The 72089-nt window shown below is 41.0% G+C and overlaps 1 protein-coding gene and 1 long non-coding RNA gene across 2 annotated transcripts; one reads left to right on the top strand and one right to left on the bottom strand.

Annotated features, from left to right (window-relative positions):
* Nucleotides 1-295: 295 nt before the first annotated feature.
* LOC123795533 (uncharacterized) lies at nucleotides 296-11846 on the bottom strand. The gene is made up of 3 exons (XR_015724885.1): nucleotides 11709-11846; nucleotides 5581-6685; nucleotides 296-5366 (listed from the first exon to the last, which is right to left on the bottom strand). It is a non-coding gene; the product is annotated as an uncharacterized LOC123795533 (long non-coding RNA).
* Nucleotides 11847-11958: 112 nt separating this feature from the next.
* Nucleotides 11959-53696, top strand: ZNF37A (zinc finger protein 37A). Its single transcript, XM_045802342.2, has 6 exons — nucleotides 11959-12025; nucleotides 13275-13335; nucleotides 13950-14008; nucleotides 28531-28657; nucleotides 28945-29040; nucleotides 45546-53696. The coding sequence occupies exons 2-6, from the start codon at nucleotides 13302-13304 to the stop codon at nucleotides 46991-46993; spliced, it is 1764 nt and encodes a 587-aa protein (XP_045658298.1). The 5' UTR covers nucleotides 11959-12025; nucleotides 13275-13301; the 3' UTR covers nucleotides 46994-53696.
* The last annotated feature ends 18393 nt before the right edge of the window (nucleotides 53697-72089 follow it).

A 72089-nucleotide genomic window follows, 5' to 3' on the forward strand; every position in this document is an offset into this window, starting at 1 on the left:
CAAAACATATCTTTTCTGTGTCAACTGACAGGATATAAGTGCACCAATGTCTTAGAAGCAATATGTACATGCAGTGCCCAGATCTTGCTTTTTTTTTATAAAAATTTTTTATTATGTTATGTTAGTCACCATACAGTACATCCCAAGTTTTTGATGTAAAGTTCCATGATTCGTTACATGCGTATAACAAGATCTTGGTTTCTAATACCACATTCCATGTTTAATTTCAAATAAAGACAATAACAAAGTCATACTTCCTCCACCTAACATTATACAACTATCCAGGGTACAACTGAAAAAAAAAATTATCCCTATCCCTGAAAGAGGATGCAAAGTCCTTGGGTGATGTTTGTTTACTCTTCTCTTTGATAGCCCATAACTTAAATAGTATGATGGAGTATGATTTAAGTTAACAATACTTAAATACTATGATATAAAGTCAGTACAACGTATATTATGGATATAGGGATAAGAGAAGGTAGTAAACAAAGATATCTACTTTATATACCAAGTATCAATTAAGTATATATATTATACTAAGTATAATATGTTAAGTAAACATTTAGTATATAAATATATATGTATTCAGTATATATATATTTAATTAAAGATATATGCATACACCTATTAACAAAGTAAGGAAAAAATACTCCTCTGACAATACATTCCTTATTCCTGTAACTAATCATACAGTCACAGTGGGTATTTATAATGATCTTCTTCCACTACCCTTTCTTATTCCCTTTACCTTCAGCAAACATCTCAGCTGGTCATGGTTCTTTCTCTGCATGCCACAGCAGATGCTGTGAAGTGAGTTCCTTGATCAGAAGCAACACAGTGTGGAATACCATGACAGTGAATAAGACATTCTGTAAGTTCACAAATGGATGTTTTGGCAGAAGCATGGCATGCAAAGAAGGCAAGACTGTATGCAGTTGTCTGTTCCAGTAAGGACAAAATGCTACCCCTTCCATGAATTTTTGCTGGATTTATTCCCCACTCTTGGACAGAAATGTATTTCTGCTTCTTTCTTTCTCTTGTCCTTCTGGGATTCCCATAATGTGTAGGTATGTTGTTTTCTTGATAGTATTCCATAGGTCCTATAGGTTTTCTTCATTTTTTCTTTTTTTTCTGTATGTTCCTCTGGATGATTTAAAATGAGCTTTGTGTTCACTGACCTCTTTCTTCTTGATCGAGTCTATTGTTGAAGCTTTCTATTGAAATTTTCAGTATGATATTTGTATTCTTCAGCTCCAAGAATTTCAGTTGGGTTCTTTTTTGTGGTTTCTATGACTTTGTGGAAGTTCTCATTTTGTTCATTTGTTGTTTCCCTGATCTCATTTGCCTGTCTGTGTTCTCTTGTATTTAACAGAGCTTTTTTATTTATTTTTTTATCTTTATTTTTTAAAAGATTTTATTTATTTATTCGACAGAGATAGAGACAGCCAGCGTGAGAGGGAACACAAGCAGGGGGAGTGGGAGAGGAAGAAGCAGGCTCATAGCGAAGGAGCCTGATGTGGGGCTCGATCCCATAACACCGGGATCACGCCCTGAGCCAAAGGCAGACGCTTAACCGCTGTGCCACCCAGGCGCCCCTAACTGAGCTTTTTTAAGATCATTATTTTGAATTCTTTGTCAGGTAGTATATAGATTTCCATTTCTTTAGTTGGTTACTGGAGCTTCATTTTGTTCCTATGGTGGTTGTATGTTTCCCGAATTTTTTGTGATCCTTATAGCCTTCTGTTGGTGTCTGTACGTTTAAAGAAGGTGTCACCTTTCCCAGTCCTTATAGACTTGCATTGTCAATGAAGCCCTATACAAGTCAGCCTGACCAGAAACTCTGGGTGGGCTGGTTGGCTAGATCTGGGGTTGAATGGGCCCAGTGCTGGGTCTGCACTGAAGCTGGATACTCGCTTTGCTCTCTTTTTTTCTACAGGAGAACTTATGGGCTAAGGGACTCTCTTTTGGTGCTATACTGTGTGGGTTTGGGGAAGGGGTGATGAGGGCATAGTGAGACTGTTATTCTCACCCTTTCCCATATGTTTTGTTTGTTTTTTTCTGTGCTCCACCAATGTACTTTAACCTCTCACCTAGATTCTGGAGCTTGTCTGAAGGTATTTTTAGCCATGGGTTATTGTTAAATTGGTGTTTCTGTGAAGGAACAAGAAGTAGAACTTCATTTTTGCCATCTTGCTGACATCACTCCTGATTTCCCATTTATTTAGATCTTTAAAATCTTTCACTGAAATTTTCATTATACACATCTTGTAGAAGTCTTGCAGTTTTCATTGTAGAAGTCTTACACTCCTGTGAAATTCATTTCTAAGAACTTTTTCGTTTGTTTTTGGATTGCTTAATGCTAATGTATGCAAATTTATTTGATATTAATATGTTGATCATGTATCCTGTAAACTTGTTGCCATCATTTATCAGTTCTGATATTTTTTGTCAGGTTCCTAAGAATTTTCTACATATAAGATCACATCGTCTGCGGATAGGGATCGTTTTACCACTTTATTTCCAATCTGGATGACTTTTATTCTATTTTATTGCCTAATTGCCCTGCCTAGGACCTTCAGGACAATATTAACTATAAGTGGTAAGAGTGGTATAAGGACAAATACAAATTAAAAATAAGAGGCTTAATATTCCTCTAAAAGGAAGAGATATCTATTTTCTTTTGTAAACTTGTAAAATCTTTTTCTGCCCCTTTGAGAATGAACATAAATCTTTTTAAATGTCTCTTGGCAGTTTTACAACCTAGGATGTCTTTCTCAAGGACCTCAGAACCATCTCTTTGAAATGTAAACGTCAGGGGAGCTAGCACTTATGTCTCCCAGTTTCTGTGAGAGGGTAGGAGAGTGTCTTTGGTGGTGGGTGCCTTGATCCAAGTTGCAAAATTACCTCCCGTCATAAAGATATGAGAAGTTTGGGGTTTTTTTTTACTTATTGAAAAACCAATAAACTAACACAGCCAGTCATTCCAATTACCAGGTAAATTTAGGGCAAACAATGTGTTATAAATAATGCTCTCAAATCCTTTTACTTGAGGACTAGTTATTGTTTATCTTGACATGTATGTAATGGGTTGTATCTGCTTGGCTATAAAAAAGAGTGAGGGGTGCCTGAGTGGCTCAGTTGGTTAAGCGTCTGACTCTTGATTTTGGCTCAGGTCAGATCTCAGGGTTGTGAGATCAAACCCTGTGTCGGGCTCTGTGCTGAGTGTGGCGCCTGCTTAAGATTCTCTCTCTCCTTCTCCCTCTGCCCTTCCCACCACTCTTTCTTTCTCTCAAAAAGGGGGGGTTACCAAAATAAAAGGCAGCTCTTTCTGCCCATGGGTCCTGTCCTCATGCTATAATAAAACCTATATTTTTGCACCAAAAAAAGGGGAGGTGAGATTTTTTTCTGTCTTTGGATTGTCTGTGATATGTATCACATCATTCAATAATAAAGTTTTCTTTATCTTCTGCCTGAGTGGATGTTTTCTAGGCTTGGAGAAGATTTTGTTTTTAATTATATTTCCTTAACAATTTTAGTTATAAAGATAGGATGAGTCTGGCAATTCCTGACGTGATCAGCTGAAGTTGTATGGTCATACACTAGTCAGATAAGAGACACCGAATTGTAAAATGTCCTCCTGCTAATGTTCTACTCTTTGGAATACTGGGCAAACAAACCACCCTGTCCAAATTCAAGATTTTACTTTCACTTAGGGGAAGGTATTCAATCCTCCACCATTAGGTATGATGTTAGCTTGGGTTTTTCATCAGTGGCCTTTATTAAGCTGTGGGGGTTGAGGTAGTTCCATCCTATTCCCAGTTTGTTGTGTGTTGTGTCATGAAAGGGTGCTGGATTTTGTTGAGTACTTTCCTGTGTCTGTTGAGTTTTATTTCAATATGTAATTACATGAGATAACAATATGACTTTATTCTATTTAGTTTGATGTTTTCCTGTAATAATCATTCTTGATTGTAACTGATGGTTTGGCATCTCAAAATCATCCATAGGCTAATGGCTAAAGTCTTTTATATTCATACCATCTCTGTGTTTCCACAGGTGCACAGAAATCATATTATCCTCCCACCACAAACCCTAAATCTGTTTTGTTTCCTGCCCAATGGGGCACATCCCCACCTAAGAACTTACTACTGCTATGGAAATAAAGGCTGTCATTCATGATTTTCTCTCACTTCTGTCTCCTCACTGACCTTGGTGCTTCCCTGGGTGGCCTTGCATGGTATGGTGTGTTCTTTCCTCTTGAAAATTGTACATAATAAAGTTTTCCTTCAAAGGCAGTTGTCCTCATGTCTGTCATCTTATCATACCTGATTAGAACAAATCCTGGGTTTATCTTAAGATAATTGGTGCAGTGAGCAGGGTGGTTCAGTGACAGACAGGGATGGCATGTCTCTGGAATGCTTTTGGCTTACTAACCGACCAATAGACAGCAGATCCTGCTGGGAGCACACCGCTGCATGTTGGCACACTTGTGCTTTGGTGGGCACCACATTGTGCTGTGTCTGTTGGGTGGCTCTGCTGATCCAGTTCAGTGGTGTCAGAGCTCAAGAAGAGAGATCAGCTGCCAAGCCTAGGGTGCTGTAGTCTGGGCAAAGCAGTCCGCAGTTCGTCCCTACATGTTTGTGACAGACACACCTGGTCTGGATGAGGTCTCCAGGGTGCTTAGGGTAACTGGCCACCATACTGAGCAAAGGTCCTCTAAAAGGAATGGAACAATTACCCTTCCACCCTAACCTGATGGGCACGCTTGATCTGTTGACCCTCCAGGCCAATGTGCCTAGGGACTGCTCCATTATTTGCCCTGATTTTCCTTGTACACAAAAGACGCACTAGCTTGCCTCATCAGGTAGCAGGAGACTGCCTGGCTAGGTATTCTTACACTGGAAGGACCTACCAACTATTGGTTTGCGGATGCCTGTCCCACAGAGAGCATAGCTCCCCACAAATGTTATGCTGCGGCAAACTCCAGCTGTTGTCTGCCTTGGTGCTGTCAGTTTGACTCCAGACCCAGCAGGATGTAAGAGGGCCCATCTGTGGAGACCAGCGGCTCAATGCTCAATGAAAAAGTTGAAAGGAAAGGAATATCTTGTTCTGACTTTGCCCCAAACCCCAAGGATGTGGTCTAATTAACAAATATTATAAAATACTTGATCAGTGTGTATGGGCTCTCTTAAGTGCTGCTGCTTATTAGCAAACAAACGGTCTTATATTCAAAACAAAACATCTGAAAGCTAAAGCTGATACCACTGTTGCTCTCTTGCATGTAATCCCCATACCCTTTGAGATCAAGTGGGACAGTCTTGAAAGGAAGGCCGCTAGTGACCACCAGGAGTTTATCAGGTAAGCATCTGAAAGGGGGAAAAACAAGAAAAAAAAAGGATCAGGAACAGATGACAAAAACAAATGAAAGGAAGGAAGGAAGGAAGGAAGGAAGGAAGGAAGGAAGGAAGGAAGGAAGAAAGAAGTGAAATTACCCACCTAGAGATGCAAATCATTCTAAAAGTTTGTATTTAAGAGTGAGAAGTGGGGAAACGCTCTCATTATACTGCAGACAGGGCTTACCACAGGTAGAAGGTGCTGCCTTTGGCACCAGGGTGCTCCCTCCACCTCTCCTTTGTCCTTCAGCAGACACGTAGTCTAAAAACCATGGTTTCAGGCAGCTAAAAGCAAAAACAGGAAAAAGGTGGAAAGAAACAAAATACCTAGATAGAGGGGAGAAAATAAAAGACAACTAAATAAGTGACATATATGATATTTTAATGTAAATATATAGTAAATAAATTACATATGTGTATATAAAATATATAACTATTAAAACAGAGGTCCATAATGTGACCCAATTGAAAGTCCAAAATTTCTACACTAAAATGATTTATAAAATAGAAAGATTAAAAAGGTGCTGATTTTCTTTTGAATGTAGGTTCTAAATTAACTTTAGTATTTGCTAAAATGCACCCATTGACAAAACTTTGTGGACTTCATCAACACTGGGTCTCAAATTATTTGTTATACCGGGGATGCTGCTAAATTTAAGCATCATGTCTACTATAATCTTAGATATTAACCAAACAATGGAGGGAAAATAGGTATGTTTTACTTTCACTGTAGCCTTGCCGAAATTTTCCATAGTTGTAACACCATTGCCCTAAAATATCCCATATTAGGCATAGATGCTCTAACTCAATAAATAATACATTAAAATTAAAGTAGATCTTTAGGACTTACAAAGTGGCTTGATAAAATGGTAACCCATGGACCCCAGTTAAAATCGTTAATATATGCTAATGTAAGCTAAAACAGGGCATTAGAGGATTAAAACTTATTATATAAAACCTAATTGATAAAGGACCGATTATCCCCACTACTTTTCTGTGTGACACCCCAGTTTTGCCTGTTCTTAAACATGGAAAATATAAGGGATGCCTCCTGGTGAATCACTACAACCTGAATCCTGTGGTCCCATCCATTAGGGCCCCTGTATCAGTCTACTCAATCTGCGATGACAAAGTAGCACAGGCTGGGTGGCTTAAACCACAGAAATTTATTATCTCCCAGTTCTGGAGGCTGGAAAGTCCAAGATCAAGGTCTGGTAGGGTGCAGTCTCCAGTAAGGGCTCTCTTCTTGGCTTGCACACCGTTGCCTTCTTGATGTGTCCTCTCGTGGCTTTCTTGGGTGTTGGCACGGAGAGAGAAAGAGAGAAAGCTCACTGTCTGGTCTCTCTTCTTATAAGGTCACTAATAATGGCTCAGGACCTCACCCTTATGACCTCATTTGACTTTAATTACTTCTTTCTTCAAATATAGCCACACTATGGATTAGGTCTTAAGTAAACATGTTTGTGGGACACAAATATTCAGTCCATAACAGCCCTCACACTTACTATCCAATATTGTTAAAATTACTGATTCTATCTAATCAGCAGCTAGTAAATAGTTTGCTCTTGCAGACTTGGCCAGCATGTTCTATTCAGTGCCTATTTTAATAACCTCTCAGCTGCAGTTTGCCTTTAGTTCCCAAAGGACACAACACACCTTTTTCGGACCACTCATAGCATACTTCAGTGGTTCTGCTATTGTGCTCGATCTTGTCAGACAAGATATTAACTGCGCCTTTGTCCAGGTGGCTGACGTTGCAGCACAGGTATGGCATGACATTGATGACATTCTTCTACGAGGATATTCTTTTGACACACAAATCCAATATCTTTCCGTTTTGGGGGGGGGCGGGTGGTTCTAGTGATAACATAGTCCTCATCTATAAATTTTGCTTACTCTCACTGCTGCTGCTTCTTACAAATAACTTCCGTCAAGCGGGGCTCTCTCCAGCCAAAAACCTCTAAAATCTGTCCATATTAACATCAGCAGGCACTCTTGTGAATGCTCTCAGAAACTCCTTCACTAAAGAGGCTTTGACAACCTCTTGTCATGCCTCCTAGAGTCTCTGGATCACTCATTATGGCCATAAGTTAAGTTGCCCAAGAGTTTCTGATGGAAGAGACTGCACCTTTTAGCTTCATGCTATACATCATTAGAACAACAAATTACTGGCTATTTCCTGGGGTATCTTGGAGATAAAGGCTCTCACAGACCCTAAGCCTATGGCTCTCCACACCCAGATGCCCATTATACTTGGGTCGTGGAAACAGCACCTCACAAACTTCACTAGCTACCAATGCCTCTTTAATACACGATGGAGCCGAACCTGGGATCTCTAGCATAATCCACCTGCAGTGGTGGGGTGGCCTCCCCTGTCCTCAGTCCATTGCCAGATCCTGTGGTACAAGAGGAGGCCACCTCTCCTCAAGACCCCTGAGCTGCCTGAAGAGTCCCTTGGGATTAGCCAAATGAACAGCAATAGGAGTTTGTTGGAACTACCATTCATCATAAATTATGATGTAACTCAGTGGGATGTTGCTATGTCCATCCCTTAGTCATAAAGTCTTTGATAAAGGATGAGACCCAAAGGTCAACAAAATTGGCCAAACTTCAGGTGGTAATTTTTTAGCACTGGGTGCTTTTGCCAAAAAAATGGTCCCATCTTCACATTTATTATGAACTACTGAGATATTGCTAAAGAGTTGACCCCGTCAAAGTAAAGAACTCTGGGAATCTCTTGCCTCATGGATACCCAAAATATAAATATGAATTAAAAATATAAATCAAAATCCTACATCTCGGGGTGGCTGAGTGGCACAGTCTTTGGGGTCAGGTCTTGATCTCAGGGACGTGAGATTGAGCCCCACATTGGGCTCCACACTCAGGGTAGAGTCTGCTTAAGACCCTCTCCCTCTGCCCCCCCAATAAATAAATAAATCTTTTTTAAAAATCATACGTCTCTATACATACTAACACTATGACACAAGGATTTGCCAGGACATTCCTCTTTCCCTTCAAAGTAAAAGACATTACTAGTAGTAACCAAAGCACACATTTCACTTCTCAAAATACACAATTCTGGGCTCTTGGGAAAGGCATTCAATAGAACTTCCACGTCCCTGACATGTTCTGGGTGGAGGGTATACTGAGAGACATAATTGTCTTCTCACACAATTCCTCTTCAAATTCTGGTCCAGGAAATGGACCCATAAATGGACTTCTAACTTACTCCTTGAAGAGCAATTAGAATGGAAAACTAGTGGGCATATAATTGAAGGCAAGCCTGGGGCAATGGTGGTGTTGTGAGTTGAAGTTGGCTGAAATTGAATATATCAGCGGAGTAAGCATGTAAGGTGGGGTACAGGCAATTGGAGACCAAATGACAAGTCTGGCAATTTCTGATTCCCACTGTGTGGGTAGCCTTCTTGGCTAAATCAGTTTAACCAGAACCCTTCGTCCTCCATAGCTGATCACTCCGGATATCTGATCGGTTTTTCATCCTCCACCATCCTCCAGGTGATGTCTGATCACCTTGGCCTGTCTTTAGCAAGATTCTTGTTAGGTTGATTTAGCCAAAGTCCTCCTTAACCCTGATGCTTCCTCTTAGTACTTTACCATCCACTGACCTCCTTGATTATAAATTCCTACTGCCTATCCTATATTTAAAATTGAGCCTGGTTGTATACTGAGATCCCTTTTTCCCTACTGCAAGCAATAGTCCTGAATAAAATCTGTTTCTTTGTTTTTGGCTTTAACTACTGTCCAGCTCTGTTTTTTTTTTCCTTGACAAAACAATGATTTAGCCATATTTCAGTGAGTCCGTGCTGTTCTGTTCTAGATAATCCCACTTCTGATGTCAATTGTGTTGGCGATCCCCAAGACCATCCTTGGGTTCAGTTATTTGCTAGGAAGTTTTATAGGACTCAGCATATAGTCATACTCATAGCTAAAATTTATTCCAGCAAAATCAGCAAGGGGAAATTCTCTTGGGCAATGTCCAGAGGAAACCAGGAATCAGCTTCCAAGGGTTCTCTCCCAGTGGAGTCACATAGGATGTGCTTAATAACTCAGCAATGAACTGTGATAGCACATGTGGAATGTTGTCTACCATAGAAACTTACTAGAATCTCTATGCTCACAGTTTTTATGGGACGCTGATTATGTATGTCCCTCTGCCTGGCACGTACTAAAATTCCAGATTCTCAGAAGGAAAGTACGTGTTCAGCATAAACCATATTGTTTGCACAAAGAAATTTAGGCACAGTAAGCCACTCTTATCAGGTAGACTGGTAGAAACACTTCAGAAGTCCAAGCTCCCAGGCCTTTTCAAAAGTCAAGTTCCCAGATACTAGTCACAGGGCCAGCCTTGAAAGCAGGCTTTCTAAGGACAGCTGTCTCTGTCCACTTAAATGGTAACGCTACTTCAATATATTTTTAGTTTGCGAGTTTGCAGTGCTTTCAATGATTCAACCCGTTTGTGGTTAGTTATGAGTTCCAACTTGTGACAGACACACTAATGCAGTCATGAGATTATCAATCATTTCAATTTTTGCAGTGGTTGCTATTATCTATTTTTATCTGCATATATTGAATCCTAAAGTGCCAAAATGCAAGTGTAAATTGTGCAATGAATTTTTGGAAAAGTAGACATTTATTAAGAAAGGAAAATTTCCCTTTGAAGCTTTTTGTCCCATATGCAAAAATGGCAGTCAGGTATAAACCAGCAAATACTAACAGCTAAACATAAGAGAGGTATTATTTCCTCAACTGGTGCTATAGAAAGTGACACAATAAATTTATGATTACGAGGAATTCAGATTGAGATGCAGTAATTTCAGGAGAGGTTGTGAGTACCCTGTATGTTGCATATCATCATCAGTCTCTTAGCTCAAATAGACTGTTCAAACGTACTGCAGACAGAAGTGTTTTCTGATTCTGAAGTTGCAATCAGAATTTCAAGTGCCAGGATGAAATCAACAACAACAAAAATAATAGCTCCACTTATGATTACAGAGATTATTGACGACCTAAATGCCCCACCTTTTTTCAGCATAGCTATGGATTTAAATAATTACAGTGCAGAAAATAAATATTTTCCCTTTGCTTCTGTGCTCCTTTTGGTGGAAGTTAATATTAATACAAATTTTGGTGGATGTTTGCATAAAGGTGCAGACATGTTTCTTCCAAGTTGAAACAAATCATGAATGATTTTATGGAAGATGTTGGCTGTCCTGCTTATAATACCTGCTGTTCAAATAGCTTTTGACATTCTTTCTGTACATGTTGAAGTAATTGTTCCCTTACTTCAAAATTATGCTGTTTGGGTTGAGTGACTAAAGGATTTATGTGATTTTTTTTGGTATTCAGTATTCTTCACTTCTCTTGCATTCAGGAATCCACTGGCTCTCTTTAACAAACACAGTTGAGAGAGTTCTATTTATTTAGAGCACTGAAATCGTACTTCAGTTCTCAAGAAAAGGTCCCACTATTCTTGTTGCCTGTTTATTTTTTCTTGTTGTCTTTTTAAATAATCCATTGAGTGAAGCTCATCTCCTTATTTCTTGTTCATAGTTTTCAGTATCTTTTTAGCAACAGAATTATGGAAATTGAAAGAAAAGTAAAAAGTATTATTAAATATTCCAGTGTTCAATGGAACTTGAAAGCATCCAAGGAAGAATTGATGAAATCTTCGTGTCAAACTTGTTCTTAAAAAGGAAAACATTACTTATAAATAGGAAAATAAATTGACTTGTGGATAATCATTATTGTACTTGCCATGACTGTCTTTTGAAATGAGTTTCACCTCTTGTAGAATTTTATTTTTTTTACATAAATGTCACTAAATGCTTTTCCAGCATGGGAACAAGTGAATTATCATGTGTAATGTCAAAGAGAAAGGGAAAAATTGGCAAAAAAAAAAAAATGTTTTCTTTTTGTCAGTGGACATTTTTAAAAGTCAATCAAGAGATCCAACGTAATTTTGAAGAATGGGAAAGGCAAGTTATGCCATGAAAGATGGTATCATGTATTTAAACAAATCGAAATTTGAAGAGCAATTCCCAGTGTTAACTTCATGCCAGGATAACCACTCATAATGTTAAATGGAATATGCTTTCTCACCAATGAATGTCCAGAAGGACGAAGAACGAAATGAGAGAGATAGGACTACTTTAAGATATGTTACAATGTAAAGGGAACACAGACTGTCTCTGGAAGGAATTCTGCAAGCGCATTCTGCAAAACAAGGAACTGCTAGGAGAGCCAATCCATCAGGGAAATATAATTAATGAAATAGGTATGTATTTAAATACTTACAATTTATTTCGGATAAACAACGAATAAAACTGTAGTTATCAGTATGTCTCCTGTTTGTACCTTATTGGCTAATTCGAGCAGCTTTACCCAACGTCCCCGTAAGTCTGAAGGCCGTTTTCCAGCGAGGTGGCGCCAGGGGTTTGGAAAACTTAGTGTGCGCTGTGGAGCTGGACGCGGGCGGGGGTCGCTCCCGGCCTTCTGCGCATGTGCGCCGCGCCCCTCCCGTCTAGTTCGCGTCGGTGGCCGCGGCCTCGCGAGAAGACGGTCCCGGATGCTCCCGCGGCTCAGGGCTAGGCGCAGGCGGGGGTGCGTGGCCGGTGAGCCCCTGGGGGTTGGGCGGGGGTGACCCGTGAAGCGGGAGGTTCCGCGCGGGAGGGGCGGGTGACGGAGGAAGAGGATTTGGTGCCTGAGCTCGGGGTGAGTCCTGCTCCGTCTTTATGCATCGAATGCGAACCAGCACGTCCCACCGCTGTTACCGAGCGAAGCTTGGTGTTTTCATCTCCGAGAGGTGGGCCGAGGCCGCGGTAAGACCGGCGGAAGCCGGCCTCGGGGCGCTCGTAGCCCGGCGCTTCCCTCTTGGGGGGGAACCGTGTTCTTCTGCACTCACGGTCCCTCTTCGTCCCCCCGGCCACCTGTGGTCAGTGACGCGTCCCCATGGTAACCGCGTACCGGGCTCAGGGAGGTGACAGGACCCCAGGTGGCTAACGAGCAGGGGGAGATGCCCTGCCTCATCCTCTGTCCCGCATCAAACCTGCGAGCTAGGCGGACCCAGCAGCTAGCAGCTGCAGGGGTCCAGACCTTGTTTCTGAAGAACCTGTGAGCCTGGCACCCAAGTGGAGCAGCCAGGTCCCGCTGACGCCGTACAGCCTTGTAGCAGCCGTTTGCGTTTACAGAAGGTCCAGCTTGTGATTTAGGGTGACAGGAAGGTCCAAGAGCTTTAGATCTTGGATGGGGAGCCAAGGTGTCCTGGAACAAGGGCAACTCTTGTGAGGGAGGAAGGGGGATCCTGGGAGCAGAGACCCCACCTAGGACGCCAGTCAGTTGGCCGCAGACCTCAGTAGAGATCCAGAGTGAAGGTGGAAGGGGCAAAGACTCTTCCTCAGCCAGAAGCAGTTTGGATCCTCCTGCCAGAACCACGGTCATAGCCAGATTCTCTCAGACTGGGTGGTGGTGGACGTTGTGGGTCAGCTTTCAGGAGGGGTGTCAGCTGTGGCTGGGAGAGGAGGGCATGCCAAAAGGAACAGAAGGTACTGCTTGTTAGGGAGCTGTGAGGCATCATGTGGAAGGAAGGGCTTCCTAGCTACAGAGAAGGAAACTACCTCCTTCGTCCCTCATCTTTCCTCCACTCCCAGATTCTGAGCCTCTTGCTCACTACAGCACAACTAGTCCAGTGCTGATGCCCCCTCTGTCCCGATGTGATAGACTCCGAGATGGTATTGCAGGAAAGGTCTTTGAGTCTCACCTATCTGTGCTCTGCTCAAAGATGGGGGTGGGATAGGGTGGGAAGGAAATGGGTCTTCTTTCACTTACCTTACCTGCTCATAGTCACACGTTTTGTTGTGGCAGGAACAAGAGCAGACATTGAATTGCTTGATGGCCAGGCAGGTGTTTTCTGCTTTGACAACAGGTAAGTCAGAACCAGTTTGTTGTTTTTAATCAAAAGATACATTTGAGAATCTGAAACTGAGTTAAAGTAAGCTCTTTTTTTCCTTTGGGAAAAGACCAGCCCTTAAAAACCCATCCCTTTTTCCAGAACCTAGTGGGATTCTCTGGTTTAGAATGAACATTAAGACTTGATATATTTTTGCTCAGCATCGGTTTTAATGAAAGCATTATGTTCCATTCCTTGGCTTTTCCTAATTTGTTTATTTAGTGTACTTTGTCGTTTTCATTTTTCTGTTTTAAAGCATACGTTGTTAGTACATCAGGAGAAAACAAAGTTTTTTAAAGATTTTATTTTTAAATAATTTCTACACCAACATGGGACTCAAACCTATAACCCCAAGGTCAAGAGTCGCTTGCCCCACCAACTGAGCCATCCAGATGCCCTGAAAACAAATGTTTTGACATTTAAAAACTGGTATGTCCAACCACTGCGAATTGTGCATGGGCTGCTCCCTCCTTTCCTGTCATCCTTTCTGCCCCTTCTCAAGGCATCTCTGCTTCGGAGGTGTTTTGCCAGCAGCTATGTAGGGTTTTTCAGGCTCGTGACATCTTTTATGATGGTTCTTTCCTTCTCAGCTGTCCCCCTACAGTTTTCCACAGTCTTCCAGGGCCAGCAGAAGATGATCACAACCCAGGTGAGTTGTTCATTTATTCCCAGTTTTGCCTAACAGTGATTATGTGAGGTTCATAAAATTTTTGTACTTTCATATGAAATAGTAGAAATGAATACGTTAACATCAGGGCAAGTGCAGAGCACAAGTCAACAAATTACAGTACATGGGCCAAATACAGCCTGCTGCTTATTTTTCTATGGCCCACAAAGTAAGAACTTTTAGGTGGTTGAGAAACAAATCAAGAGGAGTATTTTGTGATGGGAAATTATATGAAATTCAGATTTCAGTGTCTATTTATAAAGTTTTATTGGGACACAGCCATGTTCATTCATTTGTGCCTGCAGCTGCTTTTGTGTTACATGGGTAGAGTTGAGTGGTTGTGACAGAGACTGTGTGGCTTGGCAAGCCTAAAATATTTATTATGTGGCCATTTACCAAAAATGTTTGCGTTTGCTGACCTCTGATACAGTAGGGCAAAGATGCCTTGTAGATAAATGCACATCTTGTGATCTTACTGAGTTTTGAAACTGGAACATAAGTTTTTTGATAAGCTTCATTTGGATGGCATTGTGTACCTTCCAGTGACAGTCCTGCAATTGCATAAAGAAGTGGTAGGCATAGAGTAAGTCTTGTCCAGTTCAGGGGAAAAGTTGAGTTGCACATGAATTGTGCCAGCATTAGGACTCATGGTTGTTCAAAGAAGGAGCACGTTTGGGCAGACCACAGTGATCTAGGGTAGTCAGTAGGATGAGATAGGCTTTGTGACAGCCCTGGGGAGTGGGCAGAATCTAAATTTTTGCAGTCTGGTGAGGGATTCCACTCATGAAATTCACATTTGAACCTTTTTAAAGTATAGAATTCAGTTGCACTTAATACACTCACCATGTTGTACAACCATAACTACCCTCTCCTTCCAGAACGGTTTCGTCACACCAGAAGTAAACCCTATACCTTTAATGAGCAGGGCCATGACTTCTGCGCAAATTACTCCCCAGTCTCCCCAGCCCCTAGCAACCACTAACCTCTTTCTGTTTATGGATTTGTCTATTCTGGATATCTCATAAATGGAATCATACGATATATATAGTCTTTAATGTGTGGCTGCTTTCACTTACCTTAATGTTTTGAAACCCGTCCATGTCGTAGCATGTACCACTACTTCATCTCTTTTTATGACTGAATGATATCCCACTGATGTATAGTCCACCTGTTGTGTATCCATCTGTTGGTGGACATTTGGAGTGATTCCCTGTTTGGCTATTGAGAACAGTGCTGCTGTGAGCATTCATGTACAAGTTTTTGTTTGAAGACCTATTTCACGTCTTTCCTGGGAGTAAAATTGATGGGTCATTCTGTTTATTGTGAAACCACCAAACTGTGTTCTACAGCAAGGCCCTTGCAAGTCCATATGAATTTATGTTGGCCTTTGTATTTCTGCAAAGAAAGGGCTGTTAAGATTTTGGTAAGGATTGCATTGGATCTGTGCATCACTTTGGGGAATATTGACATTTTAACAAGATTAGGTTTTACAATCCATGAACGTGACATGTTTTTCCATTTACTTAGGTCTTTAATTTCTTTCAGTAATGTTTTATAGTTTTCAGTGTGCAAATCTTACATATCCTTGCTCAGGTTTATTTAGTATTTTGTTCTTTTAGATGCTATTGTAAATGAAACTGTTTTCTTAATACAACTCTAATTTCTCTTTCAACTTAGTTGAAAGCAAGGAACTGAAAACCACTTGACTTGTAAAAGGAGATGTTATCCATTCTCACTCACCAGTGATTCCTTCCTTTGATGTCCTGGAGGTTTTGGGTCATGGGGGTATTTGCACCTTAGTTAGATTTTCCATATTCTTTGTGAGTATATTTTTTTTGGTAAGGAACATGTAACTAGACATTTTTAGCCTAATCTGAAATGCTCTGTCCTTTATATTGAGAATTTAATCTGTTCTCATTTTGTTGTGATTACTGATACATGGTTTTAACTCCTTCATCTTTCATTGTAATTTTATGCTCCACACTTTCTTCTTATGTCTTTAAAAAAATTTATTGAGCTGAAATTCACATACAAAATTAACTATTTTAAAATGACCAAATCAATTCATTGGCATTTAGTACATTCAGAGTGTTATGCAACCACTACCTTAATCAAGTTTCAAAATATTCCCATCATTCTAAATAAAGCCCTTTACTCATGAAGGAGTTTCTCCTTATTCTCTTATTTACCCATCCCTGGAAACCAGCAGTTTGTGTTCTGTCTCTGGGATTGATCTGTTCTGAGTATTTCATACAAACGGAGTCATTCAGTGTGTGGCCATCTGTGTCTGGCTTCCTTCACCTAGCATGTTTTCAAGGTTCATCCATGTTGTAGTACATTTCAGTACATTTTTACTTTTTTTTTCTTTTTTATTGTGCTAAAATAGAAATAACGTAAAGTTTACCATCTTAAACATTTTTAAGTGTGTGCTTCAGTGCTGTTAAATACATTCACATTCTTGTGCTTCTGTCACTCCATTCATCCCCATAGTCTTTCATCTTGCAAAACTGAAATTCTGTACCTAATAAACAATAACTCCCCACTGCAAACTCCTGTGATACTTCCTGCTTCTGTAATTTTGACTACCTGAGGTACCTCATACAAGTGGAATCCTGTAGTATTTGTCCTTGTGTGACTGCCTTATTTCACTTCGCATAATGTCCTCAAGATTCATCCATCTTGTAGCATACTGCAGACTTTTTTCCGTTTTTAAGGCTGAGTAATATCCCATTGTATGTATATATACATTTTGCTTATCCATTCATCTGTCCATGGACACTTGAGTTGTTCCATGTTTTAGCTCTTGTGAATAACAATGCTGCTGTGAAAATGAGTGTACAGACATCTTTTTGAGATCTTCTTTTGGATATTTACCTTGAAATAGAATTGCTGGGTCATATGGTAATTCTATTTTTAATTTTTTAAGGAGTCTCCATACTCTTTTTCACAGTGGTTATACCATTTTATTCCCACCAGCCGTGCATGGGAGTTCCATTTTCTCTACATCCACACCAACAGTTGTTTTCTGTGTTTTTGGTAGTAGTAATCCTAATGGGTGTGAGGTGGTATTTTACTGTAGCTTTGATTTGTATTTCCCTAATGATTCATGATATTGAGCATCTTTTCTTGTGTTTATTGACCATTTGTATATCTTCTTTGGAAAAATATCTGTTCAAGTACATTGCCCATTTTTGAATTGGGTTGTTTGGAGTTTTTATGTTACTGAATTTTAGGAGTTTATATATTCTGGATATTGATCCCTTATCAGTGATCTGACTTACAAGTATTTTCTCCTATTCTGTGGATTGCCTTTTTACTCTGAATAGTATCTTTTGTAGTGAAAATATTTTCACTTTCATGAAAAATTTGTCAGTTTCTTCTTTTGTTACCCATGCCTTTGGTGTCATATCCAAGAAATCTTTGCCAAATCCAATGTTGTGTAGCTTTTGTCCTATATTTTCTCCTAAGAGTTTTATCATTTTAGGTCTTACATTTAGGTACTATATCTATTTTGAGTTGATTTTTGTATATGGTGTTAGGTAAGGGTCCAGCTTCATTCATTTGCATGTGGCTATCCAGTTTTTCCAGTGCCATTTGATGAAAAGACTGTCATTTTCCCATTGAATGGTCTTGACAACCTTGTCAAAAATCACTTGACAGTATATGTGAGGGTTTATTTCTGGACTTTCTTTTCTATTCCATTGGTCTGTATGTTTCTTTTTATGCTGGTACCATCCTTTTTTGATTACTGTGGCTTTGTATTAAGTTTCGGAATCAGGAAGTATGAGTCTTCTACTTTTGTTCTTTTTCAAGATTGTTGTGGATATTCAGGTTTCTTTAGCTTCTGTATGAATTTTAGGATGAAGTTTTTCATTTCTGCAAAAAATATCATTGGGATTTTGCTAGGGATTTCATTGAATCTGTGGATTGTTTGAGTAATATTGACATTTTAACGGTAAGTTTTCTAATCCATGTACATGAGATTTGTTTCCATTTCTTTATGTCTTCTTCAATGACTTTCAGCACTGTTTTGTAGTTTTTATTGTGCAAATCTTTTACATCTTTGGTTACATTAATTCCTAAGATTTCTTTTGATGCTTTTGTAAGTGGAATTGCTTTTGTAATTTCCTTTTCAGATTGTTCATTGTTCCTGTATAGAAATGCAACTGATTTTTGTGTGTTGAAGCATCTTGCTACTTTGCTGAATTCATTTAGTTGATCTAACAGCTGTTTTTGTGGAGTCTTTAGGTTTTTCTAAATATAAGATTATATCATTTGCACAGATGATTTTATTTTTTCCTTTTCAATTTGACTACCTTTTCTTTTTCTTGTCTAATGCTGTGACTAGAACTTCCAGTACTATGTTGAATAGAAGTGTGAAAGCAGGCAGCCTTGCCTTGCTCCTGATTTTAGAAGAATAGCTTTCAACCTTTCACCACTGAGTATAATTTTTCCTGTATTTTTTACATACATGGCTTTTATTATGTGGGGTTAGTTCCCTTCTATTCCTATTTTGTTGAGTGTTGTTATCATGAAAGATTATTGAATTTTGTCAGATGCTTTTTCTGCATGAATTGAGATGGTCATGTGTTTTTTTCCTTCTTTGTGTTGTTGTGTATTATAGTGATTGATTTTTGTATGTTGAACCATCCTTGGATTCCAAGAATAGATCTACTTGGTCATGGTATATAATCCTTTTTATTTTATTTTATTTTTTAATTGAGGTATAATTAACATACAACTTTATATTGGTTTAAGTTGTACAACATACTGATTCAACAATAAGTGTAGTCACCAGCTGTTGCCATATGTGATTATAATATTATTGACTATTTACTGCTCTGTATTTTCATCTCCATAACTTATTTATTTTGTAACTGGAAGTTTGTAACTCTTAATCCTTTTTCTCAGCAATCTCCCACTCACTTCCCCTCTGGCACCACCAGTTTGTTCTCTGTACTTATGGATCTATTTTTCACTTATTGGTTCATTTGTTTGGTTTTTCAGATTCCACATGTAAGTGAAATCATATGGTATTTGTTTTTTTCTGTCTGACTTATTTCACTTAGCATAATACCTTTTAGGTCCACCAGTTTTGTCACAAACGACGAGATCTCTTTCTTTTTTATGGCTCTGTAATATTCTGTTGTGTCTGTATACCAAATCTTCTTTCTTCATTCATCAGTGGACACTTGGGTTGCTTCCTTATCTTGGCTATTGTAAATAAAGCTGCGGTAAACATAGAGGTACATATATCTTTTCAAATTAGTTTATTTTTTCTTTTGGATAAATGCCTAAAGAAAGTAGAATTAATGGAGCATATGATATTTCTATTTTTAATGTTTTGAGGAACCTCCGTACTGTTTTGGCTGCACCAATTCCATTCCCACCAAAAATGCATAAGGGTCCCTTTTTCTCCACATCCTCACCAACACTTGTTATTTCTTTTTGATAGTAGGTGCTCTTACTGGGGTGAGGTGATATCTCATTGTGATTTTGATTTGCATTTCCCTGATGAGTGATGTTGAGCATCTTTTTATGTCTGTTGGCCATCTGTATATCTTCTTTAATCAGTGATTTGGTTTATTTTGTTTTGTTTTTTGTTTTTTGGTGTTGAGTTGTATATGCCCTTTATATATTTTGGATATTAATCCCTTATTGGATATATCACTTGCAGATATTTTCTTCTATTCACTGGGTTGCTTTTTTTGTTTCATTGATGGGTTCCTTTGTGCAAAATCTTTTCATTTTGGTGTAGTTGCAATAGTTTATTTTTGCTTTGTTTCCCTTGCTGTAGGAGACATATCTAGAAAAATATTTCTGTGGCCAATGTCAAATTACTGGCTATGTTTTGTAATAGGAGTTTTATGGTTTCAGGTCTTACATTTAGACCTTTAACCCCTTTTGAGTTTATATTTGTGTATGGTATAAGAAAGTGGCCCAGTTTCATTATTTTGCATGTAGCCATCCAGATTTCCCAGCACCAGTTGTTAAAGAGACTGTCTTTTTCTCAGTCTTCATTCTTGCTTCCGTTGTCGTAGATTAATCGACCTTATAGGTATGGGTTTATTTCTGGGGGTCTCTATTCTGTTCTCTCTCTCTATTGTGTCTTGTTTTGTGCCAGTGCCATATGTTTTGATAACTATGGCTTTGTAGTATATTATTTTTTTTTATCATTTATTTTTTTATTTATTTTTTTATTTTTAATGATTTTTTATTACATTATGTTAGTCACCATACAGTACATCCGCGGTTTCCGATGTAAGGCTCGATGATTCATTAGTTGTGTATAACACCCAGTGCACCATGCAATACGTGCCCTCCTTACTACCCATCACCAGTCTATCCCATTCCCCCACCCCCCTCCCCTCTGAAGTCCTCAGTTTGTTTCTCATAGTCCATAGTCTCTCATGTTTCATTACCCCTTCTGATTACCCCCCCTTTCTTTATCCCTTTCTTCCCCTACCGATCATCCTAGTTCTTATGTTCCATAGATGAGAGAAATCATATGATAGTTGTCTTTCTCTGCTTGACTTATTTCACTTAGCATTATCTCCTCCAGTGCCGTCCATGTTGTAGCAAATGTTGAGAACTCGTTCTTTCTGATAGCTGAGTAATATTCCATCGTATATATGGACCACAACTTCTTAATCCAGTCATCTGTTGAAGGGCATCTCGGCTCCTTCCACAATTTAGCTATTGTGGACATTGCTGCTATGAACATTGGGGTGCATATGGCCCTTCTCTTCACTACGTCTGTATCTTTGGGGTAAATACCCAGTAGTGCAATGGCTGGGTCATAGGGTAGCTCAATTTTTAACTTTTTAAGGGACCTCCACACGGTTTTCCAGAGTGGCTGTACCAACTTGCATTCCCACCAACAATGTAGGAGGGATCCCCTTTCTCCACATCCTCTCCAACAATTGTTGTTTCTTGCCTTGTCTATTTTTGCCATTCTAACTGGCGTAAGGTGGTATCTCAGTGTGGTTTTGATTTGAATTTCCTTGATGGCTAATGATTTTGAACATTTTTTCATGTGTCTGTTAGCCATTTGTATGTCTTCATTGGAAAAGTGTCTGTTCATATCTTCTGCCCATTTTTTGATTTGTTTATTTGTTTCTCGTGTATTGAGTTTGAGAAGTTCTTTGTAGATCTTGCATACCAGTCCTTTATCTGTAGTGTCATTTGCAAATATATTCTCCCATTCCGTGGGCTGCCTCTTAGTTTTTCTGACTGTTTCCTTGGATGTGCAGAAACTTTTAATCTTGATGAAGTCCCATAAGTTCATTTTATCTTTTGTTTCTCTTGCCTTTGGGGATGTGTCATGAAAAAGGTTGCTTTGGCCGATGTCGTAGAGGTTGTTGCCTATGTTCTCCTCTAGAATTTTGATGGATTCCTGTCTCACATCGAGGTCTTTCATCCATTTGGAGTTTATTTTTGTGTATGGTGTGAGATAGTGGTCAAGTTTCATTCTCTTGCATGTAGCTGTCCAATTTTCCCAGCACCATTTATTGAAGAGACTGTCTTTTTCCCACCGGATGTTTTTTCCGGCTTTATCAAATATTAGTTGCCCAAAGAGCCGAGGGTCCATTTCTGGGCTCTCTATTCTGTTCCATTGGTCTCTGTGTCTGTTTTTGTGCCAGTAGCATGCTGTCTTTGTGATCACAGCTTTGTAGTACAGCTCGAAATCCGGCATTGTGATGCCCCCAGCTTTGTTTTTCCTTTTCAACAGTTCCTTGGAGATTCGGGGCCTTTTCTGTTTCCATACAAATTTAAGGACTGTTTGTTCCAGTTCTTTGAAAAATGTCCTTGGTATTTTGATCGGGATAGCATTGAAAGTGTAGATTGCTCTGGGTAGCATGGACATTTTAACTATGTTAATTCTTCCGATCCATGAGCATGGAATATCTTTCCATCTTTTTATGTCTTCCTCAATGTCTTTCAAGAGTGATTTATAGTTTCTAGAATATAGGTCCTTTACGTCTCTGGTAAAGTTAATTCCAAGGTAACGTATGGTTTTTGGTGCTATTGTAAATGGGATGGATTCCCTAATTTCTCTTTCTTCGGTCTCGTTACTCGTGTATAGAAATGCAACTGATTTCTGAGCATTGATTTTGTATCCCGCCACGTTACTGAATTGCTCTATAACTTCTAATAGTTTGGGAGTGGCTTCTTTTGGGTTTTCCATATAGAGTATCCTGTCATCTGCAAAGAGAGACATTTTGACTTCTTCTTTGCCAATTTGAATACCTTTGATCCCTTTTTGTCGTCTGATTGCTGTTGCAAGGACTTCTAGTACTATGTTGAATAATAGTGGCGAGAGTGGGCATCCTTGTCGAGTTCCTGATCTTAAGGGAAAGGCTTCCAGCTTTTCCCCATTGAGAATAATATTTGCAGTAGGCTTTTCATAGATGGCTTTTATGAGATTGAGAAATGTACCTTCTATTCCTACACTCTGAAGGGTTTTAATCAGGAAAGGATGCTGTATTTTGTCAAATGCTTTTTCGGCATCGATTGAGAGGATCATATGGTTCCTGAGTCTTTTCTTGTTGGTATGATGTATCACGCTGATTGATTTGCGAATATTGAACCACGCTTGCATCCCAGGTATGAATCCCACTTGATCATGATGGATAATCCTTTTAATGTACTGTTGGATTCTATTAGCAAGTATCTTGTTGAGGATTTTGGCGTCCATATTCATTAGGGAAATCGGTCTGTAATTCTCCTTTTTGATGGGGTCTTTGCCTGGTTTGGGGATCAAGGTAATATTGGCCTCATAGAATGAGTTTGGTAGCTTTCCTTCTGTTTCTATTTTTTGAAATAGCTTTAGGAGAATAGGTATTATTTCTTCTTTGAATGTTTGGTAGAATTCCCCAGGAAAACCGTCCGGGCCTGGAGTTTTGTTATTTGGAAGGTTGTTTATCACTGACTCAATCTCTTCATAATTAATTGGCCTGTTTAAGGAATCAATTTCTTCCGGTTTCAATCTTGGTAGTTTATAGGTTTCCAGGAAGGATTCCATCTCTTCCAGATTGCTTAGTTTATTGGCATATAGCTGTTGATAAAAATTTCTAATAATCCTTCCAATTTCAATGGTGCTCGTCGTGACCTCTCCTTTTTCATTCATAATTTTAATAATCTGGGTCCTTTCTCTTTTCTTTTGGATAAGTCTTGCCAGTGGTCTGTCAATTTTATTGATTCTCTCAAAGAACCAGCTTCTAGTCCTGTTGATCTGCTCTACTGTACTTCTGGTTTCTGCTTGATTGATTTCAGCTCTAATTTTGGTCAACTCTTCCTCGTGCGTGGATTAGGCCTGTCCCTCTGTTGCTGTTCCAGCTTCTTGAGGTGAGAATATAAAAACTGCATTTTAGATTTTTCTATTCTTTTGAGTGAGGCTTGGATGGCTATGTATTTCCCCCTTAGGACTGCCTTTGCAGTATCCCATAGGTTTTGGACTGTTGTATTTTCATTTTCATTGGTCTCCATAAATTGTTTAATTTGATTTTTGATTTCCTGGTTTATCGAGTCATTCCTGAGCAGGATGGTTCTTAGTCTCCAAGTGTTTGAGTTTCTTCCAAATTTTTCCTTGTGGTTGAGTTCCAATTTCAGAGCGTTGTGGTCTGAGAATATGCAGGGGATAATTTCAATCTTTTGGTATCGGTTGAGACCTGTTTTGTGTCCCAGAACATGTCTATTCTTTTTTTTTTTTTTTTAAAGTATTTTTTTTTTTTAAGATTTTATTTATTTGACAGAGATAGAGACAGCCAGCGAGAGAGGGAACACAAGCAGTGGGAGTGGGAGAGGAAGAAGCAGGCTCATAGCGGAGGAGCCCGATGTGGGGCTCGATCCCAGAACACCAGGATCACGCCCTGAGCCGAAGGCAGACGCCTAACGACTGCGCCACCCAGGCGCCCCAGAACATGGTCTATTCTTGAGAATGTTCCATGGGCATTAGAATAGAATGAGTATTCTTTGGTTCTGGGGTGTAGTGTTCTATATATATCTATGAGGTCCAACTCGTTGAGTATGGCATTCAAAGCCTTTGATTCTTTGCTTAGTTTTTGCCAGGGTGTTCTTTCTATTTCTGATAGTGGAGTGTTGAGGTCCCCTACTATTAATGTATTTTTATTTATATGTCTCTTTATTCTGGTTAAGAGTTGGCTTGTGTATCTTGCTGCTCCCCTGTTGGGGGCATATATATTTATAATTGTCATATCCACTTGTTGAATACTTCCCTTAAGAATAATATAGTGCCCTTCTGCGTCTCTAACTATAGTCTGTAGTTTAAAATCCAATTTATCTGATATGAGAATTGCTACCCCAGCTTTCTTTTGAGGTCCATTTGTGTGAAAGATGGTACTCCATCCCCTTACTCTCAGTCTGAATGGGTCTTTGGGTTTGAAATGAGTCTCTTGTAGACAGCAAATGGATGGGTCATTTCTTTTTATCCAATCTGCAACCCTGTGGCGTTTTATGGGATCGTTCAAACCATTTACATTAAGACTGATTACTGAGAGATATGATTTTAATGTTGCCATGTTGCCAGTAAAGTCTTTGTTTGTATTGGCTGTGACTTTCTGTTCTGTATCACTCTTGGGGCCTTTTTACTTTTATAGAACCCCCCGTAATATCTCCTGTAGGGCTGGTTTCGTGGTTACAAAATTGGTTAGTGACTGGAGATTCTGAAATGTCTTTATTTCTCCATCAATTCTGAATGACAGCCTTGCTGGATAAAGGATCCTTGGCGGCATGTTTTTCTCTGAAAGAGCTTTAAGTATGCTCCCCCAACCCTTTCTCTCATTCCAGGTCTGTGTAGACAGGTCTGACGTAATTCTGATGCTTTTGCCTTGGTACGTGAGAAATTTCTTTGCCCTGGCCGCTTTCAATACTGTATCCTTGCATCTAATATTTGCGAACTGCACTATGACGTGACGTGGCGTAGGTTTGTCATGGTTGAGCTTGGGAGGGGTCCTCTCTGCCTCTTGGACACGAATGTTTGTTTCCCTTGCTAGATTAGGGAAGTTTTCAGCTACAATTTGTTCAAATATCTCTTCTAGACCTCTGTTTTTCTCCACCCCCTCGGGGATGCCGATGATTCTAACATTGGATCGTTTCATTGAGTCAGTAATCTCCCGTAACCTACATTTGTGGGCGTGGATTTTTTTAAGACCATCTTCTATTTTCATTTTTTCCTCTATTAACCCATCCTCCAATTCACTAACCCGTTCCTCTGCTTCTGCGACCCTGGCCGTCAGAGCCTCTAGTTTTGCCTGCATTTGGCTCATAGAATTTTTAATTTCTGTCAGATTCGCTCTCATTTCTGTCCTTAGGGATTCTATATTCTCAGTAACCTTTTCGTTAATAGTTTTTTCAATTCTACTCATCATTTTGACCATCGTTACTGTGAATTCCATTTCTGATAATTTGGTTACATCCATATCCATTATTTCTGTGGCAGAGGCCACAGACTCACTGTCTTTTCTTTGCTGGTGGGGGCTTCTCCTTCTTGTCATTCTGATGAGGAGAGGTTGCGGGGTTGTCCAGAGCCCAAATTATTGACTGGGTCCCAGGCCGTGCCCCTTGTTTTATAGGGATCTTAGGGATGTGAGCTTCTTCTTTAAAGATTTTATTTATTTATTTATGTGGCAGCCAACCAGCGAGAGAGGGAACAGAAGCAGGGGAGTGGGAGAGGAAGAAGCAGGCTCCCAGCGGAGGAGCCCGATGAGGGACTCCTTTCCGGAACTCCGGGATCACGCCCTAAGCTGGAGACAGGCGCTCAATGACTGCGCCACCCAGGCGCCTCGGGTTGTGGGCTTCTTGATTTTTCAGCCTGCCTTCTGGGGGAGGGGCCTGCCGCGCCGATACTCAGGCAGCCCTGTTTGGGTAGAGTCTCGGCGTCCCCTGCGAGGGGGGATGGGGATGGGCACTCCCTGAGCCGGTATTTCCAGGCTTTTGTTCTCTGGCGGCTTTCCCTGGCGGTTTGCTGTGCGTCTTCTGAGAGTCAGAGCAGCAGCGGCCAAATTTCAGCCTCTGTCACAGAACAGAGGGATTGCGGCCCGTTCTCTACTAATGTTCTGGCCACTTTAACTCTGTTCCTGTTGGTGCTGCTCAACCCTGCAGCGTCCCGGGATGTGCGCCCCACACCCGGCGTCCCAGCCCTCACTTCCAGGGCCGGCGCGTCTCTGTCCTTTGTGTTTCTAACGCCGCCAGCCGCCAGCCGCCCCGCGACCGCTCCCAGATCTCCCGGTCTCAGTCTGGATCCAGTGAGCGCACCGGGATTCCGGAGTTCCGCGAGATGCCTGGTGGCGCACGCACCCGGCTCACGGTCTCAGTCTGCTGTTTTGCGGGTGCCGTCCGCGAGCCCCGCCCGCTCTCCCGTGCAAGTGGCTACCGCTTCCCGGTGCCCGAACACGGCGGCTCCCTCCCCCTTCCGTTTATCTTCCGATATCTGTGCACAGTTTCATGGCTCCCCGCTTTGTACCTCAATACTCAGCGCTGGAGATGTTCATTTGTAGAGATCCAGATGCGTCTTCCTGCGTCTCAGACTGGTTCCGTGGGTGTTCAGGCTGGTCTGGTACCTATCCAGCTCGACTCGGAGGACCGGCTGAAAACGGTGTCTCCTACTCCTCCGCCATCTTAACTCCACCTCCTGTAGTATATTATAATCCTCTTGCTATGCTGCTAAATTCTGTTTGATAATATTTTGTTGAGGATTTTTTACATCAGTGTTCCTAAAGGATATTGGCCTGTAGTTTTCTTTTCTCTTTAAAACAATTTATTTAAACAAAAAAAAAAAATAATTCACCCATTGCTCCTACTCCACCTCCCACCTCTGGCAACCATTGGTTTGTTTTCTGTATGAGCATATTTTTTTAAGATTCCACATATCAGAGCGATCACATGGTACTTGTCTTTCTCTTTCTGCCTTATTTCACTTAGCGTAATGCTACAAAGTCCATCCACGTTGTTGTAAATGGCAAGGTTTCATTCTTTTTTATGGTTGAATGATATTCCATTGTATACGTATGATAGTTCTAGTTTTAGGTTTTTGAAGAGCCTCCATACTGTTTTCCATAGCACCAATTTACATTCCCACCAACAGTACACAAGGGTTCCTTTTTCTTTACATCTTCACCAACACCTGTTTTACTTCTTGTGTTTTTGATAGCCATTCTAACAGGTATAAGGTAATACCATTGTGGTCTTGATTTGCATCTCCCTAATAATTAATGATGTTGAGCATCTTTTTAATGAACCTGTTAGTCATCTGTATGTCTTTTTTGAATAATGACTATTCAGATCTTCTGCCCGTTTTTTAATCAGATTTTTTCTTTCTTTTTTCTTTCTTTTTTTTTTTTGACCAATGAGTTGTACGAGTTCTTTATATATTTTGGTTATCAGTCCCTTATTAGATCTATTACTTCCTATTCAGTAGGTTGCCTTTTCATTTTGTTGATGATTTTCTTTGTGTGCAAAAATTTTTAGTTATGTTGTAGTCCCACTTATTTATTCTTTCTTTTGTTGCTTTTGGTGTCAAACCTAAAATCATTGCCTAGACCTATGTCAAGGAGCTTACCACCTATGTTTTTTCTAGGAGTTTTATGGTTTCATATTTTCCTGTTTCTTTGTATGCCTTGTGATTTTTTGATTGAACACTGGGCATCTGACTAATAATGTGGTAACTCTGGAAATCAGATTCTCCCCATTCTTCAATGTTTGCTGTGCTTTCTTATTGTTTTTGTTTATTTTTATTCATTTTTTGATTGTTGTAGGCTGTCTGTGTACCAAGGACCAGCCTGATGTGTAAACTTAATGTCTTCTTAGGTGTTTTCTGAGCCTTTCCTTGCATATGCACAGTCATTTTCTAATTCTCCTAGTATATGTAGTTGTTTTTGAATGTCTTAGTCTTCAGTGTCTGGTTCCTGAAGGGGGAAAAGCAAAGAATGAAGGAGGAGAAAATGAAAGGGAAAAACACGAACTGAAGGGGACTTGCACTGACTGGGGGAAATCCATTAACAGTGGCTGTGTGCCTCTTTGCACTGGTGTGATCAGAGGCATCGGTCTGCAATCAGAGCATGGGAACTTGTACAGAACCCCTTTGTGATTCCTGTCTGTGTTGCATGTGTTTATGGTGTGGATTCTTTAAGTCCTGTGGTAGCTATGTCTTTGTATGTTTCCTTATGAGAATAGCTTCTTTGAGACCAGGAAGAGTATTTTATTCAACTTGGAATTCTCAGAAACTAGGGCAGTTCCAGGTACATGTGGGCACTCAGATTTTTTGTATTAAATAACAAAATAATTCACCAATGGTATTTCTAGTATGATTTTTTTTTTGTACTTACAAAGTATTACAGAAAATAAGCTATATAGTAGAGGTCCTTAGTAACATTTTCTGGCCAGTTTTCAACAGTAAAAAATGGTAAGAGTTAGTCTTTGAACTTCTTTTTTTCATATCACCTGATTCTGACCACTTCAGACTGAGCAGAAACGTGCTTTTCCAGGGATCATTGTCATTCAGGGATGTGACTGTGGGCTTCACCCAGGAGGAGTGGCAGCACCTGGACCCTGCACAGAGGTCCCTGTACAGGGATGTGATGCTGGAGAACTATAGCCACCTTGTCTCACTGGGTAGGTAGTGTTTGTTTTTCATGTAGACCCCCAGTATGTGTGTCTTTTTTTATTTACAGAAACTTGCAGAGTTTTTGTAGAGTATAATAATATTTAACTTTGGAATTTGGAGGTCAAGGATGACTTATTTGTTTCGGTTATCAGAAGGAATTTGTTTTTTTCTCCCTCATAACAGGGATTAAATTAATTTTTTTTAATTGTATAGTCTTTGAGTTATAACGTCCTCCACCTTCAGAGGCCCTGAAATTCATCCAGTTTGTCCCAAGTCATACAGTTCTCATTCACAGGGTATTCCATTTCTAAACCAGAAGTGATCCTCAAGTTGGAGCAAGGAGAGGAGCCGTGGATATTAGAGGAAGAGTTCCCAAGCCAGAGTGACCCGGGTGAGTTAGTACGTATGAGCCAAATGGCACTTAGGAGAAAATTCGATCACAAAGGGTTAGTTCAGAGCTTTAAGGCCATTGAAATGGTCTTCAGGAATCACTTCTTAGAGGCTCTGGATCTTTGGAAGTAGCATGTTGACATGACTGAAATGTTCGATGTCACTGAATCATCCAGGATCTCCCAGTGTCACTTTTATACACAAATGTTATCTTTTTTTCCTCCCTTAGGAATAAATTATATAGAATTAAGTACACAGATCTTAAGTGTACACATGTACTATACGTATGTATATGTATTCTTACTATATATATGTGTATATAGAATATACACATGCGCCGTGTGTGTGTGTGTGTGTGTGTGTGTGTGTGTGTGTGTGTGGTATCTGGCTGCTTTGGTGCAGTATTATGTCCGTGAGAAACGTCCATGTCGTGTGTAGTTTATTGCTTTGTATGGCTGTGTAGCATTCCATTGTGACTATCCCAGAGTTTATCTCTTTACTATGTTATTGAAACATATTTAAGATGTATATTTGAAACATACTTGTTTTAAAGCATACTTGTTTTGAGGTATTTGAAAAACATTGATGAATATTCTTGTGTGTATCTTTTTAAGGAGGGCATAAACTCTTAATTCTGTTACATGTATGACCAGAAATGGACCTGCTGGGTAGAGTATCACATATTTAGCGTTAGCAATATTTTTTAGTTCAAAGAGTTTTCCAAAGAAGTACTAAATTATATTGCCGCGAGCAGTGTGTGAGAGCTTTAATTGCAGTTTATTGCTGTGAGCACTTGGTATTGTCAGTCTAATTGAGCCATTTTAGTCGTTATGTTGTGCTGTCTCGTTAGGTTTGAATTCCCCTTTCTCTGATGACTGATGGTGTTGAGCGTCTTTTCATGTGTGTGTTGGCTATTTGCATCTTCTTTAGCAAAGTGTACTATTCAGGTCTTTTGCCTGTATTATTTTATTGGATCATTAGTCTTTTTCTATTGAATGATAGAAGTTTTAAAATAGATTCCAAATGTGAATCTTTGGCAGATGTATGTACTGAAAATACCTTTTCTCAGTTATATGTCTTGTCTTACCATTCTCTTGATGACTTTCTGATGACAGGTAAAAAGACTGTTCTTTCTCCTGCTGAATTGTGGTTTTATCTTTGTCATTTATCAGGTGACCATGTATTTGTGGTTTTGTTTCTGGGCTTTCTGTTTTGTTCCATTGGCTGATTTATCCATCTTCTTTACAATACCATTGTTTTTTATCTTTATAATTTAATTATAAGTCATGACATCTGGCAGTGTTAGCCTTCTAGCTTTACTATTTTCTTCAAGGTTCCTTGGCTACAGCATGAATACAGAATGTTGCCAAGAACATCTTTAACCTACAAAATATATTAAGATAATTTCTATGTTTCCAGATATTATGGACAGTGCTGTGGTACTATGAGCTTTTGCATTTTCATACAAATTTTAGAATCAGCTTGTCAGTTTCCACAAATACACACACACACTCATACCCCTATACTGTTTTAAGGCTTTTATTGGGATTGCATTGATCATTTTGGAGAGAATTGACATCTAATGCTAGTGTATAGAAAAACAGTTGGTATTTGCACACTGGCCTTGTATCCTGCAACATTGCTAAGTTTTACTCATTCTGGTAGTTGTTTTATAGATTTCTTAAAAATTATTAGGTCAATAATTGTATTCTCTATGAATAAAGACAAGTTTACTTCTCCTTCCTAATGTTTATCCCTTTTTTCTTTTCTTTGCCTATTGTGCTGGCTAAGAATGCCAGTAACATGTTGTACAGAAGTGGTGAAGGTGAACATCTTTGTCTTGTTTTTGACTTCAGGGAGAAACTATTGAGTATTTTAGAATTAATTTTGATTTTAACTGAAGGATTTCTATAAATGTGCCTTATCATTTTGAGGAAGTTCTCTTCTGTTCCTAGTTTGCTAAGAGTGTTTTTGTTTTTAAAGATTTATTTATTTATTTTAGAGAGAGAGAGAGAGCAAGCGCATGCATGGTGGGGAGAGGGAGAGAGAGAGTGTCTTAAGCAGACTCTGTGCTGAGCAGGGAGTCTGACATGGGGCTCAGTCTCACAACCCTGAGATCACAACCTGAGCCAAAACCAAGAGTCAGATGCTAAACTGACTGTGCTACCTGGGTGACCCCCTGATTTTTTTATTTTTTGAATCATGAATGAGTATTGAATTTTGTCAAATCCTTTTTCTGCATGTATTGAGATAATCATGATTTTTCATATTTATTCTGTTAATATGCTGAGTAATCTTGATTAATTTTCCAGTGTTAAACCAACCTGATATGTCTGAAATACATCCTCCATCATGATGTACTTCGCTCTTATAATCACTGAATTTGGCTTTTCACTATTTTATGTAGGATTTTTCTGTGTGTGTGTTCATAAGAACTATTATCCTGTAATTGGCCTTCATTGTAATGTTTTGAGGTTTGGGGTTGAAGACTGCACTACTTTCATTAGATGAGTTGAGCAGTGTCTCATACTTTTCTATTCTATGGATGATATTTTATGAGATTATGTTATTCTTTGATGTTTGGAAGATTTCACCTATGAAGCTTTTTGGGTCTCTTGGTGGAGATTTTAAATTTCAGACAGTTAAATTTTTAGTATTTATCTTTGTTAATTTTACCATAAATACAACACATGAAACAGAACAGATGAATTAGTATTTTACTTAAAACTAAGTAACAACTTTGTGGTTCCAGTTTCTTACTCTTGGAGCAATGAGACAGAAATCAGGTGTTCTACACATACATACAAAGTTGGTATTTTGGGTGAAATATACTGATAAAATGAATGTGAGTGTTTCTATAGAAGAGAGAGGTAGCTGTCTTCCTACCCTTTTAAAGGGAGAGAGGAAAACCTTTGCTCCTTTGGAAAGAATCCTGAGTTTACACTCTAACCCTTTGGACTATGAGTAAATTTCTTCAGGGAAGAAAGAAGACCACTGTCTCCAGCCTTATACCCAGGGATGTCACTAGGGCCCCAGGTTCCAGCGCCCCCAATGAAATGTAAGTCTCTCTGGAGTCTATTCCTGTCTAACTAGTCATAAATCACTTTCCAAGTCTCATTCTTTTACCTTAAGCTCCAAGTTTTATTGAGATTTGCTCAAAAAGTCCTAGCTGTGCAGAAACAAAATTTATTTTCCCTACAGCCCCACACAACCACTCATTTTATTTTTGACTTCTGGCCAGTTTTTCTGTGTACATGCCATTCCTCAGTCATTTTGGTTTAGTCTTTAACCATCAAGGTCTGTCTTAGAAAGCTAGATGCTCTTCAGGCATTTCCATTTGCCTTTTACCTGGCCCAAGGTCAAACCAGGGGCAGCAGTTTGTATTAGTATTTTGCCCAGACTTGGCCTGCAAGGAAAAAGTCTGTGGCACATTCTGTTATCCATAGAGCTCTGGCCAGCCAGTTGAAGCTGATTTGAATGCCTTCCAGACTGAGGCAGGGCCATGAAGCATTTTAGCTCAAGACAGGGACAGATTCTGTAAGTCTTTCTAACAGAATAACCACCCAATAGGTAAACCCGCTCCCAGAGGTCATGTCTGAGGCCTGTTGCACCACCAGGTATTCCTCAAATTCTTGAATGTTTCTGATAACCACCCCTGGGTGCAGATCACACTTAGACTGCAAGTTAATGCCTGATTTTCACACATGCACACATGCAAGCCCAGTCCCAGAGGGTATACCTGGAAATAAAGATTTTGCAGTTGTTAGGAGCACCCTCCCTTAACCCCAGCATGACTTCTCATTGTCTGGTAAGCATTAGACTCCCTACCCCCAATACCAGTCCAAATATTTGATTTTGTCCTCTTTTCAGAGGGACTGCCTGAAAGCAGTCAGTTCCAAACAGTCCCACTTGTCCATGACACCATGTCACCTGCCCCTCTTCTCTGTGGTGTGCATGACACCTGGAGGTGTTCCACAGGGAAAGTGTAGGAGCTGCTGTCTTTTGATCGAGCATCAAGCAGGGCTGAGAGAAGCAGCTGCCAGTTTGAACAGCAGGGATTTGGTGCCATTTGTAGTTGGGTTAAGCAGCGTGGCTGGCAGTTAGGGAGAGCAGCAGAGGCATTTCTCCTCTGGGAGGAGAACTCCAAGAAGAGGTCTGAAGGACGAAGGTGAGCAACAGCCCTGTCCCCATGCTGTCATAAAGGTTCACTTTCCCAGGTGTCAGAGTTTTTGCTTTCCTCCCATTGTTAAAAATCTGTGTGTCTTATCAGTAACTGCAGCTTCACGTTTTTCCAGTCATCTCTACTCTCAGCCAGAACTTTCATCTGGAGGGGCTGAGTGCCAGGGAGACCAAAGCCCTGTAACAGAAAAACATTTTTACAGGGCGCCTGGGTGGCGCAGTCGTTAAATGTCTGCCTTCATCTCAGGGCGTGATCCCGGTGTTCTGGGATCGAGCCCCACATCAGGCTCCTCCGCTAGGAGCCTGCTTCTTCCTCTCACACTACCGCTGCTGTGTTCCCTCTCTCACTGGCTGTCTCTCTGTCAAATAAATAAATAAAATCTTAAAAAAAAAAAAAGAAAAACATTTTTACATAGTTTAAACAGAATTAATTCTAATCCTCGAAACTGTTTTTTGGCCATGCTCTGGGCCTGGAGTTGCTGTCAGGAGATATACAGCACGTCCAGGGGAATGGTCGGGGTGAGATCTTGAATTTTCAAAATTTTCAGAATAGGTCCATATACTTACCCCCCCACACACACATATCCCCTTTTTCCTAATCATACCCAGTAAATAGACTCGAGACCATCCCTTTTTGAGGACAGCTGCATTTAATAGTCTGCTTTGCTAAGACTTGTGTACCAAGAAGGAGGTGGGGCAAATAAACTCATTCTTGCTCATTCTTGAAAAGTCAACAGTGGTGAGATATCCTCTAGAGGAAGTTAAAATTGAGATTTGATTCACTGCTCCACCACCTTGCACCTCCCACAGGAATCCTGAGGTAAGAATACGGTCCACTTCTGTGGTCTGTGTCGTGCAGGTCCTTGCATCAGAGCTAGCCCTCTTCATGATAATAACCCAGATGGTTCGGCCAGGACCCATGGTGTTTCCACAGCTCACAGCACCACCGGGCTGGCATTTCACATCATAGTCACAGAGTTCTGCCACTGAACAGGTTGACCACACCTGCTTGGCAGAGCTGAAGGTCACAGCAGAGCAAGCCGCTAGGATAAACCTCTGTGATTCCAGGCTTTGGACAGATACCCTAAGGCCTTTCTTGCAGGGTTTTATTGTAAAAAGTCTTTTTTGACCTTGCCAGTGGTGAATTCCAAGTTGATCCACCCAAAAGATGGGTTCAACAGGCTAGAGACTCATCATCAGTCTCTAGTGGGTCAGGCATCAGATTTTAACAAGAGCTCATTAGCATACTCAAAATGACTTTTCCAAAAGGCAGTTCCCGTAGTGTCTCTCCGTCTGGACACTGCCTCCCTAATCATGTTCTCTCCTTTGCACACTCCCTCCCTTAGGCAAAAATCGTCAATCATGGAGGCTTGCTCTGTCTCCAGTATTGTAAGATTCTAGACAGGGACACTAAATCCTCACCCACAGGGGCGCCTGCATGGGTCAGTCAGATAAAAGTCTGCCTTCGGCTCAGGTCATGATCCCAGGGTCCTGGGATTGAGCGCCTGCATCAGGCTCCGTGCTCAGCGGGGAGTCTGCTTCTCCCTCTCCCTCTTCCACTCCCCCCGCCTGTGCATGTGTGCACTCTGTCTCTCAAATAAACAAATACAATCTTAAAAAAAAAAAAAATCCCTACCTACACACACTTCTTTCCTTGATGGGAATGACTGTCTCTAGGACTTATGCCAAATTCTCTCCTACCACATATTTTTGGATGTAGTAGCCATAAAACAATACAAAGCTGTTTTTAAAAATTCTCCCCCCCCTTTTTTTCTTAGTACAAATTTTGCAGCAACTCCTGGCAGCTAAATTCAGCATTGGCAGGTTTACTGTCACAGCTGTCTGGACCCCGGCTGGGGCAGGGCTGGGGCTGCAGGGCTGCCATGGATGTTTTTTAGGTTCCCCCCACCTTTAAAATTTCTTCTTTGACCCATGGGCTGTTGAGAAGTGAGTTGCTTCAGTTCTTGAATTCTAATTTAATACAGAGAATTTCACTTTCTTGAAATAATTTCAGTTGCTTGAAATTTGTTGATACTGTTTTCATAAATGTTCCATGTGCACTTAAGAAGGAGATATAGTCTGTAATTATTTTGTATAATGTTCTATAATGGTATTTTTTCAGGTCTTCTGTATTCTGATTGTCTTTTGTCTTCTGTCGGATACTAAGGTGTTTTAAAATCTCCAACTGTGATATTTCTTGAAGCTGTATTAATTAGGCAAATAGAAATTTAGGATTGTTACATGTCACTTTGTAATGGACGCTTCATCCGTGATGCAGTGCCTGTCTCCATACATGCAGCGATACTTTTGCCTTTGAGTCTGCTTCTGGTATTCGTGTTGCTACACCAGCTTTCTTTTCTTTAGAGTTTGCATGGTATGTTCTTTTCCATCCTTTACCATCAGCCTTATCATTTTCTTATATTTAAAGTGTGTCTCTTATAAACTGAAACAGTATTGTTTGTTAAATCTAGTCTGACGTTTAAAATTTCTTATTTAGATTATTTAGTCCATTTATGTTTACTCGTATAATTGGACTTAAGCCTACAGTCTTGCTATATCTTTTCTTTATGTGCCATATCTTCTTCCTTATTCCTCATTTCACAACTCCTTTTGGGTTTTTAAATTATTATATTCTTTTGCCTCTCTTCACTTTTAGTTATATATTCTTTCAGAAAATTTGTTAGTCTTTTAGAGGTTACACTATACGTAACAGTATGTAAGTATGGACACCAGTGGTGTGAAGATGTTCAAAGTCATGGGAACTACATGAGATCTTCTTGCTCGTGAATATAAATAAAGGAGAGATATGGTCTTATGGCTGAATCCTGGGGCACCACGAGGTTTAGAGGTTTAGAAGTGATGAAGATGAGGAGGATTGAGCAGTGGGGACTGTAGGAGGAATCTGTGAGGACAGACTAAAGTTGAGAGAATATGACGTTCTGGAGGCCAAGAGAAGAATGTATTTCAAGGAGAAGTAAATGGACCTCAGGTTTGAAGATGGAAACATAAAGTTGGCATTTTAACCTTGACTTCTTAGAAACAGGAATACAAGAAGGACTAACAGATGCAAATCGAATCCCACTTTCAAAAGAACTAGCAGAAAGTTTAACTCTCAACAACAAAACAAGGGGAAGGGTTGCCAATAGCAGTGAAATATCAGGTGGAGGTGTGTGCCAAGCTGCGGATTTCAGAGCTGCTACTTTCGAAGGTGGAACCTCAGATTGTCAAACCTAATCTTTTAGAACAGCAGGAAGGACTTTCAGTGTGGTGGTAGATCTCTGTACTGGGTTTCTTCCTGAGAAGCAGAGGGATGGAGTGGAATGAGGACTCATAGGCACAAGCTGTGTTGGAAAGCTGCAGTCCATCTGTGAAGTGGGAGAAAATGAAAAAGACTTTATACTTGAAAAAACTAGAAGGACGTGTCTCAGTTGAAGAGTAGTAAAGATTGAGGAGAGCATGCAGTGCCCTTGTTAAACATTCCTGCCAGTTTGGAATATGGTTCTCAGTTCACCCCGTAGGAAAGCTGGATGGGAAAATAACTGGATCAGGAAAAACCCACCTCCTTCAGTGTTCAGGAATTAAAAAAAATAATAACAGCCATCACAAGATATATTCAAAATTATTACAAGAAACAGGAGAAGACAGGACAAGCAAGTGGTAATTCACCTGAAAAATGTTGTCATGTAATGCCTGAATATTGTTAACTAGTTTTTAATATAAATTAACAATGAAATAATGGCTTTGGGTATGCACGAACATAAAATAGGCAAATAAGAGATTCTGAAAGAGATAGTAAGACCACAGGAAGATGTATTATGAGCTGTGTTGTATCACAGGAAATAATTGGGGAAAAAAAAGATTAAATCACTGCAGTAATCAAAACACAATTTGGAAAAACAGATGTAGAAAAGATAATGCTGAAAATATAGTAGGAAATATGGAGGTTATAAATGAGAAACCGAAACAACAAAGGGTGTGGAAACAGTGCCTGACATCAAGTAATGGCTTCTTGTTCTCATTACATATGTTTTATAATGTTTATCCCAAGTTTCCTTTGCCAAGACAAGCTCATTGAATACTTTCGCTCACTTCTCCATCCATGTCTGTCCATCAAGAAGTTAATTCCTGGTCATATAATTAGGCAATAGTATTTTACCCCGCCCCGGATTTTGATTTTACAAAGAGAAAGGTCTCAGTTTCACTCCTTGATAATCTAGAATTACACATTATTAACGATTTTGCTTGAATGGAGCCACATAGAGCCAGATTTTCATAATAATTCAGAAAGTCATTACCACAAATTCTTTGTAAACTTACATGCCAGGTCTTCAGGCATTAGATTCTGATTTGTCAGATAGACATTAACACAGAGACTGAAAAATCATATCTGTGTTATCGTTCTTGTTTCTTCTTACCCGAAATAACACATGCTCATTTTAAAGTTATCCTGGAACATGAAAGTCAACCCTGTGTCATCCCCCTCATACACACACATCAAGTCCTAAGAGGAACAGGACACATTTGATGTGATTTACACAGTTTTGTTAATAACATTTAAATATTTATTTTCATAATAAAACTAACATTTATTAATATCATAAATATTAAATATATTATTCTTTATATGCTTTTTTGAATCTTTCATTAGCATTTTACCATAGTTGCTGGTTTTTACAGGAGTGTTTTTAAAAGTACAGACATTAAACCACTTAATATTTCAGTATGATGCCTAAAAACTTGTGTTTGGTAAAGCTCTCCAGTTAATTCTGATAAAAACCATTTGTTAAATACCATTGACTTGATATCTATTCAGAGTGTTGAAAGAAAATCATAGGTAGAGTTATAGCTGCCAGAAACATAGTTGAATGAAAATCAGAGCTGCATGAAAGATTTAAAAATTCAGTGTTTAACAAAAACATTGTTATAGCAGTGTAGCTCATGTTTGTGTTAAAGTAAATTATACAAACAGGCTTTTTAAAAACTTTTTATTTTAATCATTCAGTGCTTATCAGGACAAGTGCACTACTTAATCTCCATCTATTTCACCCATCCCCCCCACCTCCCCTCTGGTAACCATCCATTTGTTCTCTGTAGTTAAGAGTCTGTTTCTTGGTTTCTCTCTCTTTCTTTTTCCCTTTGGTCATTTGTTTTGCTTCTTAAATTCCACATGAGTGAATTCATATGATATTTGACTTTCTCTGACTGACTTATTTCATTTAGCATTATATTCTCTAGCTCCATTGATGTCATTGCAAATGGCAAGATTTCATTCTTTTTTATGGCTGAATAATATTGCATTGTGTGTGTGTGTGTATCTTCTTTATCCACTTGTCAATTGATGGACACTAGGGCTGCCTTCATAATTTGACTACTGGAAATAATGCTGTTATAAACACAGGAGTGCATAACCAAAAAATATTAAGGTACGGGTAAATGAAAGTTCCAGGATCAGGTTTAGAATTGTAGGTTTCAGGGGATCGAGTGAAGATGGCGGAGGAGTAGGGGACCCCTTTTTCAGCCGGTCCCCTGAGTCGAGCTGGATAGGTACCAGACCAGTCTAAATAACCACGGAATCAGCCTGAGACGCAGGAAGATACATCTGGATCTCTACAAATGAACATCTCCAGCGCTGAGTATTGAGGTACGAAGAGGGGAGCCGTGAAACCGCGCACAAATATTGGAAGATAAATGGAAGGGGGAGGGAGCCGCCACGTTCGGGTGCCGGGAAGTGGCAGCCACCTGCACGGGGGAGCGAGCGGACTCATGGACGGCACCCTCAAGAGAGCGGACTGAGACCGGTGAGCCAGGAGCGCGCGCCACCAGGCATCTCGTGGAACACCGGAATCCCGGTGTGCTCACGGGATCCAGACTGAGACCGGGAGCTCCCGGAGCGCGCGCGGGGCGGCTGGCGGCTGGTGGGCCACCTGCACAGGGGAGCGGGTGGACTCGAGGTCAGCACCCGCGAAACAGCAGACTGAGACCCTGAACCGGGTGCGCGCACCACCAGGCTTCTCACGGAACTCCGGAATCCCAGTGTGCTCACCGGGCATAGACTGAGACCGGGAGATCCGGGAGCGCGCAGGGCGGCTGGTGGCTGGTGGCGTTAGAAACACAAAGGACAGAGATGCGCCGGCCCTGGAAGTGAGGGCTGGGAAGCCGGGTGTGGGGCGCACATCCCAGGATGCTGCAGGGTTGAGCAGCACCAACAGAAACAGAGTTAAAGTGGCCAGAACATCAGTGGAGAATAGGCCGCAATCCCTCTGATCTGAGACAGAGGCTGAAACTTGGCCGCTGCTGCTCTGACTCTCAGAAGAGGTACAGCAGACTGCCAGGGAAAGCCGCCAGAGAACAAAAGCCTGGAAATACCGGCTCAGGGAGTGCCCATCCCCATCCCCCCTCGCAGGGGACACGGAGACTCTACCCAAACAGGGTCAAACAGGGTTGCCTGAGTATCGGCGCGGCGGGCCCCTCCCCCAGAACACAGAAGGCAGGCTGAAAAATCAAGAAGCCCACAACCCGGGGCGCCTGGGTGGCGCAGTCATTGAGCGCCTGTCTCCAGCTTAGGGCGTGATCCCGGAGTTCCGGAAAGGAGTCCCTCATCGGGCTCCTCTGCTGGGAGCCTGCTTCTTCCTCTCCCACTCCCCTGCTTCTGTTCCCGTTCTTGCTGACTGTCTGTCTCTCTCTCTCAGATAAATAAATAAATAAAATCTTTAAAGAAGAAGCCCACATCCCTAAGATCCCTATAAAACAAGGGGCACAGCCTGGGACCCAGTCAATAATTTGGGCTCTGGACAACCCCGCAACCTCTCCTCATCAGAATGACAAGAAGGAGAAGCCCCCACCAGCAAAGAAAAGACAGTGAGTCTGTGGCCTCTGCCACAGAAATAATGGATATGGATGTAACCAAATTATCAGAAATGGAATTCACAGTAACGATGGTCAAAATGATGAGTAGAATTGAAAAAAGTATTAACGAAAAGGTTACTGAGAATATAGAATCCCTAAGGACAGAAATGAGAGCGAATCTGACAGAAATTAAAAATTCTATGAGCCAAATGCAGGCAAAACTAGAGGCTCTGACGGCCAGGGTCACAGAAGCAGAGGAATCGGTTAGTGAATTGGAGGATGGGTTAATAGAGGAAAAAATGAAAATAGAAGATGGTCTTAAAAAACTCCATGCCCACGAATGTAGGTTACGGGAGATTACTGACTCAATGAAACAATCCAATGTTAGAATCATCGGCATCCCCGAGGGGGTGGAGAAAAACAGAGGTCTAGAAGAGATATTTGAACAAATTGTAGCTGAAAACTTCCCTAACCTAGCGAGGGAAACAAACATTCGGGTCCAAGAGGCAGAGAGGACCCCTCCCAAGCTCAACCACGACAAACCTACGCGACGTCACGTCATAGTGCAATTTGCAAATATTAGATCCAAGGATACAGTATTGAAAGCGGCCAGGGCAAAGAAATTTCTCACGTACCAAGGCAAAGGCATCAGAATTACATCAGACCTGTCTACACAGACCTGGAATGAGAGAAAGGGTTGGGGGAGCATAGTTAAAGCTCTTTCAGAGAAAAATATGCAGCCAAGGATCTGTTATCCAGCAAGGCTGTCATTCAGAATTGATGGATAAATAAAGACATTTCAGAATCGCCAGTCACTAACCAATTTCGTAACCACGAAACCAGCCCTACAGGAGATATTACGGGGGGTTCTATAAAAGTAAAAAGGCCCCAAGAGTGATACAGAACAGAAAGTCACAATTTATAGAAACAAAGACTTTACTGGCAACATGGCATCATTAAAATCATATCTCTCAGTACTCAGTCTTAATGTTAATGGCGTAAATTCTCCCATAAAACGCCACAGGGTTGCAGATTGGATAAAAAGAAATGACCCATCCATTTGCTGTCTACAAGAGACTCATTTCGAACCCAAAGATGCATTCAGACTGAGAGTAAGGGGATGGAGTACCATCTTTCACACAAATGGACCTCAAAAGAAAGCTGGGGTAGCAATTCTCATATCAGATAAATTGGATTTTAAACTACAGACTATAGTTAGAGACACAGAAGGGCACTATATTGTTCTTAAAGGAAGTATTCAACAAGTGGATATGACAATTATAAATATATATCCCCCCAACAGGGGAGCAGCAAGATACACAAGCGAACTCTTAACCAGAATAAAGAGACACATAAATAAAAATACATTAATAGTAGGGGACCTCAACACTCCACTATCAGAAATAGACAGAACACCCTGGCAAAAACTAAGCAAAGAATCAAAGGCTTTGAATGCCATACTCGACGAGTTGGACCTCATAGATATATATAGAACACTACACTCCAGAACCAAAGAATACTCATTCTATTCTAATGCCCATGGAACATTCTCAAGAATAGACCATGTTCTGGGACACAAAACAGGTCTCAACCGATACCAAAAGATTGAAATTATCCCCTACATATTCTCAGACCACAACGCTCTGAAATTGGAACTCAACCACAAGGAAAAATTTGGAAGAAACTCAAACACTTGGAGACTAAGAACCATCCTGCTCAGGAATGACTCAATAAACAGGGAAATCAAAAATCAAATTAAACAATTTATGGAGACCAATGAGAATGAAAATACAACAGTCCAAAACCTATGGGATACTGCAAAGGCAGTCCTAAGGGGGAAATACATAGCCATCCAAGCCTCACTCAAAAGAATAGAAAAATCTAAAATGCAGTTTTTATATTCTCACCTCAAGAAGCTGGAACAGCAACAGAGGGACAGGCCTAATCCACGCACGAGGAAGAGTTGACCAAAATTAGAGCTGAAATCAATCAAGCAGAAACCAGAAGTACAGTAGAGCAGATCAACAGGACTAGAAGCTGGTTCTTTGAGAGAATCAATAAAATTGACAGACCACTGGCAAGACTTATCCAAAAGAAAAGAGAAAGGACCCAGATTATTAAAATTATGAATGAAAAAGGAGAGGTCACGACGAGCACCATTGAAATTGGAAGGATTATTAGAAATTTTTATCAACAGCTATATGCCAATAAACTAAGCAATCTGGAAGAGATGGAATCCTTCCTGGAAACCTATAAACTACCAAGATTGAAACCGGAAGAAATTGATTCCTTAAACAGGCCAATTAATTATGAAGAAATTGAGTCAGTGATAAACAACCTTCCAAATAACAAAACTCCAGGCCCGGATGGTTTTCCTGGGGAATTCTACCAAACATTCAAAGAAGAAATAATACCTATTCTCCTAAAGCTATTTCAAAAAATAGAAACAGAAGGAAAGCTACCAAACTCATTCTATGAGGCCAATATTACCTTGATCCCCAAACCAGGCAAAGACCCCATCAAAAAGGAGAATTACAGACCGATTTCCCTAATGAATGTGGACGCCAAAATCCTCAACAAGATACTTGCTAATAGAATCCAACAGTTCATTAAAAGGATTATCCACCACGATCAAGTGGGATTCATACCTGGGATGCAAGCATGGTTCAATATTCGCAAATCAATCAGCGTGATACATCATATCAACAAGAAAAGACTCAGGAACCATATGATCCTCTCAATTGATTCTGAAAAAGCATTTGACAAAATACAGCATCCTTTCCTGATTAAAACCCTTCAGAGTGTAGGAATAGAAGGTACATTTCTCAATCTCATAAAAGCCATCTATGAAAAGCCTACTGCAAATATTATTCTCAATGGGGAAAAGCTGGAAGCCTTTCCCTTAAGATCAGGAACACGACAAGGATGCGCACTCTCGCCATTATTATTCAACATAGTACTAGAAGTCCTTGCAACAGCAATCAGACGACAAAAAGGGATCAAAGGTATTCAAATCGGCAAAGAAGTCAAAATGTCTCTCTTCGCAGATGACATGATACTCTATATGGAAAACCCAAAAGAAGCCACTCCCAAACTATTAGAAGTTATAGAGCAATTCAGTAATGTGGCGGGATACAAAATCAATGCTCAGAATTCAGTTGCATTTCTGTACATGAATAACGAGACCGAAGAAAGAGAAATTAGGGAATCCATCCCATTTACAATAGCACCAAAAACCATACGTTACCTTGGAATTAACTTAACCAGAGACGTAAAGGATCTGTATTCTAGAAACTATAAATCACTCTTGAAAGATATTGAGGAAGACATAAAAAGATGGAAAGATATTCCATGCTCATGGATCAGAAGAATTAACATAGTTAAAATGTCCATGCTACCCAGAGCAATCTACACTTTCAATGCTGTCCCGATCAAAATACCGAGGACATTTTTCAAAGAACTGGAACAAATAGTCCTTAAATTTGTATGGAAACAGAAAAGGCCCCGAATCTCCAAGGAACTGTTGGAAAGGAAAAACAAAGCTGGGGGCATCACAATGCCGGATTTCGAGCTGTACTACAAAGCTGTGATCACAAAGACAGCATGGTACTGGCACAAAAACAGACACAGAGACCAATGGAACAGAATAGAGAGCCCAGAAATGGACCCTCGGCTCTTTGGGCAACTAATATTTGATAAAGCCGGAAAAAACATCCGGTGGGAAAAAGACAGTCTCTTCAATAAATGGTGCTGGGAAAATTGGACAGCTACATGCAAGAGAATGAAACTTGACCACTATCTCACACCATACACAAAAATAAACTCCAAATGGATGAAAGACCTCGATGTGAGACAGGAATTCATCAAAATTCTAGAGGAGAACATAGGCAACAACCTCTATGACATCGGCCAAAGCAACCTTTTTCATGACACATCCCCAAAGGCAAGAGAAACAAAAGATAAAGTGAACTTGTGGGACTTCATCAAGATTAAAAGTTTCTGCACAGCCAAGGAAACAGAAAAACTAAGAGGCAGCCCACGGAATGGGAGAATATATTTGCAAATGACACTACAGATAAAGGACTGGTATCCAAGATCTACAAAGAACTTCTCAAACTCAATACACGAGAAACAAATAAACAAATCAAAAAATGGGCAGAAGATATGAACAGACACTTTTCCAATGAAGACATACAAATGGTAACAGACACATGAAAAAATGTTCAAAATCATTAGCCATCAAGGTAATTCAAATCCAAACCACACTGAGATACCACCTTACGCCAGTTAGAATGGCAAAAATAGACAAGGCAAGAAACAACAATTGTTGGAGAGGATGTGGAGAAAGGGGATCCCTCCTACATTGTTGGTGGGAATGCAAGTTGGTACAGCCACTCTGGAAAACCGTGTGGAGGTCCCTTAAAAAGTTAAAAATTGAGCTACCCTATGATCCAGCCATTGCACTACTGTGTGTTTACCCCAAAGATACAGACGTAGTAAAGAGAAGGGCCATATGCACCCCAATGTTCATAGCAGCAGTGTCCACAATAGCTAAATTGTGGAAGGAGCCGAGATGCCCTTCAACAGATGACTGGATTAAGAAGTTGTGGTCCATATATACAATGGAATATTACTCAGCTATCAGAAAGAACGAGTTCTCAACATTTGCTACAACATGGACGGCACTGGAGGAGATAATGCTAAGTGAAATAAGTCAAGCAGAGAAAGACAACTATCATATGATTTCTCTCATCTATGGAACATAAGAACTAGGATGATCGGTAGGGGAAGAAAGGGATAAAGAAAGGGGGGGTAATCAGAAGGGGGAATGAAACATGAGAGACTATGGACTATGAGAAACAAACTGAGGGCCTCAGAGGGGAGGGTGGTGGGGGAATGGGATAGGCCGGTGATGGGTAGTAAGGAGGGCACGTATTGCATGGTGCACTGGGTGTTATACACAACTAATGAATCATCGAGCCTTACATCGGAAACCGGGGATGTACTATATGGTGACTAACATAATATAATAAAAAATCATTAAAAAAAAAATAAAAAATATACACAACTAATGAATCATGGAGCCTTACATTGGAAACCGGGGATGTACTGTATGGTGACTAACATAATATAATAAAAAATCATTATTAAAAAAAAAAGAATTGTAGGTTTCATATTATGCAGAGATAAAATGCACATATATATGCATATATATATATATATATATATATATATATATATATATATACACACATACATACACACACTATTCCCTTTTGAATTAGAGTTCTTAGAAATTTGATTTGTTGCTATTGTGTAGAATGGAAAAGAGATGAGACTGGAAGTGTGTATACTGTTGTCATAGTCAAGACATGAGGAGATAATGAACTAGGCTTGTCCACTCCCTAAATCCTTACTAATTCTGTTTCTCCTAAATATCCTTGTCAACTAATCTTCCTTGTTACTCTATTTATATTTCAGAATTAATTAATAGTAGGAACTATTCAAGAAAGAAGTTCAATGAGTTTAACAAAGGTAGAAATTGGCTCCATAATAAGTATGAAAGAATTCATTGTGAAGAGAAACCTTATGAATATAATAAAAATGGGAATGGCCTCCACCTTAATGAAGACTTGGTTCACCATCAGAAAATTCAAATTTTGGAGCAACCTTTTGAATACAGTGAATGTAGGAAAGCTTTCCATGAGAATTCACTCTTTGTTGTACATAAGAAAGCTTACACAGGAAAGAATACCTGTGAATACAGTGAATGTGGGAAGATCTTCTGTGATATGTCATCTCTCATTGCTCATCAGAGAACACATCCAAGAGAGAATCACTGTGAATTTAATGAATGTAGAGAAAATTTCTTTGAGGAATGCATTCTCTTTGAGCATCAGAGTGTTCAGCCTTTCAGCCAGAAGTCAAACCTCATTCCAATTCGGAGAACCCACTCAGTTGACAATATACTTGAATATAATGAATGTGGAGCGTTTTTCAGTGAAAAGTTAGTCTTTGGTGTACAGCAGAGAACACACACAGGAGAAAAACCTTATGAATGTCATGAGTGTGGAAAAACCTTCAACCAGAAGTCAGCCCATACAAGACATCAGAGAACACACACAGGAGAAAAATCTTGTGAATGTCATGAATGTGGGAAAACTTTCTACAAGAATTCAGACCTCATTAAACACCAGAGAATTCACACAGGGGAGAAACCTTTTGAATGTCAGGAATGTGGAAAATCCTTCAGTGAAAAGTCTACCCTCACTCAACATCGGAGAACACACACAGGGGAGAAACCATATGAATGTCGTGAATGTGGGAAAGCCTTCTCATTTAAGTCCGTCCTTACTGTACATCAAAAAACACACACAGGGGAGAAGCCCTATGAATGTCACGAATGTAGGAAGGCCTTTCTCAGAAAATCAGACCTCATTAAACATCAAAGAACTCACACAGGGGAAAAACCTTATGAATGTAACGAATGTGGGAAATCCTTCTCTGAGAAGTCAACCCTTACCAAACATCTGAGAACTCACACAGGTGAGAAACCCTATGAATGTATTGAATGTGGAAAATTTTTCTGCTATTACTCGGGTTTCACAGAACATCAGAGAAGACACACAGGGGAGAAACCTTTTGGATGTAATGAATGTGGAAAAAATTTCCGTCAGAAGTCAGCTCTAATTGTTCATCAGAGAACTCACATAAGACAGAAACCTTATGAATGTAATGAATGTGGAAAATCATTCTGTGTAAAGTCAAAACTCATTGCACATCATAGAACACACACGGGGGAAAAACCCTATGAATGTAATGTTTGTGGAAAGTCATTCTATGTGAAGTCTAAACTCACTGTACATCAACGAACACATTTGGGGAGAAACCCTATAAATGTAATAAATGAGGGAAATCACTCTGGGTGAAGTCAAGAGTTTATAGAAAAAACACAAAAGGGGAGAAAAATCCATTGATACAATGATTTTGAAAACATCTTTGGTCTAAAGTCCGTCTCACAATGTAGCAGAGACCTTATAGAAGGGAGAGAATGATTTGAAGCTGCGGAATATAGAAAACTTTTGTCCTGGAATTTGAACCATGCAGTATATCAGAAAACTCAGTGTGGAAACCTATTGGTGAATGAATGTAGGGAACCTTTTGCCCAAAGCCACTTCTCACTAAACATCAAAGAAAACACGTAAGTTAGAAACCTCTGTCAGCATTCGTAGGCTAGAGAAGACTTTATCCACAGATTTTAGAAAATGCACAAATTATAGGAAACTATAGGAAAGCATGTACGATGAGGTGATATTTTATTAGATTTGTGCTAAGTGCTTAAAGTAGCATCTGGTGGATGTTGGAAGTTACTAGAGAAAATACTTTAAATATGTGGAAGCTTTAAGTTAAACTCTAAGCTTATACATCAGAGATTTTGAATTGAAGGGTTTCTAGCAATTTAGGAAATATGGAGAATGTTTTCATTTAGAAATAGCATTTTATTTTTGTTAAGATACACTTTGGCCCATTGCCAGGTCCGTTGTTCCCCTCTGTTGAAGGTATTACTATTTTTGCCCCACCTTTTCTAATAAAGATACCCAGGATGTTTAAGGTATTAGCTGTGAAAACACACCACACTGGGACCATCAGTTGTAAGCATATCAGAGGTTTACTCCTCAGGCATATGCAGAGCAAGAGAAGACTTTTAGCAAGAGGAACCATCCACAGTACTTTCTGATGTCCAGGTAAAAGATTTTGGAGCTGGTGACACAGGTAGGAGGAGCTTGCCAGCGGGATGTTAGTGATTCTGGAACAGACTGATTTTGAGTGGCTCATCCTGGAATAGTGGATCAGAGGGGAAGGGTGAGTTGCTGTGCGTGCAGCTTAGTGAATGTAGTGGAAGTGAGTGTGGAGCATAGGTGGTCTCTGTCCTGACAAGTGTCATCCTGTTGTGAGAGACTTACTGTACCCAGCTCTGGTTCTCCACATACTTACCACCTTTTATATGTAACAATTTCCAAAAAATGAAACATTTATATATGAAAATGTGTTCTTAAATGTAAAGCTTTAGGGGTGCCTGGGTGGCTCAGTCGTTAAGTGTCTGCCTTCACCTCAGGGCGTGATCCCAGCGTTCTGGGATTGAGCCCTGCATCAGACTCCTCCACTGGAAGCCTGCTTCTTCCTCTCCCACTCCCCCTGCTTGTGTTCCCTCTCTCGCTGGCTGTCTCTGTCTGTCAAATAAATAAAATCTTTTAAAAAATAAATAAAATGAATGAATGAATGAATAAATAAATAAATATAAAGCTTTAAAAACGCACAAGCAGATAATACTACTGGGTAGGTTATAGTAGCTTGCAGCAGATCAGTGTACTAACTGAGAACAACTAGAAAGATACCACAAAAAGCATCTATTTGAATGCAGCCTATGGCTGCAGAAGCAAAGAGGACTAGAGGTAGAATTCAGGAGAGGAGTGGATCATAGAAAGTACAGGGGGAAATGCAGCTGTTTCTCCTGGGAGCACTTGCCAGTTCTGGGCTCGGGGAGGAACCTGAGTACTGAGTGTGGCTCAGGTGGAGCTGAAACTCTGCAGGAGGGTGGAAACTAGAAGCCAGCGGAACTTTTGGCAGTCAAGCCTGGAGTGAAAAATTCTTAAGCATTAGAGGTCAGACAGTTTTTCAAGAAATTTTTAGAAGACTGACTCAGCACAGGGCAGGAACCTGAAAAGCGAAGCTGAAAGATTTCAGTACTGAGAAAAAAATGATTAGAATTTGGGACCTGCCTGTAGGATGGGCCCTTGCAGAGCATAGCGTGCTATCAGTAAAAGCAAGGTCATACCAGAGGTGGATTATACCTTATTGCAACTGCAAACGATGCCTGGTATTTGAAATTAAAAAGTAAACTAAACTGCCCAGAAAGAAAACTCTAAGAACAGATGGCTTCACTGCAGTTATTCCAAATATTTAAGAAGAAAATGATACCAAGCTTTTACGAACTTCTCCAGAGAAAGGAAGATGGAACTTTTCTAATTCATTTTGTGAGCTCAGGACAACCTTGACACCAAAACCTGTAAAAGACATTTCAGGAAAGTGAAGTTACCAATATTTTATGAATTAAGGTGCATAATCCTAATAAAAATCCAGTCAATCCACGGACCAAGTAATGTTTATTAGAGGAGTCAAAGGATTTAATATTTAAAATGAAATTAGTGTGGCCAGTTCTCCTTCCTCTAACATTCTCCTTTCTCCCTTGTGCTTTCTGTATTTCTTTCCTCCCTTCCTTTCCTAGAGTGGAAGTCAGAACAGGCCTGGCTTGGGGGATTAGAAAAGTATTGTGGTGAGGTGCACACTTGCATCAGGAGCATTGAGGGCAGCTGGAAGAGGCGATCAGCATGGCCGAAATATTTAACACTGAGCGAAGGAGAAAATGTGTTGAGGATGATGAGAGCCAGACTGGGGAAGAATTTGATAAAAAATGGAGAAGGGGAAGTTAGAAAAGCCCAGAGTGTTGGATTGGAATGTAACTCATAGAAATGTGTGTGTGTGTGTGCACGTGTGCACATGCGCGTGCTTTATGGATCTATCTGCTGAGAGGGCCTACACACAATGACACCACATAAGCAGTGAGCACACCAAGTGCCAGGTTATTAATTTCTAAATGTTGATCTCCACCAAAAAAGGGACCAAGTCTCTGGAATGATGGCTGATTCCAGGTCAGAGAGAGGAAGAAATACAAGATGAACTCGAATCATCTTACTTACCAGGCAGAAAAGGTTCAAAGAATAGTGGAGACAAAAGAACCATCTTGGACAGGTTCCACTGGCCAAAATTGAGACAGTTTGGCCATCGAAATAATGATAGCATCAGAATGCAAGAGACTTAATAAAATGGGAATCCATTAATTTATAGTGATGTAAATAAATGAGTAAATTCATGGAGGAGAAGGGAAAGCTTTTCTTTACAGAAGAATGCCATTATCATAGGGAGAATAATGGAAATAGGAAAACACCATTTGGCAGCCATCAGAGTGGTGGTTGATTCACGAGGTAGTTGCCAGCATAGGTTAGAGTTTTTGGGTAGAGGTTTGATGAAGAATAGAATATTGGCATAATCTTCAAATATCTCTCCACAAAATACTAATCAGCTGCAAAGGTGAAAGTGGTGATTTTATGATTAAACCTGGCAGACACCAACAGGATTAGGTGATCAAAGTCCACCTCACCAGTGCAGTAGGACAGGTCCCCATGATGTGTCCCCTGATGGGATGCACAGAGAAGAGCCAGCATCATTTGTGTGGTATTTTTGCCAAGAAAGTGTGATCTGCATTTGCTTAGGAGGAAATAGTAGGTGAATCCATTTGAAAGGTTATTTTACTGAATGCAAAGCCTATAGTGTTTAAAAATGTGAAGGGCATTAAAAAGACTGAGAAACCATTCCAGATTAGAGGAGACTGGAGATATTTTAAAGATTTATTTATTTTAGAGAGTGAGCCGGCGAGTAGGGGGAGCAGGAGAGGGAGAGATCTTCAAGCAGACTTCCTGCCGAGTGGGGAGCCCTACTAGCTTTGATCTCACGACCCTGAGATCATGACCTGAGCCAAAACCAAGAATCGGACTCTGAACCAGCAGAGCCACCCAGGCATTCTGAGACTGGAGATATTTTAAAATAACAAAAAGGAAGAATAGACATTGTTAGAACAGTTGGCAAAATTCAGTGTATGGATTGGATGGTGGTGTTTATCAATGTTTATCTCCTGACTTGGATGATTGTGGGTGGTTCCATAGATGAGTGTCTTTGGGGAAGATACACACTGGAGTAGGTAGGGGTAATGGAGCCTCACATCTGCAGCTTATTTTCTAATGCTTTAGAGAAAAACTTAATAATGTGTATGTGAATGCAGGTATGCAAGGGACAGAAGGGGGAGGTCCAGTACAGTTAGGGGGATCTGAGTGAGGGGGATATGGGAGTTTTTTTGGTATTATGCTTGTGACTTTTTACAAATGTGAAATTATTTCAGAATAAATATTTAAAAGTTAATTGACCTGACCTACCACATGAGTAGAAAAAGTTAAGTGAAGCCACTTGATTATTTCAATAGATGCAGAAAACATATTTGATAAAACTGTACCCATTTGTGGTTAAAAAACAACAAAACTAGGAATGGAAGGAAAGTGTGTCAAAAACAAGGAGACCAACATACAGCAAACATCATACCAAGTAGATAAGTACTAAGATATCTCTTCCTGATATTAGTGAGACAACAGTGCTTGTTACCACTTCTGTTTAACATAGGACTGAAGGCTCTAGCTCGTCATAAGGCAAAAAGGAAAAAGAAGTTTAAGGCATAAAACTGGGAAGATTGAAGCACAACTCATTATTGGTAGGTGGTATCATTGCATAGAGATGTGAAAAAAATCTATGGAGACATTATTAGAAGTAAATGAATTAGCAAACTCACTGTAGAAAAATTGTTTCTATATATAAACTACAAATAGAAAATAAATTAAGTGATACCAGAAATGTTGTATTCACCCAGGATAGTGTAGCAGAGACCAGATTTACCTGCCTGCCTAAAAACACAGGGAAAAGGAAAACAGATCAAATCCAGGAAATAATTGTTTTCATGTCAGTGGACATCAGGCAGTAAAGGGGCAGTGATCCCTGCAGGTGATGGGTAGGTTCACTACATTGTGGTGATGCTTATGCAGATGTATTTATCAAATTATATCAAGATGTGCACTTTTACTGTTACATTGCTGTTAGGTTTACAATAGTCCTAAAACAGTAAGTTCTAGATATCCAAAAACTGCATTGCCAAATTAAGGGATGTTAAAGACCAAAATAAGTGGAAAGATATACTCACTGTGTTGATGACTTTGAAGACTCATTCCCCCCTCCCCAAATTGAATGGTAGATTCAGTGCAACCCTAATCACCATCTAGCAGCTAATTAGAAATTAGCAAGTCTGAATTTAAAATGTATATGTAGATGCAATGGCTACTCATAGCTAAGACAACATGAAAATAGAAAAATAAATCTACAGGATTTAGATTGCTGTGTATCAAGACTGTGGTATAGGCACAAATGTAAACAATGTCCAGAAACAGGCCCCAATATATTGATATATGACAAAGGTGACACTGTAATATTGTGATAAAAAGATGGCATTTTTGATAAATGCTGCTGGGTTAATTGGCTCTCTGTATGCATAAGAAACATTTTGACTGTAGCCACACACCATACACAGAAACTGGTTTCGTATGGATTGTACATCTAAATGTGAAAGGTAATACAGTAACACTTTTAGAAGAAAATGTAGGTGGGCATCATGACTTTGGCTAAGACACCTTAAACAGGAAGCAAAAACCATAGATAAAGTCCGACTACATTAGAATTAAGAACTGCCGTTTGTTCAGAAACAAAAGCCAGAAAAACATAGGTGTTAAAAGCCAGCCACAGACTGGGAGAAGATAATTGCAATGCGTATCTCAAATCAAGGACCCTTCTACAGAATATAGAAGGAACTCCAACAAATCAGCAAGAAAAAGAAAAATAGCAGATTGAACATAATTCACAGAGTATATTTAAATGACCAGTAAATGTGGAAAGTTGCTCAATTTCATTAGTCATCATGGAAAAGCAAATTTCTAACAAAAATGTAATACTACTGCACACCGGAATGGCTACGGTGATAACACACCAATTGATGAAGAGCTGAAGCAGCTGGGACTAATACAAGTTTGGTGGGAATGTAAGCTGTGCACTTTGGAAAATGGGCTCTTTCTACTAAAGCTGAACATACATGTAAATTTTGGCTGTGTAATTATACTTCTAGGCATATATTGAGCAGAAATACATGTTTCCTGAAACAATATTCATGGTAGTAGTAATCTAGCCCAGAAGAAGTAGAAACAGCACAAATGGCCACCGTCGCTAAAATGGGCGCAGAAATTGTGCTCTTCATTCAGTGCTGTTTTCTACAGAAGTAGGAACGAATGAACCCAATTGTATGCCTTCAAAAGAAACAACACAGGATAGTAAGTGCTGTGTTTTCATTCAAGAAGCAAGCAGATGTCATATAAGCTGTTAGAAGTTGGGATGGGATGGTGATTGCCTGGGTGATGGTAGGTTGCAGAGATTGACTGAAGGGGGCTCCTCTGGTGCTAATGGTACTCTTTTTATCTCAATATTGATTGTAGGTGTATTCAGTTTACAAAATTTATTGTGAATATTTATATATATTCATGTTTGAGTATAAATGTTCCTTAATAAAAGCAGAAAGCCTGGCATTGTTCACTATCTGCTTGGATTCCTCCAACAGCTTCCCATCTCACTTAAAAACACGACACAAGATGAATAATTAGGACAACAGCAGTGAACATGTGTGTGAAGAATCCCATGTGTAATAAGTGCTTATGTATGTGAGTTTACTATGTAAAATTACCATGTGACACATAGCAATGGTGTTCCTTATTAAAAGCTAACCAAGTCATCTTATTCAATATATATGTTAAGTGAAATAATATCCTACAGTTTTACCATATCTCCTATGTGTTCTTTCACAGTTTGCTGGCATATAAAAGTGGATATGGCCAGTGTTTTGTATTAATTCTTCAATAAAGAATTCAAACATTGTGTTTATGAAGTTTTATCTGCCTCAGGATCCACCAGTGGGTGTAATGATTCTGTGTACTAATTACACAGAATAAGCAATATCGGGGCACCTGGGTGGCTCAGTGGGTTGGGCAGACAACTCTTGGTTTCGGCTCAGGTTGTGATCTCAGGGGCCTGGGATTGAGCCCCAAGTCAGGCTCTCTGCTCAGCCAGGGATTCTGCTCATGGATTCTCTCTCCCCCTGTGCCCCTCCCCCTGTGCATGCATGTTCTCTCTTTCTCTCTAAAATAAATCTTTAAAAAAACAAGCAATATCAAATTAATTAATGAAAGCAGATGTGAAGAGTACTACTTGAGTTCAACACACTATTGCTTTCCATTATATGAAGAAAATATCCAGCCGAAATGTTCCAATGAGAAATCTACTTAGGTATGAGTTGCAAAGCCCTAGTATAACAGGAACCATCTACGTTTGTGTTATGATGTTGTATGTACATATTTTGTCTTATTCATTTCTTCCCCAGTATAGGGGAGGCTGTAGAATTAGAGATCAGGTCTCCTGGGTTCTTATGATGTTGTCTGGCTCTTATCACTTATTAGATTTGAGACAAATTACTGTATGTACTCAGACTGTCATCTGTAAAATGGGGACATTAATAGTGGCTAGCTCATAGGGGCAGTTTAATATGAGCTGTGCATGTGTTAGCTGGTATTTCTTAAATTAACTTTCAAACAATTGATAGGGTTTTACAGACTCTTTATACCCAACACTCATTTCTCCCTTGATGGCAGAGCCTTAACTTGTTTTTCACCTTAGCCTGGGAAGGTTCAAAGGTAAAGGTTGATTGGATTAAGCCAGTCATGAAAGACACTCGTCTCAGAGATGTGTTTGGGATGGGCACATGTTCTATTTCTCACCAGAGTTGTTTGCAGAAGTGTTCTGTAAACTTCTAGAAAAGGTCTCTTGCCCAACTGAAATGTTTTATTGAACTAACTTGACACTTAGTTCTGTCTTGCGACTCACAGAGCTGGGTGGTGGATGAGGGTTGTAGAGCAGAGAGTAAGGGGTTCGTGAGGTTATTGAGCTGCCTGTGCTCACTGTTCTGCTGTGAGAAGAGCTGCAGGTTGTATTCAGTGGTAGGCAGAGCAGTGGGGTAGCTTCCCTGCCCAGGCAGGGCAACAGAACAGGCCTCAAGGCTGGCAAAACTCTTGTGTGGGGAGCTGGTCAGGCAGAACTGTGCCCCTGGTTCCCTGGCCAGATGGAGCCGGTGTCCTCACCCTGCAGATGGGCAGTGCTGCTGGCCATCATCTCCACTCAGGTGCTCAGGTGGGCTGGGCATCCACATTCAGTAGTGGGTGTGGCTATATATTAGCTCCCCTGACTGGGCGAAGTGGGGACCAGCTCCAAGCCCTGCAAGCCTCTTTTGTGTGTGTGTGTGTGTGTGTGTGTGTGTGTGTGTGTGTGTGTGGTCTGAGGCTTATTCTGCAGTGGTGCATAATTCCCTATCAATGCTAGTTTAAAAGTTAAAAAAAACTTAGTAAAAATAACCATGAATGCAGTAACCTTTTATTGGGAATACAATATAAAAGTATGTAAACTGTAACATCAATAATGAGAATGTGTGAGAGAGGAGAAGTAAAAGTGTAAAGCTTAGGAATGCTGTTGAATTTAAGTTGTTATCAGTTTAAAGTAGACTGTTACAATTTTAAGATACTTTATATCTTAAAGGAACCACAAAGGAAAAACCTATAGCATTTACATAAAAGAACATGATAAAGAAGTCAAAGCATACTGACCAAAAGACATCAAGACACAGGTGGGTAAGAAGCAAGGAACAGTGGATCTACGAAAGAGTCAGAAAACGATGAACAAAATGGCATATGTGGGGCGCCTGGGTGACTCAGTCGTTAAGCGTCTGTCTTCGGCTCAGGGTGTGATCCCGGAGTCCTGGGAACGAGCCTCACATCAGGCTCCCCCACTAGGAGTCTGCTTCCTCTCCCACTCCCCCTGCCTGTGTTCCCGCTCTCGCTGCCTCTCTCCCTGTCAAATAAATAAATAAAATCTTTTTTAAAAAATGGCATTTGTAAGCCCCTATCTATCAGTACTTACTTTAATGTAAAAATGGCTTCTTCAAAGACATAGAATGGTTGAATGGATGAAACAATAAAATCCCACAATATGCTGCCTACAAGGGACTCTAGTATTAAGACACATACAAACTGAGAGCAAAGGGATGACAAAATTATTTCATGCAAATGGTAACCAGAAATAGCAGAGGGAGCTATACTTATATCAGACAAAATCAACTTTAAAAACAGTAAAAAGAGAAAAGTTCATTATATAACAGTAAAAGCATCAACCCATCAAGAAGTTATATTTGTATATATTTATGCACCCAACATTAAAGCTACTGAATACATAAAGTAAAACAGAGTTAAAAGGAAAAATAAACAGCAATACAATAATATTAGAGGACTTAAATACTCCCCTCTCAAAAAGGATAGATCATCCAGAGAGAGAATCAACCAGGAAATAGCAGGTTTGAACATCACTATAGATGAAATGGACCTAATGGACATATACAGAGACTTCTATCCAACAACAGCAAAATAGCATTCTTCTCAAGCCCACATGGAACCCTTTCTAGGGTAGACCGTATGTTAGTCCACAAAACAAGTCTTAGCAAATCCAAGAAGATTGAAATCATACCAAGTATCCTCTCTGACCACAATGGCATGAATTTAAACACACACACACACACACACACACACACACACACACACACTAAAAAAAAAAAAAAAAACAGCCCAGGAAGATAATTGGAAAAACTCACAAATATATGGAAATTAAATAGTACTCCCTCAAAAATCAGTGTATGAAAGAACAAATGAAAAGAAAAATGAACATGAGACATGAGACAAATGAAAATGGAAAGAACATACCAAAACATATTGGAATGAAGCAATACCTATCCTCAAGCTATTCCAAAAAACAGAAGAGGAAGGAGTGCTTTCTAATTCATTCTATGAGGTCAGCATTACCCTGATGCCAAAAAAGGGCACTACAACAAAAGAATACCATAGACCAATATTTCTGATGAATATGGATGCAAAAGTTCTCAAAATACCAACAAACTGAATTTAGCAGCCCATTTAAAAGGATCTTTTACCATGTTCAAGTGGGATTTTTCCCTGGGCTGCAAGGATGATTTAGCATATGCAAACCAATAAAGGTGATACAACACATTAAAAGAACAAAAGAAAAAATCATGATCATCTCAATAGATGCAGAAAAAGCATTTGACAGAATTTAACGTCTGTTCCTGGCAAAAACTCATAAATTAATTATAGAAGGAACACATCTCAACATAGCAAAGCCTGTATATGACAAGCCCACAGCTAATATCATTCTCAGTGGTGAAAGTCTGAAAGCTTTCCCTCTAAGATCAAAAAGAAGACAGGGGTGTCCCCTGTCACCACTCCTATTCAGCATAATGCTGGAAGAGCATTTAGGTAAGGAAAAGAAATAAAAGGTATCAGAATAGGATTAGAAGAAATAAAACTGTCTATATTTGCAGATGGCATGATTTTATATAGAGAACATCCTATGGACTCCACCAAAATATTGTTAGAGCTAAGCAGTGATTTCAGGAAAGCTGCAGGATACAAAATTAGCAGCATTTGTATACATTAAAAACAAATTTTCAGAAATAAAGCTCTGCTATACACGGTAGCATGAAAAACAGTAAAACACCCAGGATTAAATTTAACCAAAGAGATGAGAGGTCTCTTCACTGAAAACTATAAGACATTGATGAAAGAAATTGAAGAAAACACAAATAAATGGAAAGGCATTCCATATTCATTGATACGAGAATTAATATTTTTGAAATCTCCATACTAACCAAGGCCATCTATAGATTCAGTGCAATGCCTATCAAGATTCCAAGGGAGTTTTTTACAGAAGTAGAAAAAAATTATCCTAAAATTTTATATGGAACAACGGAAGACCCTGAATAGCAAAAGCAATCCTGTGGGAGGTTCACGCTTCCCTATTTCAAGCTATCTTATAGAGCTAAGGTTAGCAAAACAGTGTGCTGCTGGCATACAACAGACATACAGACTGATAGAAATAAATGGAGAGCCCAGAAATAAACCCATGCAATACAGTCAACTAATATTTGACAAGGGAACCAAGAATACTCCATGGAGAAAACAGTCTCGTCAATAAATAGTGCTGGGGGAATTGGACATTCGCATGTCAAAGAATGAAACAAGCCCTCTATTACACTGCCCACAAAAATGAACTCAAAATGGATGAAAGACTTAAATGCAAGACAAGAAACCATAGAATGCCTAGAAGAAAACAGATAAAAAGTTCTTTGACATGGGTGTTGGTGATGATTGTTTTTGATATAATGACCTAAAGCACAAGCAATAAAAAATAAACAAGTGGGAGTGTCTCAAACCGAAAAGCCCTGTGTAGCAAAAGAAATGATCAACAAAATAAAAAGAGAATCTTTGGAATGGGAAAAAAATATTTGTAAACCATGTATCTGATGAAGGGTTAATATTTGAAAGATATAAAGAATTCATGCAACTCAACAGAAAAAAATTTTTTTAAATGGTCAAAGGATCCAAAGAAACGTTTTTCCAAAGAAGATAATCAAATGGCTAGCAGGTACATGAAAAAGGTGCTTACTATCACCAATCACTAGAGAAATGCAAACGGAAACCACAGTGAGACATCTTTTGCTTGTTAGAATGATTTAAAGAGAAAAAGAAAAAGAATGAAAAAGAAGAGAAAAGTGCTAGCGAGGCTGTGGGAAAAGGGAAACTTTTGCATTGCTGGTGGGACTGTAACTTGGTGTGGCCATTGTGGAAAATAGGATGAAGGTTCCACAAAGATTGCAAATGCGACTACCATATAATCAGGCCATTCCACTTCTGGGAACACACGTAAGGAAACAAAACTTCAAGAAGCTGTCTGCACGCCCACGTCCGGGGCAGTCTTATCTACAAGAGCTAAGACTTGGGAACAACCCAAATGTTTATCGACAGATGAATGGAAAGGCATCCCTTCCGAGGCGGCTGTCAAGTCACTCCACTGCCAGCCCCAGGACTAGGTAGAGAGCTGGCCTGCACCCCACCCCCGGGGCTCCCATGTTTATCTTGGTTGCTTTGGTAACTGACCATTTGGGCCACTTGTTTTTTCTCTTCCCATGCTTTAGATTCCCACTGTTATGTTTAACATTTACCAATAAAAAGTGAGCCCACGAAGCCCTAGGCCCCCACCCTTGACTCCAGTAAAAGCAGAACTCTAACCCCCCGCCCCCACCTGCAGCCTTGAAGTGTGGCCTCAGGTGTGTATGTAATTTCCAGGACTTGTAAGCAATAAACCTGTTGTTGGTTTTTCTTTCTTTTTTTTTTTTTTCGAAGTTTCCTGATGGTTATTGGTGAGGGTATCTTGCAGTCGTACTAAGAACCACACAGGCCGGTCCAGCCACACTGGTTATCGCCAGGCTGAGACTGAAACACACAACAGAACTGCTTGCAAGCTGCCTTGACGAGAGTGTTATTCCGGGGAATGTATGCTGGCCACATTCTGTCAAACACACAGTAAGGATAGTTATGTGAGTTTTATGTGGAAGCCACTTTGAGAGGAGTTTTATTTCAGGGAATGGGCATGATTGCTCTCCTATAACGCATTTAGAGAAGTGTTTAAAACACACGCAAGGGGCGCCTGAGGAGCTCAGTGGGTTAAGCATCTGCCTTTGGCTCAGGTCAGGATCCCAGGGTCCTGGGATCGAGCCCCGCGTTGGGCTCCCTGCTCAGGGGGAGTCTGCTTCTCCCTCAGCTTCTGCTGCTCCCCCTGCTTGTGCTCTCTCATTCTCTCTGTCAAATAAATGAATAAATAAAATCTTTAAAACACACACACACACACACACACGTAACAACAAGGTTTGTAAGTGTGCTGCCCACTGGCTGGGGAAACAGTGTTATCTAAGGTAAGGGGTGTGATGCTGTTGTGGAACGCACGTTGAGAAGTGGCTAAAAACCCACGTGCTAACATTTGCTCTCTGAGCGATCCACACGAGCTACTCTGACCAGAATGTTATTCCAGGAACGGATGTGATCGCATTCCTGTAATGCATTTAGAGAGATTTTTTTAAAATCGTGTAATAAAGAGGATTAGAATAGTGTTACCCGCCTTCTACGAAGAGAACTGTGTTGTTAAGTGAATGGATGTGATTGGCATTCTGTATTGCATTTAGAATTATTTAAAAACACACATAACAAAGATGGTTATGTGAGTGCAACATGGGAGCTGCTCTAACAGTGGTAACATTTTAGGTCACAGGTGCTTTCCCCAGTTTATTACGATATAATCGACATGTAATTATGTAAGTTTTAGATGTACTACCTAATGATTTATATGCATATTAAAAAATGGTTACCACGTAAGATTAGTTAACCTTCCTCAACACACATTGTTACAATTCTTTTCCTTGCGATGAAATACAATCTATTCTTTTAGCAACTTTCAAATATATAATACAGTATTGTTTTTTTTAAATATTTTTTATTATATTATGTTAGTCACCATACAGTACATCCCTGGTTTTTGATGTAAAGTTCGATGATTCATTAGTTGCATATAACACCCAGTGCACCATGCAATATATGCCCCCCCCACAACCCATCACCAGCCTATCCCATTGCCCCACCCCCCTCCCCTCTGAAGCCCTCAGTTTGTTTCTCAGAGTCCATAGTCTCTCATGCTTCATTCCCCCTTCTGATTACCCCCCCTTATAATACAGTATTGTTAACTGTAGTTCTGATTTTTTACACTGCATCCTTAGAACTTATTTATTGTGTAGCTGGATATTTGCAGCTTATGACCACCTTCACCTGACTCCCCCCTCCAAGCCCCTGCCTCCGGTAACCACACATGTGATCTCTTTGTCTGTGAGTTAGCTTATTTTAGATTCTATGTGCAAGCATTTGTCTTTCTCTAACTTATCTCACTTAGCGTCATGCCCTCATCCAAGCTGTCAAAAATGACATGACTTCCTTTTTTTTCATGACTGAGTGGTATTCCATGTGTGTGCATGTGTGTGTATATATATATATATACACACACATGCACACATCTTCCCCGTTTCTTTAACCAGTCATCTCTTGGTTGACGTGAAGTTTCTATATGTTGCTGCAGTGAACATGAGGCTGCAGACATCTCTTCAGAACAATGATTTCATTTCTCTTAGATACATACTAATTTTTTAAAAAGATTTTACTTATTTATTAGAGAGAGCACGAGTTGGGGGGGGGCAGAGGGAGAGAGAAAATCTTAGGCAGGCTCCATGCTGAGCATCAGGCCCCACCCAGGGCTCGATCTCACAACCGTGAGATCATGATCTGAGCCAAAATCAAGAGTTGGACGCTCAACTGACTGAGCCCCCCAGTCGCCCCTGGGTATATACTGAATTTTTAATTGCTGAATCATATGGTAGTTCCAGTTTTATGTTTTTGAGGAATCTTCCTCCTTTTTTCCTTCGTGGCTGGCCCATTTTCTATTCTCACCAACAGTGCACACGGGTCTTTCTCCACATCCTCACCGGCATCTGTTAGCTCTTGTTTTTTTAATGGTAGCCATTCTAGCAGATGGTGACTTTGATGTGCATTTCCCTAATAAATAGTGAGGGTGGCCTGTTAGCCATTTCTGTATCTTCTTTGTAAAAATGTTTATTCAGGTTATTTGCCAATTTTTACTTTTTTTTTTTTTTTTTGGCTGTTGAGTTGTGTTGTTTACATATTTTAAAAATTAATCCCTTACTTATCAGATATGTGGTTTGCAAATAATTTCTCCAATTCTGTAGGTTTCATTTCCATTTTGTTGATCATTTCTTTCACTGTGCAGAAGCTTTTTAGTCTGTTGTAGTCCTACTTGTTTTTGATTTTGTTGCTTGTGGTATAGGTGTCATATAAAACGTATCGTTTCCAGGACCCATGGCAAAAGCTTTTTCCCTGTGTTTTCTTCTCAGAGTTTTATGGTTTCAGGCTGACATTTAAGCCTTTAATCCATTTTGAGTTAATTTTTTGAGTGGTTTAAGATGGAGAGCTGGTTTCATTCTTTTGCATGTGACTATCCAATTTTCTCAGGCAGAGACTGTCTTTTCTCCATTGAGTATTCTTGGCTGTCTTGTCAAATGTTAGTTGACTGTATGTATGAGGTTTAATTCTGGGTTCCCTTTTGTTCCACTTGTTTCTTTGTGTCTGTTTTTATGCCAGTACCAAAGTGCTCTGATTATACCTGTATAATATAGTTGAAATTAGGAAGTGTAATGCCTCCACCTTTGTTCTTCTTGGGATTGCCATGTATGTAATACTTTCTTAAGATCTTTTGTATGTGATACTCTATTTTATGCCGGTAACAGTTTAACTTTGATAGCATTCCTAAACTTTCCACTTTTACTTCCCACCCTCCTCACATTTTAGGTTATTGATGTTATAATTTATATATTTTTATATTATACATCCAATAGCAAAATATTTCAGTTATGCTTATTTATAATACATTTTAAAAACTTTTAAAGTAGACTTTTAAGTGAATTATGTACCCTCACAATATTGAGGAATATAACTTCTGTTTAATTATTCTTAACAGTGGATTTTACACATATATCCATGTTTTATGATGTGAAGTTTGCATCGTTTTATTTCCACTTAAAGAATGCCTTTCATCATTTCTTGTAAGGCAGGTGTAATGGCAGTTCACTCTCTCAGCTTCTGTTTGTTGGGGAAAGTCTTTATTTGTCCTTGGTTTTGCCTCTTTGTAGGCCTGTTTCCCAGTTGTCCAATGAGGAATTACATTCAGAAACTGTGTAAGTGTGAACTCAGCATGGCAGAGGCCCCAGCTCCCTCTGCCCCAGGTGCTGTGTGGACAGGGCTGCTAAGTGCCGGTCCAGGCTGCCGAGTGCCCCCCACCCTCACCCCAGTTCTACTAACACAGCCTTTTCCAGAGTCCCCTGAGAAAGCCCAAGTGCAGCCAGGGCCTGACTTTGAGGACACAGCTGGGTTCACACCTGCTCCACCTTCCTACTGGGGTTCTGAACAAGGCACTGAACCTTTTGGGGCCTTCCCCTTCTTTCCTGAGTGCTCCCTTCAGTCCCCACTTCCTAGTGGACACATCCTTGTGTAATTCCCTTCTGTGAGTGTGGACTGGACTTAGTGACCTCTATCCCATGTGCTCTCACTTCCAAGAGTTGGAAATGACTTTGAGTAATGGTTCTCTCACTCTTTCTCCTGTTCTCCCCTCTTTTCCCTCTTTCTCTCTCTCTCTTGTCTCACATTGCTCGTTCTGAGGCAGAAGCAGACATGTTTTTGGCTGTGCGAGGAGAGGTTCATGCAGTCCTCAACTGAGAGAGACCTCAGTCCACCCCGAGTCCTGCCAGCACTCCCAGTGCACACAGCTGCCATCCTGCCCCATCGGAACCTCAGTGCAGACCAGAGCCCCAGCCTCTTGAGATTTCTTAGGGGAGAGGCTCCCAGGAGCAGGGGGATTCCTGGCCCACGGAAACCGCGAATAATACATGTCTGTTGTGGCCAGCCCCTGTTTTGGGGAGAGCTTTTCCACGCAGAAATAGATCATCGAGGCTGTCTGCCAGGCCCCAGCCCTCCCGCTCCCTCCCGCTCTCCTCTTCTCCCAGCCACCAGCCAGCCACGTTGGTGTTCTCGTGGCTTCTCTGGCCACACTCACTTCTGTCTCGGAATTTCTGCACCGATGAGCCGCCCCCCAGCGCGCCGTGCTCAGGCTTGTGCGGGGCCGGCTTCATCTCGTCCTTCGTGGCCACAGCATAAATGTCACCTCGCGGTGGCCTGTTCAGACCTCCCCACCTGGGGCGCCCAGCCCCCCCCCCCCCCTCACAGCACCGTGCTTTATTTAAATGCAGCTTCTGGCTCTTTTCTTTCACGTGTATTTGCTTGTGTGGTGAGGTCCCTCTTTCCCCCAGAATGTGAGCTCCGGGGGCAGGGCCGCGTCTGCCCTTTGCGGCGTTTCCGTCAGGGCTCCGTCAGTTGCGGGATTGAATAAGCGAGAGGCTCTTGGAGCCCGCATCCCACCTCGGCTCGGCTCGGGTTGTGCACACGGATGCCCGTCCCTGAAGGTGCCTGTCGGGCTGGGGCAAGAGAATGGCCGCGAGGACCTCGGGGTTAGGCTGCGCTGGCTCGGTTCCCCCTCACCCGGGGCGGGTTGGGGGGGACGGGGACAGGGACCCACCGCGTGCCCCCTGGTGGCCAGCACTGGCACGGCCGCCTCACGCAGGAAAACCATAAAGCAAAGCCCGTCTTTGCTGGGCTGTTGTCATGGCAGTGCGTTCCGGAGGGCAAGAAGGAGCAAAGGGGAGGATTAGGGGGTCACGTGGTCATTCTTAGCTGCAAGAGGTGAGGAACTGGAGCCTTTCGCTTGGTGAATGGTTACCCTGAATGAAGGAAGCGGAATCTCTGAGGTTAAGAAAAGGAGAAGAGTGGACACCGTGTGCGCAAGGGCAGGGCTCTTCCCTGCACCAAACTCCAGGAACAAGGGGGCGCCCTGGGGCTCTTTCCAGACGCATTGGGCAGTCATACCACGATCTACCACAGCCTCTCGTTCCTTGGTTTTGTTTGTTTCCAGAGAGAGAGAGAAGTCTTGGTTTCAAACCCTGATATGTGAGCAGGAAACCTGCTTTCACGCAGTAAGGGGCAAGGATGGGAATTACGGAGGGGGCCCTCAGGGACATGTGCGCTGGATGGTTCCAGTGTGCCTAGAATTGACGCTGCTGGGCAGCCTCCCCAGAACAGAGATCCAGACGCAGTGGTGGCTCCGGGGAGAAGTCACGGGCTGTTACCTGAGCCAGCACCCCTGCCCCGCGGGGAGTTTGAAACCAGCGCACCTCTGACCAGCCGTCTCAGCTCCGCACCTCGCGCCGGGGGAGGACCCCAATTCCTTACCTCAGTTTGCTGTTGTCCTTTTCTGTCATTTTATATCAGTAAATTTTGAAATGTAAACAAAATGGACAAATTCCTTAGAGAAAAAAAAATCTGACTGCCTTATTGGTTAGTGAGTTTTTCATCCTCAAATGGTCACAAAATGTCAGTCTCTTCTCTGTCCCATCTGAGCGGGGTGAAGTGACTTTCATAATGCACGTGCTCGGTTTTACAGTGCCGTTGACATTCTTCGTCAGTCCCCCAAGGACCCCACGACCGTCCCTCGTTCCAGCGTATTTCCAGTTTTCCCAGAGAGGTGAGGCGACCGCCCTCCGAGCCGAGACTCAGGTGACGTTGCTTGGCGAGGAGATGACACCTGGACGCTCACGTGGCCCCGAGGGAGACGCAGCTCCCTGCGGAGAAGTGTTCACGGCCTCTTCTTCCCGAGTAGCAGGCACGGGCTGTGGCCAGATGGCTGAGGTCGAGCCTCAGGAACATGACGGAGTGGCGTGTGTCACATTGGGGCTGTGACCCCAAGACGCAGCTCTGGCTGCCCTCCCCTCTTCTGCCGGGTGCGTCATGGCCAACTTGGAGTCTGTCTCTATGGTGCATCGAGGAGGCAAACTGCCCGTCATTTGGAAATATCTGTCCTGTGAATGAGCAGCACATTTCCATTATGTCAGGCCCCTGAAATGTGGCGGGCGAAGGGTTTTAGCACCCAGCATTGACAGGAGTAATGCAGATGTGAGGGTAGACCACAGAAAGTATTACTCATGTCAAATGACATCTAAAAATGATTTTGCTAGATGGATCTTTTTAAAAAATATTTTATTTATTTATTTAGAGAGAGAGGGCACAGGCACAAGTGTGTGTGGGGGGCACTGGGAGAGAGATAGAGAATCTCAAGTAGACTCTGCCCTGAGCATGGAGCCCAAGGCAGGGCTCGATCTCATGACCCTGAGATCATGACCTGAGCTGAAATCAAGAGTCATATATTTAACCAACTGAGCCACAGGCGCCCCTAGATAAATTTTCTTGACTAGATGTGTCTAAGACCACTAGCTTCTCCCACTACTCACTGTTTTCTTCAACAGTAATGACGTGTCTGACTTTAGCTAGGAGCCTGGGGGCTGACAATGAAGATGAAATGACATTTTCCAGCTCCCACTGTGTGTCATGGGTGTGACCATGTCACTCAATGTGGCCAAGCGTCTGATTCTAGTTAATAGGATGTAAGCAGCAGCATCATGCAATAGCTGGTAGAATCCTTCCTTAAAAGAGAGATGCTTTATGCAATGTGCCCTTTTCTTCTTGATTCTTTTTTCCATTCTGCTCTGGAATGCAGATCTGATGGCTGGAGCCCTGACTGCGTTCTGAGTAATGAGGATGAGTGCACTAGGGATGATAGAGTGTGGGGTAGGAAGAGCCTGGGCTATGAGGATCTCATGGATTACCTGCATTCAGACTTACATATGAAAGAAAAAAATTATTTTTGTATAAATCACTTATTTTGGGATCTCTATTATATGTAGCTACAGTGAATTTTAATGGAAAGACTTGGTTTGAAGGATAAGTAGGAATTTACGAGGCTCAAGAAAAGAAAAAGAAACTATTTGCTTCACCTTTGTTGCTAAAAGAAAAGAAAAGGCTGGGGCGCCTGGGTGGCCCAGCGGTTGGGCATCTGCCTTCGGCTCAGGGCGTGATCCCGGCGTTATGGGATCGAGCCCCACATCAGGCTCCTCCATTATGAGCCTGCTTCTTCCTCTCCCACTCCCCCTGCTTGTGTTCCCTCTCTCGCTGGCTGTCTCTGTCTCTGTCGAATAAATAAATAAAATCTTTAAAACAAAAAAAAAATAAAGAAAAGAAAAGGTATCACCTGGTCTGTCTCTGTAGTAAGTGCAGCCTAAGGGCCAAGTGAGTCATTCTTCCAGATTGGAGGGCTGTAGTACTAAAGGTCTATGACTGTAAGTGTGAAGGTGGGAAGGTCTGTGTTGATGGGGTACCATGTTAGTGTTTTGGGGTTGCTGTAACAGCGCCACAAGCAGAGTGGCTTCAACAGCAGAAATGTATTGTCTCACAGCTCCGGGGGCTAGAAGTCCAAGGTCAAGGTGCCATCAGGGTGGGTTCCTTCTGAAGACTCTGGGGAGCCTGACCCAAGCCTCTCTCTCCGGCTCGTGGCTGCCTGTGCTGATCTCTGCCTTAATCCTCACATGGCATTTTCCCTGTGTGCATGTTTGTGTCCAGATTTCCTCTTTTATAAGGACACTGGTCCAGTATAACCACATCTTAACCCAACTACTTACATCTCTATCAGCCCCACATCCAAATAAATTCATAATCTGAAGTCCCAGGAGTTGTCAATGCGTGAATTTGGGAGGGGAACATAATTCAGCTCGTGTACTCACACTGGAGTGTTGATAGGCTGGAAATCATTCCTACTTCGTTTTTCTGACATTGCTAGATGTAAAATGAGACGCTGAGGGGGTTCATTATTTGAGGGTTGAGGTTAATTGTGGATTTACTTTCCGCGTGTTTCCTCCAGGGTGAGTGTGTGGAGAACACACAAATGAATGAAAACCAGTCCTGTCCTCAGGACGCTCAGAGGCAGAGGGCCACACCCGAGGGTGAAACAGAGCCCGGGATTTACCGCCACCAGAGAGCCACAGTGAAATACTCCAGGCGTGTGGGAGGAGGAAGCTGAACTTGAAGTGAAGACACTGGTGCATAAACAGTTTTAAACAAAAAGTCAGTGTCACTTTGTTCCCACGACAATGCAAACAAAGCATGAGGTCTGAATGCCCCTTGAGAATCCGGGGTCTGTGTGGTCACAGTTGTTTAGGGAGGAAGCACTTCTGAAATCTGGTGTTAGGGAAGTAAGCTGATGGCCAGTGGTGGAGTGGGGAGGCAGGGGCCACAGGAGCGCATGCAAGGAGGCCTGAAGGACAGAAGGGAACGTTGTGGTGACAGCCTTTGTGGTCTCAGCAGATGGAAACAGTGACAGAGCAGCCGTCACTCCGAGCTGGGGCGACAGTGTCGGGGCTCAAAGGTGGCCCTTTGTCTGGAGGTCATGCCGGCTTCGGATAGTTCATGTGGGTATGAGGCAGCTTTGGTACCGTGTGTAGCTGTTTCAAAGCTGAACGAAGGGTAGCTGGAGCGCCGTTTTAGGATAAGCAGTTTGTTCAAAGTCTGCCTTTCTTTTGGGGTACGTGTTGATCTGCTCAGCTGGGTTCTACCGGTTTCTCTCCAATTTTCCATGACCTGGGTTCACAACATCGGGCAGTCCTGGGCTTGGGGCCTCACCCTCTGGCTGCAGGCGGGTGCCCTTGGGTGCGTATGTGTGCAACCGCTACAGGGGTCCGAAGGGGGGCCCAAACACAGCCGTAGAGCAGCCTGAGGTGGGTCTGGTGCTGGAGTGGTTGGGGGACCCCAAGTCCCTCGCGGCAGTCGGAGTGAGCTAACAGCTCCAGGAAGGCAGAGGGATGTGAGCAGCCACTTTAAAGTTGGACACGAAGTTCATCAGATAAGGCACCGGTGATCTGATTCATGGAATCCTGTAATAATAAAGACCTAAAGAGCTGGGTGGGGGGGAAACGGTAAAAATTTACAGCAAAATATTCCTCTTCTGCTTATTTTAGTTCCCTTATCTTCTTTTCTTGGATTTAACTATAACTTACTGAAACTCACAAGAGGAGAGGCTGTTGTTCTCATCGATAAGTCTATTAGGCTTTGGAGAAGGAGGGAAAGAAGAGGAGAAAAAGGGATGAAAATTAATATTTACTTGGTACCAACTTCTGTGCTAGGTGGTTTAAAAGTCACTTATTTATTGCGAAATAGTGATTACTATTTCAATTTTAGGTAAAAGGTGACAAAATTAGAGTAGTTAAAATTGCAATTCTGGAAGACCTAGAAACCAAAAATGCTTTTACAAAGAACAAGGTTGGAGGATTGCAGTGCTCGATCCCGTGACTAGTAGCATATATATAGTGATCACGACAGATGGTGGTGTTGTCTGAAGAATACACACAGAGACCAAAGTAGAGCCACATTTATACACCGATTGTTTCTTGACAGGAACACAGACAATTCAGTGGTGGGAGGGGGGGTTTAATTCATGTACTTTTTGTCTAATTTTTCCTGCATATCATGATGTTTCTAAAGGGTTTCCGATTTTATTGCATTCATCGGTGGCCTCTTCTTTTTACTGTGGACTAGTATTGCCTTGTTCAACAATACTCCTTTTACATACTCCCCTGTTCTCCTCCTGATGGATATTCGAGTTGTTCCCAAGTAGGAGCTGTTATAAATAAAATAGTCCGGAACTGTGTGGCAGGAGTCCCTTTTGGGGCATGTGTTTTCTTTATCTCGGTAAACACCAAGGAGCATTATTGCCGGATTGGAGAACAGGTACACACGTCCTCTAGAAGAAAAGGTGCTCGTTCCTTTTTACACTCCAACAAGCGAGGCAGGAAAGTTCCACGCTTCACATCCTCTCTGCCATTTGGTGTCTTTAGTCTTTTTTAATTTTTAGCCCTTTGAGTGCTGTGTGTTAGGTCTTCTTCACTGTGGTTTTAATTTGTGTTTCCCTGACAACTAATCATGCTGAGACTATGTCCTTATTTATTTATTTTAAAAATCATTTATTCACTATTTGTATATTTTCCTTTGTGAAGCTTTGTTCAAATATCAGGTTATTCTTTACTGTTGAGGTATAGCAGTGTGTGTGTGTGTGTGTGTGTGTGTATACACATATTTACATGTATACATACACACTGCTATATATATACACACATATATATAAGCTGTCTACCTTTTGGATTCAAGGCCTTTGACAGGCAAGGTCTTAAACAGGGAAAAAAAAGCTGTTTTTCTCATATACAGATCTATTCTATTTTTGGAGAGGGAGGGATATATATATATATGAAGATATTCTCTGAATTTTCCTTCTGAAAACTTTGTAATTTTAGATTTCATAATTGGGTCTACGGTCCATACAAAATTAATTTTGGGGGCATGGTCAGTGGTAGGGGGTGTTTCTTTATTTTTTCCTATACAGATGGTAAAACTAAATTCTGAAAGTTTTTATAATCTTTGTAACCATGGCCTAAATGAAGATACAGAACATTTCTGTTGCTCTAGAAATTACATATGTGCACATATATTTGTTTATATCTATATTTATGTATGAAACATCAGCTCGGGCTGCTGTAACAAAAATACCATAGACTGGGCGGTTTGCAAACCTAACACTTACTCTTCACAGTTCTGAAGGTGGGGGGTCCAAGGTCAGGGAACTGGGATATTGGTGTGTGGTGACAGCAGCTTTGTCATTGACAGATGACTGCTTGTCACTGGGCACTCAGCTCACCTTAGCAGAGGAAGCAAGCTCTCTGCTGACTCCTTCTTGAGGGTGCAGACCGATGACTTCATCTGACCCTGATCACCTCCCAACCCCCTCCCCCCCGATCCATTACATTGGGAGTAGGGTTTCAACATAGGGATTCCATTCAGTCCATAACATAGATAGATAGATAGATAGATAGATAGATAGATAGATAGATGATAGATAGACAGATAGATGGATGGATAGATAGAGGATAGATAGATAGACGGATGGATGAATAGATAGACAGATGGATAGATAGATGTGTGGATGGATAGATAGATAGATAGATAGATACACGGTTGGATGGATAGATGGATGGATAGATGGATGGATGGATAGATAGACGGATGGATAGATAGATAGATAGATAGATAGATAGATAGATAGATACACGGATGGATAGAGACATAGATAGATCTCGATCTAGACAGCTAGACAGACCTGTGTCTGTCTGTCCGCATCTGTCTCTCTCTCTATGTAACAGGGAAATGCGGGCACTGGTTGGGCGAGTCTGGAATGCAGAGGGCACCCTGTCAGGAAGGGCAACCTGGACTCTCTGGCAGGAGCTCATGGTCAGGCCGCAGGAGGAATTCCTTCTTCCCCAGGAAAACCTCCGTTCTATTTTAAGGTCGACCCAGATCATGGAGGATCTACTCATTTCCTTACAGTCACCTGACTGGATGCTAGTCACATTAGAGCAGCGCTTAGTCTCGTGTTGGTAGACGAGGACGACAGCCTAGTTACGTTGACATATGACACCAGCCAGCGACACCCCTAGTCCCTCCGCACTTTCTGGTGAGATCTGCCTGCTCTTGGACTTCAGATAAATGGAATCACGGAATGTACTGTCTTCTGTGCCTGAGCTTGTCCTGGATGTGCGATTACTTGGCAAACTGCAAACTACTGCAGAGAATTTAACTGAGGCAATGTGACTTGAAATCCTAAAATTTTGACCAATATGCTTGTTAGGAAAAAGAGAATGGAGTGCAATAAAGAGGAATTGTGTCAATTTGTAAACTGTAGAATCATACATTAGGAACACACGGAATCATTTGATAAAAATGTGTAGCTCTGGGGTGCCTGGGTGGCTCATATGGTTAAGTGTCTCCTTCGGCTCAGGTCATGATTCCGGAGTCCTGGGATAGAGCCCCGCATCAGGCTCCCCTCTTCTTCTGCCCCTCACCCCACTCGCTCTTTCTCTCTCGCTCTCTCTCAAATAAAATAAAATAGAATAAAATAAAATAAAATAAAAAATGTGTAGCCCAAATTACACTAATTATGATATGCAAAAAATATGACTTATATTTTGCATTCAGTTGCCTAACTTCTATGCATGTGGATCACATTATAACCTATAATAATCTTATGCAATCTTTAAAAAATAACATTTCTAGTTCTGTTATAGTCTACATCATGCAGAAAAGTCAAACACCAGACTGTGCAGTTCAAAATCAGACACGTGCTGCTAGTCCTGGTTAGAAAAAAGTGCGTCGGTCAGGATCTACACAGGAAACAGAAACCAAACCCGAATTTGAACGGGGATACCTTAATATGATGAATTAATAATTGGTAAGGTGTATAACTACTATTTAATAGGGATAAAAAAATAACTCTGAAGATAACAAGAATTGCAGCTAGGGTGCAGACTCCACCAATTAGATCTGAATTTTAATTCAGAAACAAGGTGCTTAAGGAAGGAAGCGCTGCATTTTGATGGCGAAAGTGCACGCGCAAGTTTTCAGCTTTGGGAGCCTCTAGGCGGCCCAGAACACGGGTCCCGGCGGGGTAGCAGTTGAAGGAAAGGCTGGGGGTTTGGCGCCACCTTGTGGCTCCGAGGGAAAGGCCGGGAGAACTACTGGAATGCCGGACGAGACACTGTTGAGCGGCTTCCCCGCGTGTCCTCGTCTGTATCCGCTGACCCTCTGGACCCCGGTTCTTGTTCCAGCACGTCCTTGACCTCCATTTTGACCCCTGCCAATGCCTACCTTTTCTGTGTACTAGCCACTTTCCTACTACTTTTTAGTTAGGTCTCTACATCTATTTCAATATACGTGTACGAAGGAATAC

Source organism: Ursus americanus, chromosome 6, assembly GCF_024610735.1.
Source record: "Ursus americanus isolate L20-20 chromosome 6, mUrsAme1.1.p, whole genome shotgun sequence".
Classification (NCBI taxonomy): domain Eukaryota; kingdom Metazoa; phylum Chordata; class Mammalia; order Carnivora; family Ursidae; genus Ursus; species Ursus americanus.

Coding starts and splice junctions, on each gene's coding strand:
- ZNF37A (XM_045802342.2), top strand. CDS start 13,302: ATGGCCAGGCAGGTGTTTTCTGCTTTGACAACAG. Junction 14,009..28,530: donor AGAAGATGATCACAACCCAG/GTGAGTTGTTCA, acceptor GTGCTTTTCCAG/GGATCATTGTCATTCAGGGA. Junction 28,658..28,944: donor TAGCCACCTTGTCTCACTGG/GTAGGTAGTGTT, acceptor TCTCATTCACAG/GGTATTCCATTTCTAAACCA.